Source organism: Prionailurus viverrinus, chromosome A1, assembly GCF_022837055.1.
Source record: "Prionailurus viverrinus isolate Anna chromosome A1, UM_Priviv_1.0, whole genome shotgun sequence".
NCBI lineage: Eukaryota > Metazoa > Chordata > Mammalia > Carnivora > Felidae > Prionailurus > Prionailurus viverrinus.
This window is the reverse complement of record NC_062561.1, coordinates 165,288,181-165,360,269: the sequence shown is the minus strand read 5'-3', so window position 1 is coordinate 165,360,269 and position 72,089 is coordinate 165,288,181. Positions and strand designations below refer to the sequence as shown.

Genomic DNA, 72,089 nt, shown 5'->3' with positions numbered 1-72,089 from the left:
CTATGAATGAAGGACCAAGCCTTTCCACGTACAGGAAATTCTCAAAATGTTTAAAATACTTAAAGTTTAAAGAACCAAGTATTTACTATCTCTTCCCAATGGTCTCTGACAAGGAGAATATGTTAATTGGTGACTTTAAATGACTTTGTTTCCAACAGGCCCTTCTTCCCTACCCCGAAACACTTCCAAAATTACGCCTGTGTTCAAGGAGAAAAACCCAGGCAATCCCTAGCATCACTCTCTATGTTATAGAGGGGAAAAAATTAAAAAGATATGATTCAATTTACCAAGGTAACTCAGACTATAATGAGATGGCCATTATTCCTAAATTATCAACATAATCATCTCCATCTATATGTTTGCCTAAGGAGAACTGTCCTTAGCGTGATGGGTCATATTTTCTAATTTGGTTAAGTCTACTTTGTATGTAATTTCTTTTATTGTGTTAAGTTTTACATAAGTTATTTTTATTTATGCCTGATTTGGGGGCTTAGAAGAGAATAGATAATTGCTAAAGTGCCATTAACTATAAAAGAAGGTTATGTATGTTGCTATTTCTTATCACAGGGGAGAAACTCAGGGGTCAGAAAGAAAGGATTGCCCTCAACCTTCAAAACTTTCTGAAATTTACCTTTATACTGAAAATATACTTGCATCTATAGGCATTTGAGCATTTGAGAAAAGTTTAAAACAGCAGCATTTTTGCTCCAAATTCATTTATATTTAATTTCAAAATAATAAATTAGGTTCATTGAGAAAACTAAATAATATATTATCAGCACTTTGCCCATACTGTGAATTAGGAAATGAATGCCTAACTGACCATGATCTCTTTGAAACTTTTGCTATTTTTTATATTCACTCACAATGGGAATTTAATCTCATAAGTGATCTACCCCTTCTACTTGTCTTTCCAGAGGTAACAACTGTTCTGCTTTGTCCACAGTATACCATGAAATAGAGGGATAAAACTTACACATTACTTGTGTGATTAAAGCTCAATATAAATAACTTTATCAAATTAACAAAGTATTTGGTTTTCAGCCAAGATGGAAATATACTAATAAAGTTTGTGATGAAGAGTATTTTAATTTTAGGTTTAGAATGACTTTACATTAACCTCTCTACTTAATGTATACTAACATCCATATCCACTCCCAGAACAAGTAGTCCAGAAGGCCACAGTTTCCTTGGAGGAACAAAAGCAAAAAAATTATTAAATCAAAGATATAATGTAGAGATGCATGGCGTAATGAAAGAAAGGGCACAAAGTAGACATGGCAGTGAAGAGAAAAATAACTGTCCAACATATGAGATGCCCTAGGAAGGTCACTATATTGAATACGTATCTTTTCTTATGATTACCATATAATGCTAATAGCAAGTATAAATTCATACAAGCAACCATATGACAGGCTATACTAAGTATTTTACACACAATATTTTAGTTCATCTTTGTAAATGCACAATATAGTAATACTCTCATATCACAGGCAGTAATACTCTCATATTGTGTAAATGCACAATATAGTAATATTCTCATATTGTAAAAGCTAACATTTACAGAAATTAAGTAAATACCAGAGCCTCCCAGCTAGTTAGTAATGCAATCAGAACTTAAACTAGATTTGTCTGATTGTAACACTTGGAACTCTTGGCCACTAAGCTCACATCACTTTGTGAGCAAGTCCTCCAGAAACTGTGAGCAGATTATAAAGCTGACTGTTCCAAACCTTATATCCCTTTGAAATTTTGAGCTTTATCACTTAAATTCCTGTGAATGCTGCCTGTACACAAAAACAACAATAGTAAATGTTTATTTTAATGCTAAAGCTTTGGAACCCGTCCCAAAAAATTAGAGTAATATTTTCATACTTTCCATAGAGATAATGACATTTATCCTCTGGCTTTATGTACCACTATGATACCGCTACAGTTTGAGACTGTCAGCTAAATGATGTATGAAAATTACAAAAATACATATTATTAAAGAAAATAAAAATTTAAAGACAAGAAACTTTAAAAAGAGGAAAACTTAGGTGAAACATATTTGAAATCATGAATGAAGTTAGTAAAGTGCCTTACCAATTATGGCATTACCAATCATGTTTTTGTTTTTCTATAGAATAGTAATACATGAATAAAATTTTTAAATGGTACACATGCATTTCCACACAGATTAGTCCCAATCCCCTTAAGCAAAAGAGGCTACTGGAATTATTACTCCCCCAGTTTTCTGAACCACTTCAATGAGTCTAGGGGATGCTGCAGGTATAAGGAATCTATTTAACCCCATCCTTTTAAGATGTGGATAGAAGAGGAGAAATACATGTCCTTCAGGATCTTGATAATTTTTGAACATGTGAAGCAGTTACACAAGCACCTGGCTGAGACTTGCTAAAAATGCAAAGGAGAATGTAAGCGTGAGATACATCAACTTTCAAGTCAGTAAGGGGTGGTTTGAAAACTTTACAATGTAATGCACATTGCATAATATAAAAATTCTAAGAGAATCTGCCCTAGCACATTACACCACTTTAGCAGTAATTCTTGAACAACCAACAGCGATCTCAGAGAAAAGTCACCTATGTGTGTATATGTGTGTTTACATGTGTATGTGTGTTTGCTTAACTAGTGTTCTGGTTTTGGTGAGATAGATTTTTTTTTGTTAATTTATTTTGAGAGAGAGAGGGAGAGAGAAAGTGTGAGCAGGGGAGGAGCAGAGAGAGCGGGAGAGGGAGAGAGAATCTCAAGCAAGCTCTGCACTGTCAGCATGGAGCCTGAGGCGGAGCTCAAACCCACAAACTGAGTCGAAACCAAGAGTCGGACACCTAAACAACTGAGCCACCCAGGCGCCCCAATAGATAAATTTAAAACGGATTTCTAACTCAATGATCTAGTTTATTTTGGAAGTTGAATTTTCCAGAATTTTTAAAACCACATTACATGAAATTTTTCTGTATTCTCTTGGTCTAGTCAACTATAGTTTGCCACACGCTATGCTTCTTAATAGTGTAATAACTATGGCTGGCAATGGATCACTGTACAAAAAATAAATGGCAGGATGACACAGCATGCTTAGTAGATGTGGAACACAGATTTGGACCCAAGATTTTTAGAATGTAATCAATTATATGATTCACAGCATCCAGGAGATAATAAACCACGGACAGTCAGGACACTCTTTCCCTTCCATACTTGATTTCTCATCCAGTCTCAAAGTGTCTGGAGTCATCACTGACGTCTCCCTACTTCAGGTCACATATTTAATAATCAAGTCCTGTAGTTCCACTGTCATGGATCTCTCAGATCAATTTCTTCCTTTCTACTCGCATTGCCACCACCATATTTCAGACCTGCATTACCACAATCTGTTCTGTCACAATACAGGCTTCACGCTAATCAATCCTGAAAATGCCATCAGGTTAATCTTCATAAAACGTAATTCTGGACATGTCACTCACCTGTTCAGATAGTCACAACAGCTCCCCGATGCCTAGAGAGTAAAATCCATACTTCTTAGCTCAGAATTCAAAGGGCCTCCTGTATTAAGATTATTGGTGGATGTTTAGTTCCTTCTTAGGTGATAGGACCATTTTTTACTTTTGCGCGTATAAAGTAACAGGCACAGAAATTTACACATAGAAGCCTGTATTCTTGCTTATAGGGTCTATCATGGCTCATATATCTACCTTTCTTAACTCTAACATTTCATTATCATAGGATTAAGTTTTCTTATTTTTTAATTTCCTCTGGACTATAATATTCATTACATCAGAAAGTTTCCAACCATAGCTTTTCAGAATTAAGTATCAGAGACAGTTTCTCAAAAGTAGCTATCACTATTTACTCTATATCGCTGATATGAGACATAGAAGAAAAGATATTCCTTTACTTACCTGTAGACCATAAAGCCTGTGGGATCAGAGATTGACTCTAGTCTTGAGTCTTCTTCAATCCATCTTTACTTCTTTCTCCAATTTCTCAGGAATCTTGTATAAATCTGACAAATGTGTTTGCTAATTTCTGAATGCCCTGTCACAGAACAATTAGGTAAAAGAAAAAAAAGGGTCAAATGATGTTTTTAAAGGCCATGTTTGTCTGAACTAATTGTGTTCTTTTGCTCTGAGTTAGACTATAGGGCTGCATTAACAGTCCACTTATTCGGGAGTTGTTTATCAATGCTGCCTCTCTCTGCACAGAGAATGATTACAGGTGAATCTCCACATGGGTAATTTAGATGGGAGCTCACTTATCAGACCACTTCTGTTCAATTCAGAGCTAAAAATACTTTTGGGGCCCCATAAATGTTAAATAGCACAAAGAATAGTAATAACTAACCTCTTCTTAGTACATATGTTCCTGAGTACACATACTTAATTTTTTTCCAATTATCATTCAAGAACATTTCAGTTCCCTTTATTCAAGACTGTTATTCAGGCTCTTCTGGAAATGTTTTATTCAGGTTGCACATCTCTCCTCCACAATTTTGATTTAGAATTCATCTCTCTGATAATGAGCTGAAATTGGGGTCTGAAGGAGAAAAACACCATTTTCTTAAATAATGCTACAGGCATACGTTGTCTTAATCTGGAAAAAAAATGAAACCCTAAAATATTTTTCTGAACTGTTAAAATGCTTGAGTTTTGAAAACAGAGAAGAAAGGCAAATTACAATACAATTCAACTATGTTTTTTAAATATCCATGATCACATCTGCAACATTACAGCATAATGATAGGAGTAACATCAAACACTGGCCTGAGAGCATTTTAGTGGTGTTCTCCAGGCAAACGTGCAATCTGACTAGACATGCATTGTGGGTATAAGTAAAAAACAGAAAATACCTTCTTTTGTGGTGGTGACAGTTGCTGTTATTGTTGTTGCTGTTGATAATAAAGAAAAAGGCCTGCTCTCAGCAGGACAGATGTGATCAACCCTTTCCCTGGGCTGTAGTATATTCTCTGGTTCATACCTGAGGACAGTTAGGGCAACCTCTTAAGCACTGTAAGGAGATCTGAGCAAAGATGCTTTCACAATGAATCAGCCCTGTTTATCCCCAGCTCAGAGAATTGGGGCAACTCATTGCGAGACCTCCCTGTTTTTCACTGTAGAACAGGCTGTTTTGCTTTGACTCTTTCATAAACCCAAGTCTAACACATATCTACTTGGCCATTCTTGAAATAAAAACAGCTAGTCCTGGAGCATCTGATTACTGTAAGTTCAGAGAGCTTTGAGGTTCCAGCTGAGGCAACAGGGAGCTCACAGCTGAATGACTGCTGGCTAATGGAGAAGTCAAAGGACACGGTGGGCACAGGAGCAAAGTCAAACGAGTGTCTCGGTGGGGAAATGTACCAACCCTACAATGACTTGCCCAGGAAATAAGGATACATCTGGAGCCACCTTCCTTTTAAATGACCACCATGACAAGAGCTGTTAAGTATTAAACAGGTGTGTGCTGTTCGTGATTGCATTTGGATCTCCCAACTTAGTGGTGTCAGTAGAACTAATGACTGAGACAGATAAAGTGGCATACTTCCTGCATGGATTAAGATTCTGTGTGAAAGCCAAAATAAAGTGCTGCACACCTGCCACATTTGAGGAAACATAGTCATAATTCCTAAGATGCTTATCTAAACTTTCTGGTCTTAAATTCTCAAATGGATCAGCTCAAAAAGATTTCAGATATTTGGAAGTTAGAGAAAATCACAAAAACTCTTCAGGCATATATCAGTTCCAAATCTCTCATGCAGGAGAGCTTCAAAATTACATTTGCTCTTACTCCTGCATTTGTGATCTGATAAGAGCACTGACATATATTAATTGCTGCAATATGAAGCAAAACAATGACCAAGAATGAATAAAACATTGGATTAAAAATATCCCTCATTCCAATGCTCAGTACTTGAATTCGTTACATTTGAGAATATATACATAAACTCTTATGTGGCTGGTGAAATAAAAACTTGCCAAATATTTTGAAATTTCCCTTTAGAATGTTAAGCTACCTTGTAAACATGATCTTTTCCACTTTTTCCTTCTATAAGCATATGACTGTATTTCAGCTTTTTCTGACATTTTCTCAGTAATTCAAAAAAATCATCTATTCAAGATGTTTTGCTAGGCATTATACAGTATAAAATTATAAAAAAGACATTAGTCCATATCATCTAAAAATGTATTTTATGAATGAAAATTACATATTTAGAAAACACAAATATAATATATAAAGTGCTAAATGCCATAAGAGAGATACAAAATGATTGGAGGAGTGAAAAAATATTTAAATTAAAATTTCTATTTTGTTGGATGCCTGGGTGGCTCAGTCGGTTAAGTGTCCAACTTTGGCTCAGGTCATAATTTCACCATTCGTGGGTGCGAGCCCCTCATGGGGCTCTGTGCTGACAGCTCAGAGCCTGGAGCCTGCTTCGAATTCTGTCTCCCTCTATCTCTTCCCCTCCCTCACTTACACTCTGTCTCTGTCTCTCTCTCTCTGTCTCTCAAAAATAAAAAAAAGTATATATATATATATATATATATGTATATATATATATTTTTTTTTAATCGAAGATTTTATTAAGATACATCTTGGAGAAATAAAAGAATTTCAACAGAAATAAAAGTTAATGGCTTTTCAGAAAAAAGAGAATATTTTAAGCCACATTAAAATGGACATAATAGAATGAAGCACCTTTGTGGATGGGTTAGGGGCTCAGATTGCCTGGAACAAAGGGTACATAAAGAGAAAGTAGTTGATTAAAATGCAAAGGACAATGGGAGTAAGATCACAGAAACCTTCAGCCATATTAATGAGTATGAAATGTGTTTCCATAAGCTGTGGAGAATTATTAACATGAACTTTTTACTAATTCATTTTATTATTTTATTTGGCAAGTAATACATAACAATGTGACATTAGAAAAAATAAATAATATTACATGATATCTCACCATGGTTAACCTTTTAGTGTACACTGTTTTCAAATATTTGTAAACATGAGACCATACTAAGCATCATGTTAAGTTACCTGCTTTTTGAATTATATATGTATATATATTTAATGCATAATGAAAGTCTTTGCAGAACACATTTCTTTTCATGTCTTTCTTTTAAATAACTGCATAAAAGTGTATTTATTGAATGTATCCTAATTTATATAACCATTTCTATATTTTTATACATTTACATTGCTTTTTATCATCATTACAAACAAGTATAACAAAAATAAATATTTATTGAGTACCTACCATGTGCCAGACACTATTCTAGATAATTTTCATAAAACGGAATAAAATAGGGGCGCCTGGGTGGCTCAGTCAGTTAAGCGTCCGACTTGGGCTCAGGTCATGATCTCACAGCTCGTGAGTTCAAGCCCCACGTTGGGCTCTGTGCTGACAGCTCGAAGCCTGGAGCCTGCTTCAGATTCTGTGTCTCCCTCTTTCTCTGCCCCTTCCCCACTTCTTCTCTGTCTCTCTCTCTTTCTCTCTCTCTCTCTCAAAAATAAACATCTAAAAGAACAAAAAACAGAATAAAATAGACTAATGTGCTCCCATGTAACATAACATTTTGTATTTACAATAACATCTCTGTACATGCATCTTTAGCATTAATTCACTTATATTTTTATAAATTTTTTAATGTTTATTTATTTTTGAGAGAGAGAGAGAGACAAAGTGCAAGTGGGGGAAAGGCAGAGAGAGAGAGGGAGACAGAATCTGAGGCAGGTTCCATGCTCTGAGCTACCAACACAGAGTCTGATGTGGGGCTTGAACTTGTCAACTGCGAGATCATGACCTGAGCTGAAGTCGGACACTCAATTGACTGAGCCGCCCAGGCACTCCAATTCACTTGTATTTTTACAATAATAAATGCTGGATGCAAACTTCCAATGCCAATAGAATTGAATATTTTTAAGAATATCTATGCATGCCACAAGCTTGTATTAGAGTATATTTCTGCCTATACCACTGATAAAGTACAGTATTACCAAGATTTTTGTTTTGTCCAAAAGGATGCAAATTATATATCATTTTTATAAGGTATCTTCTTATGTTGCTAGTGATTTTCAATATTTTCAGTTTTGCTGTTACTGGTTATTCTTCTGCATGTATGAAGCGTTTATTTAGCCCTTTAACATAAAAATTTTCATTTTTTAATTTTTATGTCCTCTTTGTGACATTTCATTATAAATTAAGAACTTTGCTAAGTATATATTTATAATATTTATTAATTATATATTTTTCAAATATTTCCTCAAATATATATATGTGACATATGAGAGAAAACTAAATTTTTTTTAACTTTTTGTGATAAATTTTACTAGAGAGATTTATGATGACTTTGGCTTTTGGTGTTATGTTTTTAAATGACTTACTAATGTCAATACAATTTATCTATATTTTGCTCTAGCACTGTAAAACACTTCTTACACATAAGTCATCAATGAATTTATGCTGTGTGATACAGGAGTCAAATTTGCTTTCTGAGAGGTGAGCCTCCTATCTCCATACCATTGATCAACCAATCCATCATCTACCTCAATGATTTGTCACAAATAGTAAGTTCTCTATAAAAGCATTCTTTGTCTAAGATATAGGGTGTAAAAACTTTAAAAATAGCTCATTAAGACCATTTTCCCCTTATACATTCCCAATACTTCAGTAAATCCTGTCTAGGATTAAACCAGTAGCTACCAATTCCTTACTGATATAAGAGAATTTTGAAGCTTCTGAAGCCACCTACTAATCTATCCATAAAAGCTGATGATTCTTGGGAGCCTGGATGGCTAAGGTCATGATGTCACAGTTTGTGGGTTCAAGCCCTGCATTGGGCTCTGTGCCAACAGCTGTGGATGTTTGGATGCTGTGTCTCCCTCTCTCTCTGCCCCTCCCCCACTCACACTCTGTCTCCATCTATCAAAAATGAATAAACGTTAAAAAAATTTTTTTTAAAGGCTGATGATTCCAAAAGCCATTATGTGGTCTTTTTTTATTTCTAAACATCTTCCTTTCTAATATCCATAAGTTATTTCATTTTCTAGTATGAATACATGGCCCAAATATTTTAACGAACTCTAACTAGAAAAAAGAGACTGTAGCTGCTTATCAGTAAGATTTCTGGCTATAGTTTACAATTCATGCTATCTGGGTAAACACTAGAACCTAACAAGCACCTCCATTTAGCCCTTAAGAAGAGGAGTCTAGTACAGCTAAGTCATGTTCTTGAAGGAGCCATTAACAATAGTACCCTCAGATCTCACGTTAATGGAAAGTAAAAGAATTCCCAAATGAGGAATGAAACTATTAAAACCAGACTCCGGGAAAATGGAGGCACATTAATTGGTTAGCCATTTTCTATTTTTGTAACATCCAAATGATAATGTCTTCTTTTTCCCCTCCCCTCCCCAAAGTTTATGTATAAAGACTTTCAAGTTGTATTTAAAATGTAGCTGATATAGATAGGGGTGTCTGGGTGACTCAGTTAGTTGAGCATCCAACTTCAGCTTAGATCATGATTTCACAGTTCATGAGTTCAAGCCCCACATCCATCTTGCTGCTGTCAGAGCCCCTGCTTGGTATCCTCTGTCCTGTATCTCTGTCTCTCTCTCTTTCTCTCTCTCTCAAAAATAAATAAAATAAAAATAAATAAAATGTAGCTGACTTAGTAAAAGCTCAAATGTCTATGCTTAAAAGACTGAATCTAGTTCAGAAGCTAAATTGCTGCAAAGGAACATATCAGAGTTACCTGGGAACTTTTCAAACTAAATACACCCCATACACATGCACCTTGTATAATGAAGAACTTCCTATGCCTCCCATTTGCCATTAAAACCACTACAAAGTAAGCCATTGCTTCTAATGGAAGTGGATCAAATTTCTGGGGTGCGCTGAGAATCATTTCCATATTAACTAAGAGACTAGGAAACACCTTTACATTAACGAAGAGTGTATCATGCAATCATTCAATAAATATTTCTTTGAGCAACTACTGCCTGCTTAATACCTAGCAGGAACACAATAGTGTGAAAAAAAAAATAGGCATAGGATTAAATAAAACAGCAAGGTCAACATGGAGAGACCTATGATTGGTGTAAAACAGACTATTATGGGACTATGCATAAAGAATACCAATCCATTCTTGGCCAATCAGGGAAAGATGTCCAGTGGAATTGGTATCTATGTTGAAACCTAAATGATGAAATAAGTCAGGCAAAAAGCAGAAGAAAGTCTCTGAAGATGCAACAGCCTACGTTAATGTCCAGAAGCGAGAGATTACATCATGTTTGAAGACATAAAAAGATATCCAGAATGACCAGAGTGTAGAATTCAAGTCGAAGAAAGGGAGAGGAGATTGAGAGAGGTACAGAGAGAAATGAGGCTAGAGAAGCAATAGGGCGATCATGAAGCACCCACTAAGCCATGTAAATGTGTTTGAATTCTACCAAAAGAGCTCAGAAGAACAATGTGAATATTTTAAGCAGAAGAGCAGCCTAATCTTTTCCTTTGGGAAGAAAACACTGACTGCAAAGTGCAAAACATCTAAGAGGAGGCAAGTCTAAGTCATGGAAACAAGTTAATATGCAAAGGTGTTTTCTGTTCACTTCTGAATAAAAGTTCAAATAAGTATTAAACCACCAGAACTCTCTGACTAACCATTGATTACTCTGTGAATTATCTAGTTAAAGCACAGTGTGTCTTAATTGTTATACTTAATAATGCACTGTTTATAATTTAAGTTGTTTACTATATGAGGTTTAACACTCAGAGGATTGATTAAATTGGGTAACTCCTCTCTTGGATGGAAGCAATAACCTTCAATGGAATGCTAACTACCTCTGAGAATTATGTTTAACTCAGACTTTCTTTGCCATAGGCAGAAGTAATTGATTTTAGGCTGGGTGAACTGGTTCTTAATACATATGCCCACAGGGAGAATGTCATTTTAATAAGATGCTTCTATAAGCCACATCCTACTTAAAACAGACGGTTTTCCCTTTGTCCTCATAAGCAGAAACTGAAGGAGTCCTGTTTGCCCTTAAGTTCATAGTGAACAACTGTGAAGTAATGTAACACTGAGTCGGCAGTCTGCAAAGTCTCTCTTTGCCAACTCAGCTATCTATGTCTGGTTTGGTTTTTAGCTGAAGCTTTCCTAGGAAAATACATCTATGTGTAACATTCTTGAAAATCACTAATTAGTATACCTAAATCTGCTTGTATTGGCTCTGCCTCAGTTCTCTTGATTTCCCAATCTACTGTTTGGTCCTGCTCCCACCATGCCACAACTAAATAAACAACTGTATCTCAAGAGATCAAGGCGAAAAATGGAGAGTCTTCAAAAAATATGAAATCATTGATTCATAAAAGCAGTCAAATTTTGATGTTGATGCACAGATTTTACCTCCTAGAGTATAAGCACTACGGGTTGTTCAGGGCTATTAACTGAGTTGTAGGGAAAACTGGTTGCATGTCTCCAATTCATGTTTACATATCATCTGTTACATTTTTTTAATTTCAATAAATGTTTGCCAGCTCATATAATACATTATGTCATATATTATATATGACATTAAATTTATCTATACATACATCAATGTTCATATATTTAGACCTAAATTATTTATATAGCAATGTTAATACTATCAATCAAATTTACTGCCCATTGTTCTTACTATGTAGCATCTAGTTTACAAAATCCCACATGTAGCCTACTTTTAGGCATTTACAAAATAAAACATTTATTTTTTTAAAAAAAACAATGTCTTTAATCGTTTCAAATTATGGTTGGTATTATAGTTCTTTAACAATAATTTTCACAAACTATTAATCACAAACTGCTGGTGGTAACCTGGCTTATTTTACATAATACATGGATGGACTTTTAAAAATATTATTAGTTATGCATTTATTCTAACATCAGTTGGAATAATAGAGCTAGAACACAAACACTATGGACAGTAAGGTGCTGCGCTATAAGGACTTGACTGCCAACCCCAAGGACAAAACCATCCTGGACCTGGAATAGCCTGTCCTCATCATAATCTACAAGCCCCACTGTCCCTATTACCTCCTGGAACACATGGAACTGCTCAGAAGCCAAGAGCTCACTGTCACCCATATCCACATCTCTCCACCATCCCCAGAGGTGTGGGTGGAGAGCCAGACCCCTAGAATCATCTCCCAGGCTTCAGCCACAAGAATCACTGTGATCTCCCTACCCCAGACAGGCTTGGTCCATTTCCATCATCATCCTACTCAGATTCCAACACGTACAAGCAGCCACCCACCCACAAGCAGAGAGAATCCACGAAGGCAGCCCTCAGAGCAAGCCTTTCATTGAGGACCTCATCATCGAGTCATCCAAGCTCCTTGTAGCCCTGCCCCCAACTCCAATGCCCACCAAGACTGAACTGATTATTAGTCATGCCCTCTGTTGCTGGTCACTGTGGAGAATTAAAGAAACAGAGGCATCACAGAAAGAGGCAGAGGAAGATGATAACTCCAGAGAAGAGATGAAGGCTCCCAGGGATGAACAGAGACAGGAACTCAATAAGGTGACTTAAAAAAAAAAATCAATGTTTATATTTAAGAAAGAGAGAGACAGATTGTGAGTGGGCGAAGGGCAGAGAGAAAGGGAGACACAGAATTCGAAGCAGGCTCCAGGCTCTGAGCTGTCAGCACAGACCCCAACACAGGGCTCAAACCCAAGAATCATGAGATCATGACCTGAGCTGAAGTCTCATGCTTAACAGACTGAGCCACCCAGTGCTCCAGTAAGGTGACTTTCTAACTTGAGAAGATAATCTTGAAGGAAGGGATGAAAAAGTCATCGCCTACATGAGGAAAACCCAGTCCCTACTCAACCAGACACCATATGAATCCTCACTGCACCCTGGGACTTCTAAGTGTTTTCTCCCTAACATGGCAAGGCCAATGTGAGCCAACTACAGCCCACAAACTTCAGCCCATGGAGAGTGAGACTGGAAGGCCACGCCCACAAATCTGTCACTATGAAATGCTGATAGCAATTAATAAGAGGTGAATCAAGTTTCACCCTGTAGGTGTGGATCAGATGAAGTTTGAGAGGTGTCTGTCAAGAGAGGACTTATCAAAAAGTCCTCTCTCTTTTGATTGCCCCATCATTACTCACCATGGCTGACACTCACCAGTGCTGCTTCAAGTCTCTGGAGTTGGGGTCACTGACCCCAAGGCATCCTCATCCCATGGTGAGCAGGGGAATGATCATCTCTTAGGGGATCAGGAAGGTTGGGGCAAAGGAGGATTTGGCTCCACTGCCCAAGTGAAGGGGCAGCCAAGACCTCTGCAGCCCCTAGAGTTGTGAGACATCGACTTTCATCCCCATAACAACAAGTAGGGGTATTCTTTCTCATCCCTGGTATTCACTGCACAAGGTAAACCCAGTCTGGACTCCAGCAGACACAAAGTTGATGTTTGTGCCCCCTCTCTGCCCGCACCCCATAAGAAGATTCCCAGAAGAGACTGAGAAAAAATAAACATGGTGCTTCGTGGTCAGACCTCTCAGGTGTGTTGAGTAATGGGTGGATAGAACCCTCGGCCCTGGTAGGAGGAGGGTGAGTGTGGGAAGCAGCCAGGCAGACAAGTGCCCGAGTACTTCTCACCTCACCTTTTACAGCTTGCCCTGTGCCTGGGCCTCTTGCTTCTCTGACTCTAGCTGAAGCAGGCTCCAGCTCAGGGAGAGCTCTAGCAGGGAGGCTGCCCTGCCCTCTAGTTCACCTTGTCTTTTACCTGCCACCCCCAAGCATCAAAGCCCCTTGCTCCAGTACTATAACTTTCTCAGAAGCCTTGACTTATCTTGGAGATGTCACTTATACAAAACCCCAGCCTCTAGGGCCTGTGCCTCTAGGCACAGTCAACTAGAACTCTACATTCTAACACCTGCCCAGGTCCTGGAAAGAACCCAGGATTTCAGACTCCTTTGGACAGGATCAAGAGAACAGCTACAAGCACATGTCTCAGTATCTTGGCTACCACGTCCCACTCATACCCATGCATCCTCCAGCATACTCTCTAAAGAATACAATTTGGGGGAGCACTGACCCCTGCTCTCCTCACCTAACTCTCTGCCCTACCTAAATCACACTATCATTTTTTCTTCTCCACAAATATATATGTGTATATAATTTTACATTATTCTACATATATATACATCCATATTCTACACACACACACACACACACACACACACAGTAAACCTTGGTTTGTGAGCATAATTCATTCTGGAAACATGCTTGTAATTCAAAGCACTCATATACCAAAGTGAATTTCAACAACCATTGGCTCAAATGTGATCATGTGACATTCGGCATTACATGCTCCTCACATTGCAAGACATCACCCATTTACCAAGTTAAAATTTATTAGAAATGTTTGCTTGTCTTGCGGAACACTGGCAGAGCAAATTACTGGCAGTCCAAGGTTTTACTGTTGTTGTTGTTGTTGTTGTTGTTGTTTTCCTTAGATATAGGTATATCTGGGTCTGGGTTTTGTTCCTGCCTAGACCCTGACATCCTGTTTCACCGTGTGTATGATAATGCTGAGAAGGGGGACTGTGCTTGGAATTAAAGGTTGCAGTGGGTCCCACACCACCCCAAAAATACATATATATACTACGTGAGCGTTTTATTACTGTCAAAAGTTAAGTAAAACAAAACTCAGTGTATAAAAAGTGGATTTGAAATGTGTGCATGCGTGTGTGTGTGTGTGTGTGTGTGTGTGTAGAGAGAGTGAGAGACAGAGAGAATCCAATTACAAATGATACCCAGATAAGGAAAAATTATTAAGGTAGTTTTTTTTCCTTCCTTCAGACTTGAACTAAAACATCAACTTTTCCTAGGTCTTGACTCTGCTGGCCTTTGGACTAGAACTACACCACCACCTATCCCAGGTTTCTAGCTTGCTGAATCACCCTAGGACTTGCCAGCCTCTTAGGACTTGCCGGCCTCCATAATCATGTGGGCCCATTCCTCGCTTCCTTATAATAAATCATTTGATAGCTAGATAGTGATAGAGACATATAGATATAGATACAGATGAAGATATACAAACTAAATGTTGGGAAAATTTTTTATTGTACTGATGTCATTACATGCATACCCACATACACATTCTGTTTCTCTACAGTACACTAAGTAATATACTGTTACATCAGAAGATTGAAGATAACATGTCCATCCTAACATGAGGACCAGGTGATCAGCTCATGTTTCATATGGTATCCCAGTAATGGAAACAACACAAAAAGAACAGTTATCTCCCAGAATGACATGATGACTTTGATAACACATGCACATATTTATAAAATGCATTCTTGAAAAAAAATTATTATTTTGGGGTGGCCAAAAGTGAAGTCCATCTCAGTAATTTGCAATTGTATTTTATATTTTCTCCTCACCAATGACTTACTTCCATGTGCTTCTAATCGTGGAAGTGCACTTTAATAGAGCTATAGAATATAGTGTTAAGGAGATGACACATTTACCATTGTGCAGTAACAGAAAATCAATGGCCACTAGTCATAGAGGCTTTTTCAATTTCTATCACACATGGTATGCAGCTCTTGCTTCGGTGGATAATCCAATTGTAAACAGTGACTCACTGTTAACAACTCTAGGAAATAGGATTAGCAATTTCTAATTTCAAAGTAAACCTATTTCATTTTTGTCCTGCAAATAAAAACAATGTTTTCAGAGATTAAGCTTTTCAGCTTTTAGAGCTCCCCAGAAACAAAAATGCTGGAAATGAAATTTTATTGTACTAATGCCATTAATGGAAACCAATGAGTACATGTTCCTAATAGTTTTTTAACAGTATGGTACTACTCCTCCTCCTCCTACTACTACTAGATTGAATTTCAATGAGGGGAAACTTAAAACTTGAATGGAAAGAAAACTTAATTGTACCTCTGGAAACTAAAAATTTTAGACGTATCCCCTATCATTGTAATCAGGAGAAGAACTGAAAGTCCATACATGATTACAAAAATTTGTTGCCACATCAAAAGTTTGGTTGGTTTTGAAACACAGTTAAATTGAATCAATGATCTTGTAATTTCTGTGAAATATTTATGGTACCATTCTAAAGCCTATTTTTCCTACTTTATCTGTGAATTCCTTTAGTAAAACATTGCCTTTATAGAAAACTATACCTCCAGAGTTACAGACTCTTCTCAATTCTTAGTCCAAAGAACAGAAGATGTCTTTTGTCCTGCTTTTAGAACACAAAAGTGTCACTGTGTTAGGCCATTGGGTCTCTGTCCATAATATTCCTGTCTGGCTTTTTAAAAAATGCCTATGTTTGAACCCTATATACAGAGATTTCTCTAATTGGTCCAGACTAGAAACTGCTAATCCATGTTTTTTAAGCTCTCCAGATATTTATAGTATACAGCCATAGTGGGAAACATTGGCCTAGATTAAACAAGGAAGGTTTACTCAAAAAGAAGCCCGAGGCTATGTAACTGGGATTTAGAACCACAATATTTATTGTTCAAGTTTGTAGCAAGAAAACTGTACTGAATCCAAAGGGCAAATAAGATCAATCAAAAGACAGAATAAAGTTAGTGGACAGGAAAGTCAATATTGCAAACTGAAGGAGTTTTGTGGAACAGTTTTTATGACTAGTGACCATTGGCAGAAAGCAGATTCAGGAGTTAACTTGAATAAGCCATTCCAGGCTGAAAAAACTAAAAATAAATATCTCCCTAGCTCCTTCTGTGGGAAACTTGACTACGTGTCCAGACAAGAAATTATATTATCTGGACATGGGAAGTTACCTTTTTTTTTTTCCCATTGAACTCATTAATAGTCAACAAACTTGCTCACATCATTCTGATATGAGTACATACTATCTAACGTGAAATTAGAGAAAGTTTGTGTCATTTATAAGTTTATGGCACAGAGAAGATAAGAATCAGAGTCCCAGGTCCATGACTGGCCAGTCCCACTCACCTTTAAAATCCCACTCACCTTACAAATTTGTAAAGTACTTTTACGAACTCATTGGATTTGGAAGCCACTAGAATTAATTCATGTATTAATCATTTATTTTGTATTAGCTATATCTTATAGGCACTATGCAAGATGTTAGGCAGTCAGGAAAAGATATAGCCCCTGTCCTCAAAGATCTTACATCCTCATAAACTAAATAGAAAGTTACTCAACTATCAAAACTACTGTATAATTAGTGATATGCTAGCAGGTAAGAACAAGGTGTGAGAAGGGCAGCACAAAAGAATTCAATAGGTATGGTTGGGAGTGGACTGCTAAGGCCTATCAAAATGCTTTTGAGAGGAGATTATGTTTCTAGTGATTCCTGAAGCAAAGAAAGGAAGCATTAAGTGACTATAGTGCAAAGCCACAGAAAATTCAAAGATCATGCATTAAGGAATGGTCCAAAAAGGGGCTGCATGTAAAGAGTGACATAGGAAAGATGGAATAAGACATGGTTTTTTTTTTAATACCCAAGACTGTTTAAATTATATCTTAAGAGTAATAAAGAACATTTGAAGATTTCACACAAGAGTGTGAACAATCAGATATTTGAGAATTAAAAGAAGCTAAATGAGAGACAGAAACATTAGTTATAAGACTATTGAAATAATACAGTTGATATTTAGCTAAACAAAGCTACGATGGCTAAGACAGAGTCTGAATATAGAGCGGACAAAGTTCACTGAAGAGGCAGTTAGAAATTGACGAGGTTTAGTGAAACAGTAGGAATGAGGAAAGCTGGAATAATATAAAATCACTCCCAACCAATTTTTAGCTTATGAAATCAAGTGAAACTGAAGTGCCATTTATTAAAGGGGATAAAATGAAACAATTGATTTAGGACAGAGTTTAAGTTCAGTCCTACACAGTTGAATTTGAGGTGCCACTGGGCAGTTAACGGGAGCAATCTTAGAACAGTTGGAGATATGCTATGATGCATAAGAGCAAGTTTGTGTCTGAGTCAGGTATTGTGAGTCATCAATTCATATCTCCTTGTTATAGCCCTGGGTCTTCTCAGGAACATGATTCCAAGCTTTGCCTTCCTGATGCTGAAGAGACCACAGAAGCAGTTGATGGTAATAGTGACGTGATGGAAAAGGTGGTAAAATCTGCACCTGTGTCACCCAGTATATTTTTTGAGAAGGCAGTGGGCTTCAGATGAAGCCATGGAAAACAAAGAAATAGTACAGTAGAGGATACAGGTCCAAAAAGGAAGCTAAGAAACAGAATTCAAAAACTAAAAAAAAAAAAAAAAAAAAAAAAAAAAAAAAAAAAAAAAAAAAAAAGAAGAGACCAAGAGAGAAATGTAATTTGATGTGAAGAAAATGAAATAGTCAACTATACTATCAAATACTACTCAGAAATTAATTATATACAAACCATAGGGGTACCTCAGTTGCCCAGTCAGTTAAGAATTTGACTCAATTTCAGCTCAGGTCATGATCTCAAGGTTCAACAGTTCGAGACTTGCATTGGGTTCTACACTGACAGTGTGGAGCCTGCTTGGGATTCCTCTCTTTCTCCTTCTCTTTCTGCCACTCCCCTGCACTCTAAATACATAAATACATAAACTTTAAAAACAGAACCATAAATTACTCAATCTTACAATTAGAGGTTTTGGGCAATATTGGCAAAAGCAGTTCCAGTAATTTCCAGGGATGGGATTCTAAACACAGTGAGTTACATGTACATGCCATGAACAGGAGGTGAGAGATAGTCTTTGAATGAACTTGACTGTTAATGGACAGAATTGTATGGTGTGATGCCTAGTAAAATATATAAGATTGAAGTGAGTTCTGGGTTTATTAACTGTTTTAGGTTGGAGAGATGGAAATTTGTTGAAAGGAGTGGCATAGGAGTCTTCCAGTTATGAAATTCAGCCATGATATTTGATGGACTGAAGTCCCTAAGGAAATGGGAATGATGGGATCCATAGCAAAGTATGAGGGATTTTTTTTTTTTTAACAGAAAGAATGACCGCTTCCTGTGAGAAGAGAAGGAAAAGGCAGAGTGGATATAGTTAGGTTGAGAAATGAGAAAAATCCTCCTAGTTTAGTCTGTTTTCTCTATGAATTCTAACGCACAGCCAACTTCTGTGAGTCAAAGGATAGGAGTAGGGAATCTGAGAAGAGTTATGGGAGTCTAGAATAATAATGCATACAAGAGAGACTGATGAAAAGCTTAAAGGATTTCGAGGAAGATTTAAGTACCTGCCTGAAGCTAGAAACTATAAATCTGTTCTCTCCCTTCCTTCCATAGTTATATGATTCTCTTTAGCAGTGGCCGTTTGCCTGAACGTAGTCAAAGAGATAATCCAGGTTGACAACTAGGCTTCAAAGTGCAGGTATTGAGAAAGACACGGAAACAAAGCTGTTGAGGTTATTGGAGAGAGGGAGATGAAAATGTGGTTCACAGTTTCAAGATTAAATGCAGAAGAAAACGAAGCTAAGATAGAGAACTAGAACATCGAAAAATCAAGGAATGAACAGTTTCTTTGAAGTTAATGTACAGGTAGAGTGAAAAAAAGGAGTTGAAATTTGGAAAAGAATAGTCAGTAAGTAGACAGTTGCAGCTTACTATCGCATAATACAGCAATTATTTTATTTTGTACCATTATCTTCCACAATCATCCCTGGCACACAATAAATGTTTGTGGAATTAAACTTATTCTGAGATTTATAGAAAAAATATTTCCTTAATTGAGAGATAAACCACATAGTACTCTACACTATAAAATACTTCTCTCACACAGGCAGAGCATAAAGGTCTTATATTCAGGTTAGTAAACCACTCAAAAGCAATACCGAGCACTAAGCTTCCAATTTCAACCTAAAATTCAGAGGATCTGATTCAAATACCATGTTTTGGCCAGTACGATTTAATTTTAAAACTAGATGAGTCATCCTGTCCATGAGGTATTTTAAGCATAGATTGCATTGCATGAAGAGACACCCTACCTAAAGCCTAAAACCAATACTGAGGAAACATAGCAAATTATACACAATCTTTGTGGTTGACTTTTTTTCCCCACAGAAAAGTAGATTAGTTACCAGAATTTGACTTCACTCAGCTGAAGAAATTGATCCTAGAGATGCATATGTTGACAATCAATTGTAATAATATCACTTTTCTCATTTTCGAGGAAAAAACGTCCTTAGAGATCACTCAATCCAAGTACTTCATTGTGCAGCATGAAGACCAAGTCCTAAAAAAGGTTAAACAATGTTTCCAAGGTCATACAGAAATTAGGCGGCTGCACTGTAACAGGACCAAACTCTTCCACAACAGTGAAAATCACTGGAATATTTAAGAAGCTCTCTAGCTTATTTATATAAGTTTGTATATCAGGGAAATTGAGTGAAACGGGCATGATTTCAATAGAAGCGATTGCTTTCCATCTACTTCTTAAGAGAGCACTGTGGGCTGAAATCTTGCTCATGCATTCTCTTTTTTTTTGTTGCAAATGAGCAATAGAAAGGTTCAAATAGGTGATAACCACCCCCCACCACACACACACACACACACACACACACACACACAGAGAGAGAGAGAGAGAGAGAGAGAGAGAGAGAGGAACAGACAAGAATAATAGGAAGAAGATCTATGAAAACATAATTCACAAACTGAAGTTTCTCTCCCCAGGTAATTAGAAATAGGCTATATTTGCCTATCTTTTTTTTTGTAATCCCTGATGTGTTTGACTAAAATGATAATTAGCTATATTTTCCACTTTGGTTGAGACATATTGTATATCATGTATAGTGTGGTTCTGGTCTCAAGAGGGAAATGGATCATCAGGAGAGTATTTTTCAAAGTCTCTTCTCTGTAAAGATTTACTGAGTTGTCTCTAATGTACACTGACAGCTTCTGCATTAAAATTAGAGGAAAGTAGACATCGATATTGTCAAGCTAAAAAAAAAAAACCCTCTCCCCTTTCATTCTCATTCTACTAAAATAAATCAGGTCCATATCTTTTAATATTTTATTAGAATTGTTCATTTCTGAAGGTCAAGAGCAAAATGACTTTTCAAAGTTTAAAAAAGATTTTAAAAAGGTGGCAGTTAATTGATAGTCTCCAGACACCAACAACAGTCTGGACCAGAAGCTGAAAAGCTGTATTAATTTCCTTGCTCAAAGTTACTAGTGTTACTTAACAACGTAACTGAACTTTGGTGCGCCCTATATGAATTTGTTTAAAGTAACAGAAACCCATCCTAGATAACTTAAATAAAGAGAAAGTGATTAGAAGAATATCAGGGCATTACCGAGTAGGTGGAATTGTGGACACCCAGGTTTCAAATCAGAGCAAGAACCCAGACGAGAACTACTTTTCTGGAAGGAAAAGAAAACCACAACAACAATAACAAAACTGATGGAATGAGTTCTAGCTATTTATTTTGCCCTGTTTGATTCTATTCAAGATTTATAACCCTAAAACAGAGACTCTATTTGCCTAAACTTGGGGTTCACAGGTACACCCTTGATTACACAGGAGTATTGAGATGGGGAGGACCTGCCAGCCTCAGTAAGCCAATATGGCTAACTCCCCATGCAACATACAATGGGAGAGAGAGTTTTTCAAAAGAAAATCAGGGTATTGCTAAGAAATGGAAATTCATGCTGGGCAGTCAGCATTTTAAAGAATATCCACTTCAAGCCAAAAATCTCAGTGTTGATTTTGAAGGAAATAATAATAATAATAACAACAGCAGCTACACTTAATGCAAATATTCCTGTTAACATATATTAAAATGTATATGCTATTCAAAGTCCCCAAAATCAAAGCAGCAGAGGGTACACTGGAAATCTGGGATGTGTGCCCTTCTCAAGTAATAGTGTTTATAAAAATCTTTTGCTTACCAGCAGCAGTCTGAATTCCTGAAGTGGCCAATAATTTATTTTTCCTTTCTAGAGCCACAGATCAGGCTTCACATTTATAGGTCTGGTAAGTCACCATAAGTCTAACATGGAGGTAGCAGTTAGTCCAGCCCAAAGGAAAAGAAGTAGAATCACTTCAGAAATGACTTAATCCATTCTTTAAACTAGCATATCCATCCTGAAAATCATTCCTGACTACATGAGCACCTGAGAGACATTTGCATTTGAGAGTTCTGATCTGACAACCGCAGACATTAACCCTTAATAACATGTAATGCTGCAGTAATTTCACCCATTTGCAATTCATAAGCACGATCTGTTTGGAGCAAAAATAAACTACCAAAAGCAGATTCAAATGGTTTCAGTTTAAGGTGATGACTAATAAAATAATGCTTAACACTGAGCAGAACTCTAAATCCCACCTCAGTGGTTCTGACAACTTTTCTATTTCCTGAATTAATAATTATCTTAATATAGGAACCTCTTCTATAATACGAACGTTTTGTTTTATGTGTATCGTGTGCTGCTCGAGAAATACATTCTTAGATGAGATAGTGAAAATCAATGAACAAGTTGGAATAATTCCAAAAATTTTGAAATAATTTCATGAACCAAAATGGTATTTTAGCACAATTTTAAAGGATGTTACATAGAGTTATAAGACATATGTCTTAGAAGGTAATCGAGAAACATTTTAGTCTAAATGCTTTATTTTGTGAAATTTCCAATGCCCTAATAGCACATGCTGCATAATTAAAATCAAAGACAGGTCAGTCAATACAGAACACAGGATTGAGTATGGAAAAATATCCAACATGCTTCTGAATATAAGCAATATATGGTTCAAAAAAATGATATGAAAGCTGATACATTGTCTACCTCTGATATTTACCTTTGTGGTCAGAAAAAAAAATTGTCATAACTCATGCCCTTTTTTCCAGAGTCACTAATTTTCAAATTTCTAATGGAAAACATACTACTGTGTATTGCGTCTCAAATAACTTATTGACAGTCTTCTTCTTCCTTCTTCAGTATTACCAAAGGCATTCATGGAGAGCAAACAAGCATCTCAGAACTGGAATATATCAAATAACTTCCCAAAGAAATATGGCAATACATTTTCACAAATGGGAGTGCAGAGAGGAAGAGAGGTTTTCATAAAATATTATCTTAAAAATAGAGCAAATCTATTTATATAGAGCAAATCATATGTTTAATGTATTTTGTTAGCAAAACATGCACACACAGAGGATCAGACTTTTAGAATTAGATAAAACTGTACAGATAAATTAGACTGCTGTTTCATAATTGCAGTAAGATTATTTTGATAGGGTGATATTAATTTTTAAGGGCATATTATTTATGCATCAACATAAGTATAATTAGAACTCCAAATGCCATATTTCCCTGATAGTTGCACTAATTAGAAGCTAAAGGTTTGTTGTTTGGTTAGGGTTTGGTTTTGGTTCTTTTATTTATTTTTTTTTTCAAAAGGCTATTTTAGAATGTTAACAATTTTGAGATATAGGTAAAGGTAAATGTGTATTCACTATACAACTCTCAGAATTTTTCTATGTACTAGAAGACTGTTATAATATTAGTTATTTCACGCCTCTGGGCACTTTGCATACAACTGAGCTTCTCTATCTTCTCTACCTATCTGATTCCAATCATCTTTAAGCTCAAATATCATTTTCTCAGTCAGGTGACCTGTCCACACAGAGTTAGAGACCCTCCCATCTGCAAGTGCGCTATATGCTGTCCCCAGAAAATGGTATTTGTTGTATTCTTTAACACCTAATTTGTTGTCAAGGCCATCTCTTACACTTCCAAGGGACATGCAGACATGCAATAAAATCACATGGAGAAAAATTTTAAGGTACTGATATAATTCTGCACTCAGACTTGGTGAGGAATAAGCAACCACATTTTTTTTAAAAGTTCTCAGTTGAATCTAATGTTCATCTATTGTCAAGAGTAACTGTACTCGCCTGTAAACTCTTCAATGTTAAAGAGCTTTTATTGGGGCGCCTGGGTGGCGCAGTCGGTTAAGCGTCCGACTTCAGCCAGGTCACGATCTCGCGGTCTGTGAGTTCGAGCCCCGCATCAGGCTCTGGGCTGATGGCTCGGAGCCTGGAGCCTGTTTCCGATTCTGTGTCTCCCTCTCTCTCTGCCCCTTCCCCGTTCATGCTCTGTCTCTCTCTCTGTCCCAAAAATAAAAATAAACGTTGAAAAAAAAATAAATAAAAAATAAATAAATAAAGAGCTTTTATTACTCATTTACTTACAGCTTATTGATTCAAGCACAGCACATGGTGGGCACAGAGCCCATATCTCAACATTTAGGGATTCATATAATATAGTAGTAAATAGCAAATCAGTAATGATGATGCAGATAGCAATACGTGGAGAAGTATAGATTGAGCTGGAAGCAAGCCTGCATAGACCTGATCTTTAAACGAAGCTTAGCTGAAAAGACAAGAAGAGTAGGAGGATCATCAGTTCTAGCAGCACAAACTGCTTCTTGTATTTAGGCATAAATCTGTAATATTAAAGAAAAAATATTTCCTGCCATGGGAATCAGAGCTCCTGGTTAAGTGGTCCCTGTGAGTGAAAGCTTCTATGCTCCGGTCTCTGGCCACCACTCAGCCCGCTGTGAATGCAGAGGACCTCCTGAAAGTGAAGAAATTCTCAGAGGACTTTGGACAGGAGAGTTAAAAATTTCTTCACTCGGTGATGGTGAAGGTGGGAGGAATTGATTGGGGTAAAAAAAAATCCATGGCACCCCCCCATGTCAGCAGCCAGACAGGGCCCCGGGGCTCATCTTCACGTCCCTCTGGCGTCCCCTCTGCTGTCTGGCCACCAGCCGGGGAGCGGGAAGGAAGGGCCTCCGGGGCCGCAGAGACACAGAAGCACATTCGGCACTGGGTGGAATACTGGTTCTTCCTACTTCTTCCTACTGGTTCTCCTCCTCTTCTGGATGCTCATCAACTCCTTGTCCTGCCCCTCCATGTTTTGTTTTGTTTTTTGAACCCTTCTTTGTTCCCCTAAATTAATGCTGCTTGGATTTTTGTCTTCTTTATAAATAAAGTTAAAATTGGGGCGCCTGGGTGGCGCAGTGGGTTAAGCGTCCGACTTCAGCCAGGTCACGATCTCGCGGTCCGTGAGTTCGAGCCCCGCGTCAGGCTCCGGGCTGATGGCTCGGAGCCTGTTTCCGATTCTGTGTCTCCCTCTCTCTCTGCCCCTCCCCCGTTCATGCTCTGTCTCTCTCTGTCCCAAAAATAAAATAAAAAAAAAGTTGAAAAAAAAAATTAAAAAAAAAAAATCTCCCAGAACCATCAAGGAGTAGGAGCAGCCCACACTGTGGGGTTGGTACAGACCGTCAGAATGGCTTGCCAGCTCCCTCCGCCCTTTTCTTCTCACTCAAGTTTTACTCCTTGTGCACACAATGGCGAATGCCCTGGGTCGCCAGCCCAAGCCCTGCCTGTAAAGGCTGAGAGTAAAGCCAAGCCATTCCCAGCCCCTACGTCAGCATCCTGGGCCCTGTGTCCTCCCTGCAGGAGGAGAGGATGGTTTTTGTGAGCACAAAGCTATGTAGATCAGAATGAGTGAGGGCAGTCAGGTAGGGTTTCACTGCTGCCTTCTCTTCTCTCTGGAATGTGAGAACACTGAACCCAGCCACTGCCCCTGGCACCCCGCCCTGTAAATGGGCTAATAAATCCTTTTCCCTCTTGAAAAAAAAAAAAAGAGTGAAAGCTTCTAACACTCCAAAAAACTGTAAACTTTCTATTAATAAAGAACTTAGTTGCATTCGGATATTTTCAGGAGGTTATGAGAATATGTTCATGCAATTTTATTACAGGTCATTTGTTTTTCTTTCCTAAATATAATCTATTGTCAGGTTAGCTAACATACAGTGTGCACAGTGCGCTCTTGGCTTCAGGAGTAGATTCCCGTGATTCATCGTGTACATACAATACCCAGTGCTCATCCCAACAAGTGCCCTCCTCAGTGTCCATCACCCCCTCCTCCCTCCCATCAACCCTCAGTTTGTTCTCATCATCAGGGAAATATAAATCAGGTCATTTTTTTTTAATGAAGTCCCATGTCTCTTTCTTCAGTAAAACCATATAATTCTGTCTTTAAAATAGTTTCCATTTTGAGTTGCCATGCTCAAAGTGAGCATTCTGAATACTATAAAGAGATGCCTTATTTCACATAATTTCACATAATTCAGATAAATATATCAGGCATGCAGGAAGCACTTGGTTTACTGAGGAATGAGTCACTATCTGCGCTAAAATATAAGTGTCCTTGTACCAAGGAAAGGCCATTCCTGATGAATGAAGCATGACTGAGGGCCTCACCATCACCGCCTCCTGCAGAACTTTTCCATCCCTTTCGACCCCCATTATGCATACATAAAACTATTGTTTCTCTCCTAATATTCCCTTCTTTTTCTGGGTAATTGTGAGATTTTTATTAGATAATAAAGTCCTAAGTGTTCTGAGTTAATTTCAATATATAATACTAATAACATTAATTCATTGGTGAAAAATTAGCACTGTAAAGGCATTGATATTGTTATAATATCTCTGTATCCTCAGTTTCTCGAACAATATCTGGTGGACAACAGGCACATGACAAACATTTGTTAAGTAAATCAATGAATTAGTGATACTACATCCACTCTTTCATACAGTACATAGAGTGAGATAAAGCAAATGTAAGTTAGTGTTCCTGTGTTATAAAATACATTTCTTTTTACACTCAAAAACCTAGACTTAAGAAAATCCGGAGTAGCATATCTTCAGGCTCAAAAATTTACAGTCAACCACAGTGCTAAGATTTGGGACTATTAGTCGACACTCTTCCTCTCCTTGTAAAGCCTGAATTCAAGAGCTCTTGAAAATCACCCAGAGTAGATTGAAAGAGGATGCAGAGCGTGTGAAGTTTCTATCCAGTCAGCCATAATAAAGAAAATCACAATACCATCCAGAAAGGGAAATAGTACATTTTAGCAGGTAGAAGAAAACGCATTCTCTTCTACTATTGATAGGTTTATAAAATTTGGGATCCAGTTTCCTATCATCAAAGACCCAGAAACCTGAAAATGTGTTTCCCAAATTATTCATAACATAAAAAAAAACCTAGTGATGGATATCATAGAACCTCAAATCTGGTGCTTTTTAAATTTTTTGCCAGGTACAAAATCATTAGCAGAGAAATATACCGTGACTAGCATGCCATACAGAGGTCTCCACGCCTTTAATGTTGCTATTAATAGCTAGGGAAATTCAGAGCTTCTTACTTATTCTCTCATTGTTTGCACCTGATGTCAACTTAGTCAGAATGATTTGTTTAAAATATGTAATTCAGAAGGCATCTCAAGAAGTAATGTGGAATGTATAAACCTGGCCTGCCTAATTTCAAGTGAAATACAAGAGAGAAATGCATATTAATGTAAAATGACTATAAATCAAAAGCTATTTCATTTTCTAGGGTAGTATAAAAGCCAAACCTGTTTGAAACCATAATTCAGCTGTCATAATCTCTTAGATATACCACTGACCTTCCTTGGAAGTTTCTGTCACATAGAAGTGAATGGATCAGAAGGAGCAACATTAAATCACATGGCATTACGGAGAGCCAGGCACTTGAAAGTAATTTAGCTCACTTGAGCAAGTCCTTTAACCACAAGTCACACTTTCCTAGATAGAGATTCCTTTTGCTGTACATGCACATACACTGACATAAAACACATTCACTGTGTAGACTATACAAAGAGATTCATTGTGTATTCCATGTCTGTGCTTACGGATTTTTTTTTTCCATCAATATTGAACTCGGGTGCTCCTGTGTTTTCAAGAAACAGCTAAAAGATTTTGTGTTGTAACTCCTGAAGCCACTTGTCTGATTAACTTAAGGATGTAGATTTTCTCTGGGTATTTTACATTTATTATTAATAAACAGCCAGTATCTAACATGATTACTTGGCTGCCTACCTCTCCAAAATGAATCATTCTATTAAAACTGTGACTTTCAACGTTAAGCCTGAGGTAGGAAACGGGTTTGAATTTAGAATCATGCTATTCACCAATGCCAAGGATTGTTGTTAGGGATTTTAAAAAACTCTTTTGGGGAGGAGGGTTTAAGAAAAATCTGCCTTTGGAACTTATGGGGGCTTTTAAACTGGAAGAAAATGGATGATGTTTATTTGACTCCATGTGCATTTGTTACTAGATTTTCATTGGAGTGCTGCTGTTTTTTCCATGGACAATGATTATCTTACCATTACCTCTTCCCCCAAAGATAGAAGATTAACAAGACTATTCTTGTTACTTTAAAAGCTTTTTAACAATTTCAGAATTTCTTTTTTTTTAATGATTATATAATTTTGAGAGAGAGAAAAAGAGAGCATGAACAAAGGAGGTTACAGAGAGAGATAGAGAGGGAGACACAGAATCCGAAGTAGGCTCCAGGCTCTGGGCTATCAGCACAGAGACTGACACAGGGCTCGAACTCACGAGCGATGAGATCATAACTTGAGCTGAAGTTGGATGCTGAACTGACTGAGCCACCCAGGTGCCCCCACAATTTCAGAAGTTCTTGTGATTGTGGATGAAAGAGGGTAAGGTGTGGAATACAGACAGACCTCTGCTCAGAGCTTCAAGCAACTATCTCAGAACTGTACTAGAAATGGGTTGATCCATGTTTCACCCTCAAACCTTTCACTTAATGAATATCTGATGATCTCCAAAAGTTTGTTGTTTTGTTTTGTTTCATTTTTTGTTTTTTGAGATAAGGAGAAAACTATTCATTTCACAGTTGAGGAATAATTGATTCCCAAAGGGCTTGCTCTATCCACAATGAAAAAAACACTTTAAGAATCATTTCTGTTATCTAATATAAAGACTAAGAATATAAAGTCCTTGGTTCCATTTAAAACTCTACTGATAAACTTTTGGGTAAATTACTCTGTACCTAAAATTTGTATTTAAAGACTTCCAAACTAGGGCATTAAAAGCTAAAAATGAATATCCTGCATATAGCAAACACTGAGCTTTAAAAAAATGTATTAAAGCATGATTTCAAATTACTTGTGTAATTAATAAATGATCAGTAAATACTCGTTTAGCTGCATTTTTGTGGATGCAGGGGGCTTTGAAATATAATGAATAGTATTTTTAAAAAATAATGCATAGTCCCTGACTTCACAAATTTTACAATTTATATGGCAAAGCCAAGTTTTCATTGGTTTCATTCTTATTTCCAGAATCATTTATAGATTGACTGCAAACAATTTTATAACAATCTATAGCCAGCCATCCCTTATACTTGGTGAACACAAACTTACCACAAGGGGCTGGATGACTTCTAAGGAATCTCAGCATAACTTGGCATATTTCTTGAGAAAGATGATATTAGGCAGATAGTTCCCTTTTTCATATCTCTATCCCTCAAACTCTTTTAAGCTCTTACATAGAAACTGTATTGGTTAACTAAAAGCTATAAGAAAACTATTACTCTAATTGTAATATAAAGCCTGGAAATATTTCTTATCACTAAAGTCAGTCAATGTATCCCCCAACTCATGAATCTATCTTGAGTCTCCTGAGACCACTGTGGTGTACTTTATTGCCAGGAATGAAAATAACACACTAGTGATGCTTGGCCCCCATCAGTTCCTCAGCCACATTACATTTCCAGCTATGTTTATAAGCATCAACACTTTTTCATCTGAGGACTCCTTTCATATTTACTGTAAAAAACAAAGCATATATATATATATATATATATATATATATATATATATATATATGTGTGTGTGTGTATGTGTATAAAATCATTCCCAAAGCAACTACTACAAAGAGACACCATTAAATTCTACCTTCTAGAACTCATTCATGAAATTTGGCTCTGTATCTGACTAGTGGGTAGAATTTTGAATTCCCTATTATTACAATCGGTGGCAAATTAGAAACTAACTCCACCTAAAAAGAGGGGGGCGGGGAGCAAATATCTGTCTGATGTCTTAAACTTTTTCTCCTGAGAAAAATCATTTAGGTGTGGGTCATTTAAAAAATGTAAAAAGGAATAATTAGAAAGAAAATTGGAGGTGTTAGGAAAATACTTAGGTGAATATAACATTTTCCAAGAGCATTTTTTTTCCCCAAGAGCATTTATATAAGACTGGAAGGAGTGCCAGATAAGTAGCCTTTGTTTTTGGCAACTTCTTCATTATCAATCACCAAATCTTATAAAGTCCCTATGTATCTAAGTAACCTAAGCCATGAGATAGAACATGATACATAAGATATAATAGGAAATGTAAGAATTTATACATCTCAATGAAGGGATTATATTCCCTGTGAAGAAGAGACTGATAGAGTGTGGGAAAGGTGCCTTCACAGAGGAGTCTTATGGTCTTGATGAAGAAAGGAAATTTCTATCAGGTTTAACAGTAGCTGCAAAGAAGAATGCTACTTGATTGGATATTCTCTTTAACCAAAAGCTGAACCACAGGACAGACATCTCATTCACTCTCATTATTTCAAAGGCCATCTATATTTTGAGGTTCAAAGTTCTATTTTTACACCAATTCATCATCTGAGCTTCATAAAATATCTAATAAGGTCTACTAGACATCCCCAAAAGAATATCAAAAGGCAACTCACACACAGAGGCTCTAAAGACTGAACGTTATGTATTTTACTATTGACCCATTCTTACTCATTTAGGCAGTCAATCAGTCACCCAACCATTTATCCAATATTTATTCAGTAGCCACGATGTGTTTGGCATTGTTCTAGAAGTCAGGGATACAACAGAGAACAAAACTCTCACAAATACTTTCTCGCAAGGAGTTTACATGGTAGTGGCAATGTAAAAAGTCAGAAAAAATAAAATATAACACGTATTTTTAAGTTCTAACAACAAATAGAGCAGGAAATGGGAGGGATTTGTAGATAAGGGAGCTGCCTCATAGAATGTGATCCTCCTTCTGTGTTTTTTTTTATCTCAGAGAATGTCACTAACACACACTCAACTGCCAATCCAAAGACAAAGGTTGATTCGTGAAGTTAGTAATTATGCTATGTCCATAATAACCCTCCAATTCATTCAATTATTTTCTTCCCAGTGCTATCACATGAGGTCAACCTGACATTGTCTCTTACCAAAATAATTACCACAGATCTCTATAAGGTCTCCCTAGCTGTTGTACAGCTTCAATCCATTTTTCAAATTGTAGCCAGAGAGCTATTACTAACGTATAATCTTTACAGCCACTTGGTTTCCACATTGATAAAATCCAAAAGAGCTTTTCCTGTCTTGCCCCTTATCCATCACCATCCCTCTCTATTTCACATTGTACTCTCAAGCCATGGATTGAATTACTGAATCCTTTGACTCCTTCATACTTTTCACTTGTTTCTACATGTGCCATTTCCTTTCTCTGGAAAGGAATATTTCTCATTCTCTCCCTTCCTCGGCCTCTCCCTCCCTCTTTTATTTTCAACCAGATAGATTCAACTAACTTCTTAGTTTAGACATCACCTTTTGCAGGAAGTTACCACTGAGACCCCCCTGGAACCAATTCCTAGGACCTCCCATAGCACACTGTGCATATACATATCAGAAACCTTACAACATTATATTGAAAACCAATCACTAATGTGGCAGTATGACACTGTGATGTTAACTTGTATTTTCTTCTCCCTCTCTTCTATTCAAATAGGGAATTGGTGCTGTAAATGTTGCCTTATGGAGAGGTGCATCAGAAAAAATAGTCCATAAATCTTTCTGCTTCCAAAGGATGGAGAGGATTTTTAGACATAGGCAAAATGACGAGGTTTACAACATGAAAGAAAGCCAATTTCCTTGCTTTTAGAAAGAATGTATGAGAACAGCAGTCTGTGGGTCCAGGAGCAATAGGAACCTGCCCTTGACTCCCAGAGCTGAGACCAGTGGGGAGAATGACTGTGTGGTGCATCAGTGCAGATGGACCCAACAGCAGTTTATAAGAAAAGATGTCCCAGCCTCCAAAGTCACATGTGAGAAGTAGATCGCCACTAGACATGAAGCAGCTGTGTGAACCAGGGTGGTGGGTAACACAGTGATATTCTGGAGCACTGGGGACTGATTCCATACCTTTGCAGCACGTGAGAGTTCATGTTCTTGGCATAATCGAGGGGGAGAGATCCTCAAAAAAAATGAAGGGTAAGTATAGGAGACATGCCTAGCTCCCAGTCAATATCTATCTGCTCTTCCACCTTATTAAGAACCACCAATTTTCTTCAGAGTATCAATATACCTAACAGTAACAACAACAACAACAAAAAAGCAAACAAACTGTGATTTCCAGCCTTCCTCATAACTAAGAGTGGTAAATAAGATGTAAGCCTAAGGCTTTACAGGAACATCCTGGAAAGCGCTGGAAAATGTGCCAACTTAGTTGACATACATACTTTGCCCTTGGCTGTTCCTCAAATTCATGCCTTTAAGTTAAATCATGACATTGAAGACTGTCTTTGTCACTGTATTTCCCAAAGCTCTGGATTTCCCAAAGCACCCAAAATAAAAAGGTAGCATTTAGGTCACATGTTCCTAAAGAGCGAGGACCTACCTATTATCTGTATTAGGTACATTGGGTACACAGAGCCTGATGTCATTTTTTAAATTACCTCTAAAACATTAAAAAACAATAAGTGAGAATTTTGAAAAAGTATTCTGAATCATCTTTTATTCTAATAGCATGGGGACTTTCCCTTAGCTCTCAGTGTAATGAGCCCCTAAAATTGTCTGCCCATGCCAGTATAAACCAGGACAGGTTAGTTTATGCAAGAGTAGTAACCAGCCTTTAAGTCTCCGGGATTTATCACTAAAAAAAAAAAAAAAAAAAAAAAAAAAAAAAAAAAAAAAAAAAAAAAAAAAAAAAACACAAAACCTTTTTCCTAGTTCATGCCAGGTCTACAGCCAGCCCAGGTGGTCTTCCAGAGCTGCTCTTCCTCCTAAGGTTGGCTCAGTATCCCAGGCTGCTTTAATCTTTGGCACATTCATGTCAACACATGCCTCCATGGTCACAATGGCAGGAAAACAGAGTTCTGAAAAATATCGTATCGACCATCAAATGTTTTGACAGACAGTGACACATAGATATCGCCGCTACCACAATGCATTCTAGAACTAGTCACATAGGTCTGCTTAGTCATAGGGATGTGAGGAAAGATACTCCTCCCATGTTTCCAAAAGAAGAGAAATGAACATTAGTGATCATGCCAAATCTCCACCATACATAAGCAGTTTTTAGAAGAAACATTCTCATATCCCTAAAGACAAAGGTCCTGAAACATTTTGTATTTAAAATCTCTCTGTACTTTAAAAACATATGGAGGGTGCTAAGGGGTTTGTGGATGTTTATTTTATCTACCAATATTTATCATATCTGAAATTAAAGCTAAGAAATTTAAAAAATATTTACTAATTTATTTTAGGAGAATAGTAACATATCCATCATACACTAACATAAATAATATTTTTAGTAAAAATAACTGGATTTCTAAATGAAATTAAAAAATAGAGGAGTGGCACTCTATTATATTTTTTGGAAATCTCTTTAGTATCTCTACTAAATAGAAGACATCTATATTCAAAAATCTGCATTCAATCTGTTGTGATATCACACTTTATGTAGCCTCTGGAAAAATTTTATTATGTATCCATGGGAGAATAAAACTGGTAAAGGCAAATAACACCTCAGTATTACTATGAAGATAGTTTTGACTTCACAGAACAGTGAAAGGGTCTCACAACACCACTAGACACTTTAAGAAATGCTGCCTTAAGATGGCTAATGTCATTGCTCAATGGCATTGCAAACTATACAAAGGTAAAATGCTTGCTGCCTCTAATGTCTTCTATTTTGCTTTACTTTTGCTCTGAAAACTTTTATTGGGTCAACTCATTGTGCTCTGATTGAAAAGTATTCAGTGCCTCAATCAGGGGATAAACTTGCCTGCTGGTTTTCCCAGAAACGATCGGTGAAGGATGTCTCCATTATCTTAAATAATAGTACTGTTTTCTTCTTCTGGTGTGCCTTTTCAACTTTCTCAGTGAATCCATCTGTCATTTTCTGATCAGCAGCTGAATAGGCACATTTGCTTTCACGTCCTCTTAAATCCACTTTCTCTATCCGTCAGGACCCTAAATCTTATAGTATGAGGGTCGTTATCCTTAGCACACTCTTTCCTTCTACCTGTGGGGCTTATTATCTTACTCTTTCTTGAAGAGCCCTTTGGTTGAAATCCTTTTATCAATAGGATTCATGGATTGTCTAAAATGGTACGAAGATACTCCTTTCCATTTGCCTTCTAATTAAAATATTCAAATAAACAGTCACTGAATAGCTACCACATATAAAAGACTCCTAGTACATATAGAAGATTTCTACATTTATTCAAATAAAAAAACTATAGATTCTTAATAGTGATTTAAAAGTTACCAAAACAAACAATATGTTGGAGTAGAAAATAAGACATAAAATATTAGAGGACAAAAATATAAATGTTTTGGGTCCCTTCCCCGCTTTTGAATCTCAGTTTGCATATCTGTAAAACAGGACAAAGAGAGAAGTTTCAGAGGTCTGAGAATTGTTTTTTCAGTCAGTCAGGCCAGACAGTATATACCCCCGCCTTATTCTCCCTCGGCTTCCAGAAAGCTGAAGGGTCGTGGGTGCCCTGGGGCCAATTACTTGGTGCTAGTGGGACAAAGTGGGACGCCCCCTCAGATACAGGTTTCTGACCCAGGACTTCAGGGTCACCTCTCCTTTCCATCAACCCCCATAGAACATTCTTGGAACCCCTGGGACAGCGCTGGGAGGGCACACACAGAAACCCACCAAGAGCGGGGATCCTGGCTCAGGTATAGGGAGGGTATTGGGAGATGGCATTCTTCTATCCGGAGTGAAACTCAAGAGGCTAGAGATGCAGGGCCACCCCCTTTCACACTCTCTGCAGGTGGTTGTTCTCTGCCATGTTGCCCCTGCTCAGAGATCCCCTGGCCTCTTTGTCTCTGCATCCATCTTTGTCATTGTCTTTGGGGCCCAACCCCCTGATGTCATGTCTGATGTCAGCAGGGAGTCAGTAGCAGGCCTGCATCTTGGGCCACTGAGCTGCCCCAAGGGAGATGTTCTTGGCGTGGAGTCTATGCTGTCTTAAAGTGACTAACACTGTAGGTCAGGATGCTACCCTGCAAATGCCCACACTGCCAGGAAGCCCTCCAAGTAGATGATGTCCTACAAGTTGAAGTGCCTCAGTGTTCAGCAACTTCCCCTCCCACAGTAGGAACTACATCTCTGGAGATCTGAACTCAAATCCCACTCTGCCATTCCTGGGCCTGTGGTCTTGCACAAGCCCCTTAACTCTCTAAGCCACAGAACATGCTATAATACTCAGCATATAGTAAGTGCTCAACACATGTTACTTCAGTTTTATTAGTATTATTATTACTATTTTTATATTTCCACTTATTAACTGTATGACCTTCATCAAATAACTGTTCTAAGCCCCATTTTCCTCAGAATGAAGATAATTGTACCTGTTCTCCCAGTAAAGATGTGAGAATTAAACAGCAAGGCAATCCATAATGGTTAGCTCCTTTTTCTTCCATTCCTACTTAGCAGCCATGTGGCTTCCACATGTTACCTTGCTTTTCTGGGCCTCAGCTTCCTCATCTGCAAAATTGGGAAATAGTATCTACTTTCTTGGGGAGCCTGGTTGGCTCAGTTGGTTAAGTGTCTGACTTTGGCCCAGGTCATGATCCGCGCTTTGTGGGTTTGAACCCTACATCAGGCTCTGTGCTGACATCTCAGAGCTCAGAGCCTAGAGCCTGCTTCAGATTCTATGTCTGCCTCTCTCTTTCTGCCCCTCCCCTGCTTGCATTCTGTCTGCCTCCCAAAAATAAATAAATATTTTTTTAAAAATAGTATCTACTTTCCTAGAACTGTGAGCATTCAGTGAGATTATTTTTGACATATAGAACCTATCGAACATGTTACCTTATTAGTATTATTATTTCTGTTGGTATTATAAGCCCTCCTTACCAGCTGTGTGACCCTGAACAAGTTCCTTAGGCTCTCTGAGTCTCAGTTTCCTCATGGGGTAAGATGGGAAAAATCAATCCTTCTACTAGTTTTGCTGTGAAGAAGAAGCATCTACATCAGTACTTTGTTCTCACCAGCTCTGTTTCCTGGCTCTGTGATGCAGGCAAGTCCCTTCCCCTCTATTTGCCTCAGTCTTCTCAACTGCCCTGTGAATCTAGCAATCTCCACCTTATCCAAAGTTGTGGGATAAGGAGGAAATACTCCCACAAGCCTGATTAGGAATGGCATGGATGATGTTGGGGCCTTGGTAACTCCTGGGGCTCACCAGGGAGGAGGAATTTGCATCTCTCTGTGTAGAGCTTCAGAAGGCTTGCACAATAATCCTGGACTGGCTGCCCCACCCAGAAATCCTGCAGCAGCAACACAAACTGCTTCATAGGGCGGGGGCAGGGGCAGAGTGGCGGCAGCTTACTCTGCAACTGTGGGGACATCAATCCCAGAGAGCAACCCACACTCAACCTCGCCTAAAAGACTCAGAACTCACTGGAAGGAAATATATGACCCAGTTCTCCTCTAAAAACCCTTCTATTGCCTACTCAGGGAATATCCAGAGCTCTTGGACCACATGGAAGGATAGGATGGGAACTCAAGCAGCTGGACTTTAAATCATTCTCCTTCATTGATCAGCTCTATGAAGGAACAGGTTTTTGTCTTGGCTTTACTATCAATTAATTATTCCTTTAGACTTCATTCACCTCAACTAAAAGAAGAATATGTTACCTTTTACACTCATTGACCACTATCATTCTATAATACAAGTGAGGGTTTGATTAAGACACCTATGTATTAGCAAATCTCTTGATGTATGTTCTTTTTCATCATTTGTATTACATACCCTGTGGAAATACTACAAATATTAATGTTTATTTCACTGTCAATTATCACCTGAAATTCAGAACAAATTCTAGACAACATGATTACATGGGTTCCTTGAGAGAAAGAGCAAAGTGACCAAGGCATCCAACAAAACAAAAACAAAAACAACAACAACAAAAGCTAATTACTTTTACTCCTTACAAGTGGTAGAATTTGTTGGTTAGAAACTTCCTCTGGAACTTTCTGATGTAATCTGAAACCAGCCCCCATACATGGAGGATAGAGAGAGACTGATGAGGCAGATGACTCCAGATTGGTAGATGGCAGGTTTAATAATCAAGGGAACAGACATAAGAGGCTTGTCTTGGGCAGCCTCAAAACAGGTAGATTACACTCACCAGCCAACTCTTAGAAGTTTATATAGAGGCCCTAATTGGGTTTAGTCTCATACTCAGTCAAGATAGCCTCAACACATTCCTATCTCAAATCCAAATATCCTTAGAGTAGCTTCTGGGAACACAGAAAGCAAACAGAACACACATTCCAAGGACAGGGGAGGGGGTGGGGAGCCTCCAATTGCTCAGATCCAGCTCATGGGTCAACTGCCAGTTATATCTTCTTGATGACCTCCTCCAACAGAAGTAAATTGAATAGTTAAATTGTTAGTAAAATGTTTAAAATATTAATAACCACATAAGATGTGATTGATACCTGAGAATCTAAGGTTCTTTCATTACTCTCTCCAAATACCATGAGAGAGAGTTGCACATGACGGAGGAAAAGCTTGAATTTTGAAATGCATGAATGTTGAGTCTCTTATCTCAAATTTTGAGTTTCATCCAAACTAGTTCTATTACTGAATTATTAAAAAATTCAGTTGGAGAGGAGGAAAAATTTTGACAATGGAAACCTTAAAATCTAAGATTCAGCTTGTATCCCTAGTTTTACTACCAAAGAGTCTAAGAGAACCCCTTTAGCATTACAGGTAAGGAAAACAAACATGAAAGAAACTAATCAAATAATTCAGTAGATCATGGTCTTTGGAATCAGAGACACAAATTTGACTCACACTTCTGTCACTCACAAGTCAAGTTATTATATAGACAATAACTAGTCATGTTATTCAACCTTGCTAAGCATCAGTATCCTCAACTGCTCGGAATTGTCCTCATCTGTATGAGTGAAATGACAAAGTGCTTGTACCTAGCATACTGTAGGAATCCAAAGTAATTGCTGGACATCTTTCTCTTGACCAAATTATAAGATTGATAGGGATTTGCGGTCTAAATTACATGAATAGGCAATTTAAAAATACCCAAACTTTCTGGAACATATACTTTGGCATATTCATTTTCAGGTGATTCACTGTAATCACTATAGAGAAACCTGTATCATTCAAATAAGGAGACTTTTTTTTAAGTTGATTTATTTTGAGGGTGGGGGGCGGTGGCAGAGAGAGGAGAAGAGAGAGAATCCCAAGATGTGCTGACAGCGCAAAGCCTGATGCTGGGCTTAATCTCCCTGTGAGATCATGACCTGAGCCAAAATCAAGAGTTAAACACTCGAGGCACCTGGGTGGCTCAGTCGGTTAAGCATCTGACTTCGGCTAAGGTCATGATCTCGCTGTCCAGGAGTTCAAGCCCTGTATCGGGCTCTGTGCTGACAACTCAGAGCCTGGAGCCTGTTTCAGATTCTGTCTCCCTCTCTCTCTCTGCCCCTACCCTGCTCATGCTCTGTCTCTGAGAAATGAATAAACCTTTAAAAAAATTAAAAAGAGTTAGATGCTTAACTAAACCCACCAGCTGCCCCAAATAAAGGGGCATCTAAGAAGAGGATCAAAGCCCTGACTTTCACTTTGCTTACTGAGCCGGTTTGACATAAAGGAAAGGGGACCTTGAAACACTTTTTTTGTGTGTGTGAGAGAGAGAGAGTGTGCACGCAGAAGGCAGAGGGAGAGAGACTCCTCACCCACCACCAAGCCTGATGCAGAGCTTGATCTCGTGACTCTAAGATCATGACCTGAGCCAAAATCAGGAGTAGGATACTTAACCAGTCGAGCTTCCCAGGTGCCCTGAAACACTCTTTTATTATAGTATTAATCACAAGATTTAGAAATATGATTCTTAAAGGATACAGTTAATATAAACTGAATATAATTTTTAATCAGCTTTACAAATTAAGTTCTTGAGAAAAAAAGTCATAGCTAAATGCCTGAAATATTAATACCAATAGTGGTAGTAGTAGTAGTAGTAATAAGAAGAAGAATTTGCCTATCATGTCATTTACTATTTCAACAAAATAGTACTTTTCTATCTTAATTTCATGTTGGAGAAGCAAAGTGTACTGCTAATAACAACACAAGACTGGGATAGGCATGCAAATTAGAATCCAGTGCCTTTTGAGTCCTTTTGAAAGGTAAAATGAATAAAGACTGACAGCTTTTATCAAAATGATTGAAAATGATTTGTGAAGGATTGAAGAAAAAAAGTACAATGATCTACTGCTTAATACAATGGCTCATATGGTCAAAGAGGGTAAGCGTGGATAAGGTAGATGTGACCAGAACGCATGTCTTTAACTGGGTTGCCAAAATGCATAAGGTGTATTTTTACATTAGAAACAACCTCATATATGAATGGAAAATAAATCCAGAGGAATGAACTCAGTATGTAGTTCAAGAAATAAATCTAACCTTTCAAATATGTGAAAACTTGAAGAAATCTGCACATGAAGAATGATAGGAAGTTCTCAAATAAAAAATAAAATAGATTTGAATATTCCCCCATTCCTAAGTAAATGGAATAATCAATAAATCTTTACCAACCACCAGATAACAAACACACAGTTACAATAAAAATCCCCACTGTGATAATTCCCCTGAGTAAATATTTGTGTAATCAAAACTCTAACATATTTCTAAGTCTACATTTATAGATATAGAAATTATTCTGGTAATATCTCTATCCAGTATGCTATATAATTTATACGCTATTTTCAAGCTGTCACATACTTGTCTCTAGGCACTTCCATATTTACATTTATGGGAGTAGAAATTGTTTTGTTAATATCTGTATCTGGTAAATATTACTATGTCATTTTCCAGTCTTAAATATATCCTACAAATGAGGCAATGCCCAGGAAAGCTTTACTGAACATATTACATTTTGCCCATGAAGGTGGCCCATCCCCCCCCCAAAAAAAAAGTCATTTGGGGCGTGGTGACAAGGTGTGATTGTGTTCATTGTTTGACTTAAATCAAATCATTTCTGACACAGTTCAAATCCTTTAGGAACCTATCTATGGCCAATTCAAACAAATAAACACTCGAATAAGAAAAGTAGAATGAAGTCCTGCTGTCATACATTTCACTTAATAGTTGTTTTCCTGATGTATCCGAGAGGAGTATTTGAAAGGACAGTATGTATTTTCCTGTGATGTCAAAATGTCAATTCAAAATCCATCTGTTTTAGCAGAAAAATAATACTTTGTCATAAATGCGAGCTAAGAGCCAGTCCTCTACCTGGAACCCAGAGGAGATTGAGAAAATCTTCTATTGTCCTAGCACAATGTTAGTTATTATTTATAAGGCCTTATAGAAAAAAACAGTTGCCTGACATTCACATAGTTTTCTTAGGAGAAATGTTCCCTTTCCTCAGCAGTGCTTAAAACACACCCAGGCAGCCAGGGATATGGTTATTTACCTTGATACTGAATTATTTTTCTAAAGCTTGTCATTTTAAAGAAGAGATGCTAAATATTGATAAGGTTTGGTTAGTTCCACAGCTTCGACACCAAGAAGCCTAGCGAAAACCAGGGATAAAATAAAATGTTTCTCCCACTGTGCTGTAAATACATTTCATTCAAACCTGGTGTGAATGCCCTTCAAGTCTCAAGTCCTTAGAATTTTAAGACTGAGAGCATATCAAAGCTAAGATTGCCAAATTAGTACCAATTTAGTGCAATTTAAAATTGTGTGATTTTGTATAAGAGAATACAAGCTGAGACTCTTATTTGTCTAGTGACATGTATGGTTGTCTCGGTGGTCTTTACTGCTTCACTATTGATGGTATAGCAAACATCTTTCCAAAATATCATGTAGCTTTCTGTCTAACATGGGGAAAAAACACCTATAGAGGCCAATTGTTGGTTTGATGGGTGTTCATATTTCAAAAAATCAACCCACAAAATTTAAGAAGGTAGCCAAGGAGACCAACTTGCTGTTGATAAATAAAAGTGTGATATTCTAGCCATAACACCTTATATGAGATGCAAAACAGGTATAACCAATGATTCTTTTAAGAGTGTGTTTTGCCAATAAGCATAAACATAATATACACAAAAAAAGGATGGGACAGTAGAAGGTGGGGTAATGATTTCTTAAACTAGATGATATTCTTAAATTTATTTTGAGTATCTTGAAGGATTGGAGAAAATTTTGCTCCCATTCTCTTCCCGAGTTACAATAAAACACCTTTGGTTATAGTTCAGCATATCTGGAAAACTCAGACTCATCACTCTCTACATCTTCATGTAAAATGAGAGTATTGGATCATACCATTCACTCATTCACTTGCTCACTCCTTGAATATTAATGAGTTCCATGCCAGGCCTGTGCTATATACTGGGATGTCAGCAAAAAGATAGGCATGGTCTCTGAACCACTCGAGTCCACATCCTGTAAGGGAAGTCCTACGTTATCCATGACAAAACAAAAACCTATTTCAGTTACGATAACTTCTATAAAGGAGCAACACAAAGTGATATGGAAGCCATTAACAAAGAAACGACCTATGGTTGGAGGGGGGGAATCTTCTAAGCAGAGAGAATTATATCTGAAAAGGCCTGAAGTGGGAAAGTTCAGGTCAAGTTTAAAAAGCCAAAAAGAATGTGTGGTTGGAACAAGGAGAGTGATGGGGCCAACAGAACAAGATGGGGTTATGGAGCTGGCAAGGAGCAAGATCTCATGGGTCTCTCAGGCTTCATAAAGGATGTGGGGCTTTATGCAGAAAACAACGAAAAGTGTTCAAAGACTATAAGAAGAGAGATGACATGACTTGATTATCCCTGAAGCTGATTTCTACTCTGAATTTCAATAGGAATATATTTGTTTCTACTAATTAAAATTGAAATAAGTAGGGCTGGCATTATTATTATCATTGTATTACTATAGATGTTATGAATTGACATAGGCACAGAACTCAGGTTAATAAATTGTAACTTTATTATTATATTGTTAAACTTAATTTAACTCATTTAGCCTTGATTCCTCAATTCCCAGTGATTAGATGATAACCAGTCTTTGCAATTCAAGTTAAGCAGAATCACTTCTACTCTAAACTTTGATCTCTGTTACTACCACTCAGCCAAGTGCAGTCATTCCTTAGGATTCTTTCTCCACTCCCATCCATTCTGACTTTCCTTTCTTCATTTTCTTGAGGTAATCTAAGTTCTCAAAGGACATTTGTATTGTTGGGCATCTGGCCCGGTACTCTTCACTGTGTTGTGTATAAGTCATTCCATCTAGTCTCCTTCATAAGATGATTATTTTCTTTTTTTTTTAATTTTTTTCAATGTTTACTTATTTTTGAGATACAGAGAGAGACACAGCATGAGCAGGGGAGGGGCAGAGAGAGAGGGAGACACAGAATCCGAAGCAGGCTCCAGGCTCTGAGCCATCAGCCCAGAGCCCGACGCGTGGCTCGAACTCATGGACTGTGAGATCATGACCTGACCCGAAGTCGGACACTTAACCAACTGAGCCACCCAGGTGCCCCAGATGCTGATTATTTTCTACTGATGGTCTCCATCCTACCTTTTCAATTCCCTCCCCAAACCTAATGAAGTACAATCTGCATTTTAACAAAATGGGTCCCCGTGCCGTGTCTATACAAAGTTTGAGAAACCCCAGGTCTAAAGTATTTTTCTGTTGATTTCTTTTCAAAAAAAAAAAAAAAAGAAAAAGAATGGAACATTTTATTAAAGATGAAGATGTAACCAATGTAGCAATTAAGAGCTCCTTTCTGAAAATAAAAGGTAACTTTACGGTTATTTGCATAGCATTCAAGGCTGATGTATGTAGTTACCTAACAAGGTACACTAATGTTGCTAAGGAGCCAAGCACAATATATGAGTGATCCAAACTGTCCATTCTTAATCTATTCTTTCCATGCTGATATGAATTATATCAAGTCCACTGGCAAAACAGACTTTAGAGTTTCACTTGGTAGATTATTCATTAGTACTCACTCTATCTGTTCTAAGCTATCTTGCCGTAGCCCGAAATAAATTTGGGATCTTTACATATTTTTCTGAGGGAACTCCCCCAAGGTTTCGTGTGTGTGTGTGTGTGTGTGTGTGTGTGTGAGCGGTGTAGTTGCAAAGCTAACTAAAAACTGAATAGTGTCAACTGATACGAAAACAATATCAAATAAATGTTGTTTTCAAGTCTTTTTATTTTTTAAAGCTTATTTACTTATTTTGAGGGGGTGCAGTGAGAGGGGAAGAGAAAGAGAATCCCAAGCAGGCTCCGCACCTACAGGGCAGAGCCTGATGCAAGGCTTGAACTCACAAACTGCAAGATCATGACCCGAGCTGAAATAAAGAGCTGGACACTTAACCAACTAAGACACTCAGGTGTCCCTTGTTTTCAAGTCTTTTAAAAATTTCATTAGGACAGCTCGCACATTAAATAAAGTCATATTGATGAATATGTCATATTTGAACATAATCATAGTTTCAGTTGCTCCAATAAAATTCTGAAACCATGTGTGGCATGTTTTTCAGTAGTCATTATAAAATCTTACTGTGATCATTTCTCATCATGAATACTCCCTTATGCACCAATGTAAGACCATGTCTCCATTACTAAAGTGAAAGTTGGAGTTAAGCAATTATTCAGTAATTTCTAGTACCAGGTAAGGCCTTGGCCCTCCTGGATGCTTACAAATGTTTATTGATGAAAACTGTATTATAAAGCCACCCCTATTTACTATGAATTACCTACATTGCCGTTTTAGAATTGTGAATGTTCTCTAAATAACTCCATGCTCCACTTGTATTCTTCAACCTTGGCATGTATGTCTATCTTGAATAAGTTCTTCCAAAATGCCCTGGAATACCAAATTTTGAAGACTTAGCCATTCCTCTTTCAGCCTTCTAATTTTGCCTATTGAAATGATAGAATATTGATGAATTGTGAAGACTGAACCCCAAAATTCATTCTAAATTATTCTCAGGCAGAAGGAATGACTCATTCCAGACCATCTGTAATCTCTTTGCTCTTCTGGCCCACAGCACATAATGGTGAGGCAGCTGGTTGGGCTGGAAATAAAATAGATGGCACTTCTACCACCATCACCACCCCTTTCATGAAGTTTACTGATCTAGAAAGAATTACAGCAATAATAATCTACTGGCTATTTATGGTTTAGTGTGTTTCAAGTCGTGTGCTAGGTACTTTTCATTTGTTATCTCACTTAATCTTAAAAACATCCTATGAGGCAGGTGCTATTATCATCACTATTCACCTTTTACAAGTGAAGAAACTAGGTGTTAAAGTCAAATAGCTAGTAAGCATTACAAATAGGATTCAAGTCCAAGTTGTCCTGTTCCAAAGACCTCCTCTCCTGTAAGATTTTCATTACCATGATGTTCACCTAATATAGTTGCCTGACTTAAGCCATTCCATCCAAAGGAGAATACCACTGTTCAGGTAAATATAATTAACTTTTATATTCTTAAAATAGAAAACCTACAAACACATATATACTCACAAATACAGGCTTGATATGGAGCTGTTTCTGGGTCATAAGTGAACACATGAAGTGACACACACCTGGTACAAACCTATAAAATGTAAATGAAATGACTATCACTATGCTATTTCTACTAAGTAATACCCAATCTCACAGACATCAACACAAATAGCCAAATGTACATAAGAATGAGAATTTGTATTTTCTAAATACGGCATACATGTGCATTCCAATTTGCACATATAAATGAACCTACATATATGGACCTCCACTGGCAAGAAGCACAAAGGACCACTTTTACTTAAGAAAATCCTGAGAACCTGCTGAATTCGGAAGTCCACTTCAGGAATTTGTTCATTTCATGTGCATGGACATCATTACAGGCTGAAAGCTTATTAAGTATAATCAAGAAGGTCCTTTTGGAATTATCTTCCTTAGCCTACTTCCAAGGGAAATCATTTGTAGGTTTCTTCAGGGCAATGGTTATCAACCAAGTGCTCAGGCTCATTTTCAAATGTTCCAAACCAAATTTACTGTAATAATGATAACTGCTCTTTCAGTATCCTGATCTTTTTAACTGCTATACATCTTTTCATCTATTTCCATTTCCCTTAGGTAGAGTGCAGACTAAGAAATCATCAGACCCATTTTTCAATACTATACATCATCAGAAACAATTTTGATAATCATATTATTAGTGTGCATAACCCCATCCTTCAGAACTCTACTAAAAGAGTCACCTAAATGTCCTGCTCTTGTTCAGATACTCTATTTATATCTACAAATGTCAAAAATTCTAAATGAAGTGTATGAGCCTTGATTGATAAAGAGATATGGTTCTCTTTCCTAGCCAAGTAAAAAATAGTTAATAAAATCCTAGCACCTGCCTAAAATTGATTTTTAAATTCTTCAAAATTGTTCTTTAGTTAATTCAGGTGACACACATTTCTATCCCAGTTCAGGAATAGTATTTTAATGCATGATTATTTGGGAGAGAATATTAGATTTATTACCTTTGCTAATGAACACTTAGATAAAAGAGGTATTCTCAAGATAAGTATTCTCATGACATGAACTCTGATTACCATATATTAATTTTCATTTCAAGTCTGAATTATATAAAGAGTGAACCCAGTGGCTTTTACATATAGAAAATGGGACCTCTCCAAAGTACACTCTGCTATAATTCTCAAGTGTCCCCTGTCACATTTGTAATGTTGCATATCAGTAGTACCAGAATTCATCATCATGAAAGCACTTCCAAAAGTTTAAAGAAGCAGTGGATAAACCTTAAAGACACAGAGTTTAACCTCACACTTTAAAATAATGTGTTAGCCCTGTTTCAGAGGGACTGAGGGGACTGACTTCAAGAATGGCCAGTGAATTGGTTGAGATGCCCCTTCCCCTATGCTCTACACCCAAGAGAGTCCCTTACTTATGTGCTCCTTTTTCACAGCAGCATTTATCACGGAGTCACTAAGAAAATGAAACTCCTTAGTAACAGCAAGGTGCATCTGCATCTCCAATATTTGAGACAATGCCGCAACTTTTCAGTACCAAACAGTGCCACCAGGGCCACGGAACTCACATTCCCTGCAGGATATGCCCTTGTCCTGGGGAATCTTAGGGTGATGAATATATCATGAAACCAATGTAACTAGAATTTTAAGAAAACAATGATTTTATCTTCTCCCTGGAATTGAGCAAGGGAAAAAATTAATGGCCTCATGAAATCTAAGAACTAGAAGTGACTTATGAGGCCAGTATCCCCCGGATACCAAAACCAGATAAAAACACCACAAAAAAGGAGAAGTACAGGTCAATATCTCTCATGAATATAAAAAATCCTCAACAAAAAATCAGCAAACTGAATGCAACAATATATTTTTTAAAAAATCATACACCACAATCAAGTGAAATTTACAGGATGCAAGAGCAGTTTAACATTCACAAAACAATCAACATGATACGTCACATCAATAAAAGAAAGGATAAAAACCACATAGTCATTTCAATAGATGTAGAAAAAAAGCATTTGACAAAGTATAGCATCCATTCATGATAAAAACCCTCTGTAAAGTAGGTGTAGAGGGAACATACCTCAACATAATAAAAGCCTTATATCAATATATAAGCCATAGCCAACATTATACTGAATGGTGAAAAACTGAGAACTTTTTCCCTAAGGTCAGGAACAAGACAAGGATGTCCACTCTCACCACTTTTATTCAACATAGTACAAGAATTCCTAGCCACAGCATTTAGACAACGTAAGTAAATAAAAGGCATTCAAATTAGTAAGGAAGAAGTAAAACTTTCACTACTTGCAGATGATATGATACTATAAATAGAAAACCCTGAGGACTCCACCAAAAAACTAGTACACTGATAAATGAATTCAGTAAAGTCATAGGATAAAAAAATCAATGTATAAAAATCTGTGGCATTCCTATATACTAATAATGAAGCAGCAGAAAGTGAAAGTAAGAAAATGATCCCATTTACAATTGCACCAAAAAGAATAAAATATCTAGGAATAAACTTAACCAAAGAAGTGAAAGACCTGCATTCCAAAAACTACAAAACACTGATGAATAAAATTCAAGATGGCACAAAGAAATGGAAAGATATTCCATGCTTGTGGATTGGAAGAATATTGTTAAAATGTCTATACTATCCAAAGCAATCTACACATTTAATGCAATTCCTGTCAAAATACTGCCAGCATTTTTCACAGAAGTAGAACAAACAATCCTAAAATTTGTATGAAACTACAAAAGACCCAAAATAGTCAAAGCAATCTTGAAAAAGAAAAACAAAACTGGAGGTATCACAATTCCACAATTCAAGTTATATTACAAGGTGATATTACAAGGTGGTAGTAATTAAAACACTATGGTAATGGCATAAAAATAAACAGATAGATCAATGGAATAGAAGAGAAAACCCAGAAATAAAACCACAATTATATGGTCAATTAATCTTTAATAAAGGAGAAATGAATACACAATACAAAAAAGTCTCTTCGACAAATAGTGCTGAAAAACTGGACAGCCAAATGCAAATGAATGAAACTGGACCACTTTCTTTTACCACACACAAAAAATAAACTCAAAATGGATTAAAGACCTGAATGTGAGACCTGAAACCATAAAAATCCTAGAAGAGAGTACAGGTAGTCATCTCTGATGTCAGCTCTAGCAACAGTTTGCTAGATATGTCTCCTGAGGCAAGAGAAATAAAAGCAAAAATAGAATATTTTGACAACATCAAAATAAAAAGCTTTTGCACAGTGAAGGGAACCATCAACAGAACTAAAAGGCAACCATGTAATGGGAGAAGACATTTGAAAATGACATATCTGATAAAGGGTTAGTATCCAAAATATACAAAGAACTGATACAACTTAACACCCAAAAAACAAATAATCCATTTAAAAATGGCAGAACACATGAACAGACATTTCTCCAAAGAAGACATACAGATGGCCAACAGATACATGCAAAGATGCTCAACATCACTCATCATGAGGGAAATGCAAATCAAAACTACAATACCAGGTATTTACCCAAAAAATGCAAAAATTCGAATTCAAAGAGACACATGCATCCCTATGTTTATTGCAGCATTATTCACAATAGCCAAACTATGGAAGCAGTTCAAGTATCCATCCACAGAGAAGGGGATAAAGAAGAGCAGTATATATATACAATGGAATATTATTCAGCCATAAAAAAGAATAAATCTTGCCATTTGCAACAACATGGAAAGAGCTAGAGAGTATAATGCTGTTAAGTCAGAAAAAGACAAATATTATTTCACTCACATGTGAAATTTAAGAAACAAAACAAATGAGCAAAGGAAAAAGACAGAGAGAGAGAGAGAGAGAGAGACAATCCAAGAAACAGATGCTTAACTATAGAGAACAAACTGATGGTTACCAGAGGGGAGTTGGGTGGGAGGATGGGGGAAATAGGAGATGAGAATTAAAGAGTACACTTACCATGATGAAAAATGAAATGCTAAAAAAAAAGCATTTTGAACCGTCCCTTGAACCATCATATATTGTGATGTGTCAGGATATTTTAGTGTCCTAGTAGACATAGGAAATATCAATTTATGGTACAACATTTGCTAAAACAGAAAAAGGGATCATCTACATGATTAATTACCCTGTTTATACTTCCAATATTTTTTTATTCTGTGTATTTATTAAAAGCATTTCTTCAAATAGCTACTTGTTTTAGTGAAAAATAAACTTAGCATTAAACATTTTAACTCTTCAATTGTAACAAAGCATGCAATCAGAAAAATTCACGAAGTCTAGAGCACAGTGAATTACCACAAAGGAAACATACCAATGTAAGCAATACTTAATTTAGAAAGAGTATCCTACAAGTTCCTCACTTCATGTCCCCTCCCAGTAACTACCTCCTCCCTTCTCTCCAAAGGCAATTAGTTTTAAAATATGTCTATAAATGCTTTATAATCCTACCTTCAAAAGATAGATCCCAATTCTCTTCCCCTTGATGTGAACTAAAGTAAATGACTTGCTTCTAACAAATGGAATAGAGTTGAATTGGCAGTGTGTGCTTTGGGAAATAGATTATAGAAGGCATCATGCTTCCTCCTTACAAGGACTCTTAAATCACTCACTCAGGAGGAAGCCAATTGTCATGTCATTTGAACACTTAAACAGTGCAACGGAGAGTCCCATATGGGGAAGAATGAAGGGACTGTTAGTAAAGTCAATAAGGAACAAAGGTATCTTAACAAATGCATGTGACTGAGCCATTTTTTAAGTTTATTTATTTTGATATAGAGACAGATATATAGAGAGATAGTGCGAGCAGGGGTGGGGCAGAAAGAAAGGAAGAGAGAGAATCCCAAGCAGGCTCCACACACTCAGCACAGAGCATGAAGTGGGGATCGATCTCATGAACCATGAGATCATGACCTGAGCCGAGATCAAGATCAAGCTTAACCTACTGAGACACCCAGATGCCCCATGAGTGAGCCATTTTGGGGTGTGTAGACCAGTGCCAGTCAAGTATTCAGATTACCAAAACTCTGGCATTTAGACTGACACTTCATTAGAGTTCTTAAGCCAAAACCACCCAAACTGCTCCAGAATTCTTGACTCACATACAGTATGAGATAATAAATGTTTATTATTGTTTTAAGGCTCTAAGTTTTAAGGTATTTTGTTTGCAGCAATACAAAAAATTAACCACTCTCTTTACTACTAATACCATAGTTTGGCTTAGCATGTTTTTAATCTTCTAGTAGTAGAATCATTATTATTTATTATTCTGTATTCAGTTTATTTCACTCAACATTATGTTTGTTAAATTCATTCATATTGTCATGTGTAGCTATGATTCATTTATTTTCATTGTTGTATAATGTTCCAATGTATGAATGTACCACAATTTCTTTATCCTTTCTAGTAATGATGTTTGGTCTGTATTTAATTTTTTACTTCTATAAGTAATATTTCTATAAACATTCATGTACATGTCTTTTGCTGCATAAGCAAGCATGTTTTTATTAAATGTATACCTAAAAATAAAATGCCAGGTCATACAATTTGCAAATAGTCAAATTTATTCCTCTGTAACAATATATTTCCAAAGTGGTTGGAGAAATTTACACTTCCATTAACTGTAAATGAGAATTTCTATTGCTATATATCCTTGACAACAATTGGTATAATCAGGGATAACATTTCATTACTTTTTCTAACTTAAAACTGATCTAATAAAGACATATGCAGACTGTAAGGAGATATATGCAACTCAGATATCTGACAAAGGAATTGTATCATGAGCATATAAAGAATTCCTTTAGATCAGTGTAGGAATATAAATGAAAACAACTCAATTTTTTAAATGGGCAAAAGACTTGAAAAGGCATTTTAAAAAAGAGCGTATCAAATAACCAGAGACAATATGGAAAAATGCTTAACATCAATAGTATCAGGAGGGGAATGCAAATTCAAATCACAATGATGCACCTACCTATAAATACACAGCCACCAGATATGTTAAAATTCAAAAGACTGATAAGACCACTGATAAGACACTTTGGCAAGATATGGAAAAACTAGAATTCTTACACATTGTCAGTGAGTGTGAGGTGGTACAACTTTGAAAAATTGCTTATCAATCTATTTGAAGGTAAAACACCTACTTACCTTAGGTATTCTATACCTATATGTTTACAATATAGAAATAAAAACATGTCCATAAGAAATATATATTCATATTCTTTTTCATTGCAGATTTGTTTATAATTGTCCAAAACTTAAAAAAAAATAATTCCAAATTTACATTGCAAGAGAGATGATAAATAAATTGTGGCTTATTTATTTAGTGAAATATTACTCAACCATCAAAATGGTCATATGACAAATATTAAGAATCTACTATGTGTTACATATTGGGATATAAATATAAAAAGCAGTTTCAACAAGTTTTGCATATTTTATCTTGAAGGATTTAGAACTTTGGAAATATTTTATTTCCATTCTTCCAAAGCCACACTACCCTAACCTCTTAAAAGAGAAACAAAAATAATACAAATTCATCAAACAGAAAACAATAGTTTATGTCTTTTAATAAATTTTGAGGGTTGCCTGGGTGGCTCAATCGGTTAAACGTCTAGCTTCAGCTTAGGTCATGATCTCGTGGTCCATGGATTCAAGCCCTGCATCCAGCTCCATGCTGACAGCTCGGAGCCTGGAGCCTGCTTCAGATTCTGTGTCTCCCTCTCTCTCTGCACCACCCCCACTCATGCTCTGTCTCTCCCTCCCTTTTTCTCCCTCTCTCAAAAATAAATAAATATTGAAAAAACATCTGTCATCATTCCAAAGAGTGTTCCCAAAACAAGAAGAGAAATATTACATAAACCTTTTTTTTAAATAATGTACTTATTTGTTTACATAATAATTTAATCTTTCTGGATTTAAAGAAATAATGTCATGTTTTAAACACACTTTGGAATCTATGTAATTAATGGTGTCCATGCAAGTTTTTATTCTAATGACAGGTTGAAAGGATCCCCAAATCTGGACTTTGCCTACAGTTATCATTTCTGATATTTTAATAAATAGAACCCAATAAGGTACTAGTAAATTATAACATAAAAAATACATGGTATATAATAAAGCCTTCTTATGATGCTTTCCCACACATATATTCCTGTTTCAAAGGCACAAGACAAGTCCAACAGACTCCAGTCATGTTTAACATCTTAGCAAACAGGAAAGGCAAAATAGCTTAAGTCCAAAATGCATTAGCCCACTACTTCTTACATAAAAACACAGATATCCAGAAAAAAATAATAAATTAGCGTGACTGTGAACTCTAGGACTTCAAGACACATGATTTGGGCAGACTTTATCTCTGCTCTGTAAATATTACTTCACCAAAACAAGAACAAGGATCCATATTTAACAGAAGAACAGATAAGTAATTAATCATTACAAGTAATCTCCTTAATACATAATTTCTTGTTTTCATCTACTCATTAATGGTTCCTATGCACCAGTAAAACTGCTAAAGGCAAGCCCTTCACACACACACACACACACACACACACACACACACACGAAAAGAAAAGACAAGACAAGACAAGACAAGACAAGACAAGACAAGCAAGAAGGAATGAATAGCAGAACCCAGAATGGGTAACAATCCTTTTAGTTAAACACTCACAGTAAATGAGCTTATTACTTTTGAGGAACTGCCAGAAAGATAGAAGACTGGAACAGAAATTACAAGTGAGGAAAAATGAAGGCAGTAAGATATCAAAGGGGCAGATTATGAAGGATCTTTTTTGGAATTTACTCTCAGTGTGATGGGAGGCCATTAGTGTTTCTGACAAAATTTGACTAATGCTTTTAAAATATAACTCTGTTTAAAGTGAGTAGAGTAGAAGAAAGAAGGGGGAGTTGGAGCCTCAAGTTAAGTAGGATGTTATTATAGAAATGAGGTGCTGGTAGCTTTATGAGAGGAAGAGTAGTGGAGGGAGGAGAAGACAGGAGACATAATGAATATTGAGCCAAACAAATTTGAAGTGGGAGGAAAAGCAAGCACTCAAGGATGACTTCAAAATGTTTATGCCCAGAAACTGGGTGAAATTTTACTGGTAGGAAAGAGTAGAAGTGAAAACAGTGGACAGGGAATGGAAATCGAGAGTGTGATTTAAGACATGCTACGTTGTAAGGGCCTATTAGACATCCAAGTAGAGGTGTTGCGTACACAAACTCAACAAACTGCACAAAAAAAATGGAGCTAAGAGGAATGTCCCAAACTGTTAATTACATACATATATATATATATATATGTATATATATACACACACACATATACATACATATGTATATATACATCCAGAGAGAGAAAGAAGGGGAGGGAACTGGTCTAATTGGTGATTATACATTATGTAAAATAATATATATAATAGAGTCACTGCTGTCTGATTAAATTCAAAGACCCAGGACAATGGAGGATCGACTAGAAATTGAGTATAGCGTGCAGATTCCTTTTAGTGAATCATATCTCCTCCATTTGGGGCCAGGCATTTGGGGGTAGTATTGAACCCTAACTGAAATTCCTTGGCTTAAGCAAATCAGAAAGAAATTCCATCTGCTTGGCTAAACACTGATTTCAGTTTGGGTCAAGTCTAATTTGGGCTGTGAGAAAATATGAGCTTCCAGGAAAACGTTTTTCCTGATCTCCCATGAAAGCTATCAGAAAAGAGGTGGTCTTTAGAGGAAATCCTGAGTTAAGATGAAGCTGTCCTTGTAGAAGGTAAAGTACAGAAATGGAAAGAAACTACTTGGGGCACTCTCTGATCAACTATCAGTTGAAGCCAGCCTATCTGTGAACTTCTAATTTAAGAAAACCAATAAGCATCTTAACTCAGGCAAATGTTTTGGCTGTTTCTATTGATTTTAATAAGCATCTGAGACCAAAAATGGAAGTAAAGGTAAAAAGGAAGCACTGAAGGGAGGGAGAAAAGGACAGAAAAAACTCTTTAGTCTGAGAAGTACAAAAGAAAAATGAACCAGAGAAATTTATTCGTTCACTCCCTAAAAGGAGCTTTTACAGCGATTTTCTTGCAAAATCTACAAATATTACCAGATTTAGAGTAATATTGAACCGTCAGAGATTTGGTCCTCTCAGGTGGTTAAGATACCTGCCAAAAAGGACCTTACTCCTCTCCGTTTTACAAACTGAAATTGACCCCAGAGAAAGCTGGATGCTGGATCAATGTTACATTACCCTACTGCTATCAGGTACCACACTGTTAGAAAGAGAATACTCTTGCTCCTGAAAATTTGCGTCCTCAAGGCACTCTGAAAAGAGTCATCAAGGAACCCTGATGCTTCTGAGAACACCATAGCCCACTTGAGGGAAGATTTGTCACCACAGTGTTCTTAAATCTCAATGGATAAGATCGGGATTTTATGGTGTATGTGTGAGGTGGGGGTGGTGCTTAGGGCATTGTACTCAGCTGTTACTTTGAAGAGATCAATAACAATACCATTTAAAGTATTTTTAAAATCCAGTTTCACCCAAAACTTAACAACTGACATTTTCTATTGCCTGAATTTTCAAGAAATACTCTGAACAAAATGAAACCACTTCAATTAGCATGGCATTAATTCTGCTTTGCAGGAACAGGGAAGGGGATGCAGGGCTCTTTTCCCCTTGGTTCTCTATGCTATTCACCTGGACTTGGCCTGAGTGCTTGGCAGATGCAGGGGGAGTAATTGAGGATTATGTTTATCCTTTCTGTTGACATCTGGAAAAAACCCCAGGCAAAAGTCAGCAGCCGTTAATTCAAATAAGTATAGTTCCTTTGACAATGCAATTGAACATCTTTCTTTTTTAAAGATGTAAAGCCTCTTTCTAATCCATCATGTTTTTACCACATCTAAGCTTTGCCACATAACTTACATGTTGGGAAGCTGTTCAAATAACAATGTAAGTACTTCCTGCATTTCTAATAAAGATGTAGTCATAAAAGAATAATATGTTTCAACAGCCCAATTTTGGTAGCTTCATACATACCAGAAACACCTGCCAACTACCTCTACAGACACCTTGCTTCCTAACATTGTATAGTTTAAATATTCATATGAATTATTCATGAAGTATTCCTAATTGATATTTGTTATTCAGATGAACTGCAAAGCTATGGATCTTCCCATCCTTAAATAGCATGTAGTCTGGCTTATATGAGATTAGAAACAAATTTAAATATTTTATTTATTTATTCATTCATTCATTCATTTATTGTTATTTAGTTTGTTAGTTTTGGCAAGCAATGTTCACTTGTGTTTGTGACTGGCAACTTACAATTTCTGTCTCCTAAAAAGGTGAAAAAGATGCTAGCCACCAAGACTGTCATAACATATTCGAAGTGCTTTTGACAAAGTTCTTGTATCTCAGCTGCCGGCTGTGTCAAAGAGCAGAGTATTCCGAAGAGAGAGAGAATATAAAATATAGATGAAATAATTACCACAGTAGCTACTTAATTGCATTTGAGTAGTTACACTCTGCTAGGACTATTCAAAACACTATTTTAAGTCATTATTCCTTTGTCTTAAGTGTTTATACTCCAGTCATTTTTAATGAAAATATCCTGTTTTTAATCTTCTAATGGGAGGGGTAGTCAAACACAAACCGCTTCTATGGTACCGACAGCATTTGCAAAACTTGCTCATATGACTTCATTGCAATGATTTAATGTAGGGCAAATGGCTGCAAGCTCTCAGCATGCTCGAGAAATCTCTGGTGACATAATTAAACATGCCATGACCAAGATTTCTTGAGAAACTCCAGACTGGTAAACCCAGTCCCACCAAAAAATATTAACTAGAGCACCATCACTAAATCCCAAATAACAACTGAGAAAAGCTATCCACGGCTCCCAGGAGCTTCACAGCTCAGTGTAAATGTTCACTCATCGTATATTACAAACATGTATACATATTTTAAGTCATCTTGAAATGTTCCTAACTAGATATGCTGGCAAGTAACTTAATCAACCAGTTTTCTCTTCATTGTCATTTTGGCACAGGTGGTGTCTTTCTGTTTTAAAGTAGATTTTTTAAAAGGTGTCAACACCCAGTAGTCTATCAGTAGTACTCTATCATACCACATCAAAGACATTTTTTCCATAAACAGAGAGGAAAATGCCTTGGAGGTAAAAAAAAAAAAAAAGAGCACCATCCTAGAATCATGGTTTGACACTGATTCTGTTAAATGTATAAAATTGCTGAAGTTTAGAGTTAGGAGTCCTCGGATACCTAAAGGGGTCCTCATTAACCTGAATGATGAGACAGACACAGTAACAACCGATGTCATTTACCTATTTGCCATGTTCTCATCATTACTGAAGGCACTGCATCCTAAGGTGGAATAAAGGAAAACAAAATAAATCTGAGTTTCAAGTGAAGAAAAATAATAAAACCTTATGATAGTAAGGCTTCAGTCATAAAGTTCACCTGAACAAAACTAAATGCCTGATATTAATTTAAAAGCAAATTCGTATTAGAAAAAGAACAGTAAATTTTAGGTACACATTGTAGTACGCATTGTAGTAATGTACACATTGTGTACAAATTTAGGTACAAATGTACAAATGTAGTAATGAAAGTTATTTCTTCAGAAGAGTTATTATGAAAAAATGTATCTGAAAGACTTTGATCCTGAAGCACTATGGAGAATTTGGCAAATTAGCTTCACTTATTGTGTCTTATTCCTTCAAAAATGTTGATGTTATGTTTTATGTTATATTTAAAATATCATGATATCTATTTTTAAAACAAAATTATATATCTTTGTTTTCTCTATTCCATGAAGGTTATTATTTTCCTATAGGATTTGAACAACATAGCTACACGTTTTGATTTAGATTTGACACATTTAGAGGATGTTATATTTAATTCCTAGAGGGAAGTGCTATGTGATGAACAGGACTAGAAAGCTGAAACCTTAAACTCTGGTGCTGGCAAGGCCTAGACTGATAATGCATTTTCCTTTAGAAGTTTCCTCTGTCTCAAGTAAAATCCGAATAACGATTTTGATTTTAATGCACTGTTTTATTAATGGGAAAATACTCTTAAGGGCTAAGTATATTACACATACACATGCGCACAAATGTGGCAAATAATGAGTCTATATTTAGAAATACTTTCCAAATCACCCATTCCCAATCACAAAAAAATATTTTGAAATGGCTTAAATTCAACATATAAAAAATACAACATATAAAAAACCAGATGCAGTAATTTTTAACAATTTAACTCTGAAATCAGACTGCTTAAATGCAAATCCCATCTCTGGGATTTTTTATTATTATATGGTGACCTTGGACAAATTACTTAACTTTTCTGCACTTTCATTTCCATATATGAAAATAATCTATCTCCTCCATAATTTGTTTTGACAACAATTGTTATAATGTATGTGAAAATACTAGAACAATTCCCAGCTTGTATGAAAACCTAGGTAGAAATTTTAGCTATGATTATCATTGCACTAATGTAAACAGAACAACGTAGTTTATACCACTAGAATAAAAACTTAAGCAATCAGACAATCAAAATGAAAAATGAAAATTTAAAGAGCAAAAGAAGTAAGATTTTATGCTTGTCTTTACCTAAAAAAAACAGAATGCAAACTTCTGTTTATTATTTTCATTATTCTAATATCTTCTATAAATGCTCTTAAGTCCATCAAATTATACCATTTCATGCTTTCCCTACTGTTTTACTTCAATCAAGCTCCCTCCTTCTGAAAAATATAAAACAAAATCAAGTGCTAAGAAGCTTAGTCATTATTATCTAAATGGTTTTTTTTTGTTAATGTTGATGTATTTATTCTGAGAGAGAGACAGAGAGTATGAGCGAAGGAGGGGCTCTGTGCTGACAGGTGAGAGCCCGGAACCTGCTTCAGATTCTCTGCCTCCCTCTTTCTGCCCCTCCCCTCTTTGTGCCTCTGTCTCTCTCTTTCTCTCTCTCAAAAATAAACATTAAAAAAAAAATCTAACCCCATAAAAAGCACATTTGGACATTTGAAACTTTACTTCAACAGAGTGTCTTTCAGAGTTTTGCCTTATATTCTAATGACAGTGTTACACATGTGCTTACTGGTTTATTAGGACTTCTCTGGGAAGCCCTTCTCAGTGTGCTTATGAATTCTGTTTGATTATTATTTTGGACCAGAGCCTACATCTGCAAGGATGGAAAGATAAGACCAACTTTTTTTTCCTAAACAAGGTTAAAAAAACTTTTTTAAAGAGATTTCTCCGGCATCTTAGCATTTAGTTTAAATTCAAATTAGATTTTTATGTTAACATATATATTGGAATTAGAATGTTTAGTTATTTGTTTGGATAACTTTAAAAATAAGAAATTTATTGACCCATTTCTTAAATATTTCCTTAGTTATAAATATTGTGTCTATTTTTCCTTTTGGAATAAATATGTTTACCACATCTAAATAGAGAACAGCTGTTTATTTTTCCTAATTTTTTAAAGTTATATTCATCACCATGTCTATTTTCACTAATTACTTAGTACCAAGAAAATATACACCCATATCTTTCTACTCCCAGTTAATTTGCTCCAAAGGAATGTATCATGTGTTGAAGGTCCACCTGGTGATGAGGGGACCAAATTTCCCCAAAAAACACAATGCCTGATGTACAACGATATGACCTCTACAATATAAACTATCAAGGGATACCAAGCTCAAATACACTGAAATCATAAGCAGAAGACTGACTTTATTGGCAAAACAGTCTTTTTAATTATACTAGCTATCTCCTACTTTATGATAAAATTCAGTGTCAACATCATCTTCCAATCCAAATTCATAATAATAAATACCCCAAAACTTGGATTAATATCCTGCCTTTCATTTGAGTAGCTCAAAAACTTTTACATTTACAACTCTTTCCTCTCTTTATAAATTTTAATCTGGAGAAATTATGTTCTTCAATGACAATGCAGGAAATAGGTTACTCTTAACAAACTTAAGAGGTGTTAAGGTAGAGGTGCCTGGGTGGCTCAGTCAGTTAAGCATCTGGCTCTTGATTTCAGCTCAGGTCATGACCTCACAGTTCATGGAATCGAGCCCCACACTGACGGCACCCACACTGCTGTCAGCACAGAGACTGCTTGGAATTGTGTCTCTCTCTGTCTCTCTCTTTCTCCCTCTGCCCCTACTCTGCTCATGAACTCTCTCTCTCTCTCTTAAAATTTATACATAAACATTAAACAAACCTAAATGTATATTATATCCTTTATTGTGTTTGTCATAGCTTTTAATCTATTTACCTTAAACTAGTCAGATATAAAAAAAACTTGTTACAAAAATATATATTTCCATGATACCATGGAAATAAAAGCATCTTCCCACATAAAAAGTTGGACAAGAATGAACATAGCAGCATTATTCATAATAGTAAAAAAAAAACTAGAAACTACCCAAACATCTGACAACTGAAGAATGAGTAAACAAAATGCATCATATCGATATAAAAAGGAATGATGCACTGATACATGCTTAAAAAATGGGTGAACATTGAAAATATTTTGCTAGGTGAAAGAAGCTGGTAACAAAAGGCCATTTATCATAAGATTCTATTTATATGAAATGTCCAAAATAAGAAATCAATAGATAATAGTGGTGGCCCAGGGATGGCCTTGAAATGAAGGTTACTGGTAAATGGGGATCATTGTTAATAGGTATGGTGTTTCTTTTTGTAAAATGTTCTAAAACTGAATGTGGGGATGGTCGCCTAAATCTGTGAGTATACTAAAATTATCGAATTATATCATTTAAATTGGTGAATTGTACGATGTATGGATTATTTGTTAACAACACTGTTTTTAAGATGTAACAGCGAACTTTAGCAGTACTTCTGCTATATTTTCCTCCGTCCTCCCTCCTTTTGGAGGCCATTCTTTCAATATGAAGCTTTCTAAACAAATATTTGCAGTTAGTGATCCTATTGCCCTCTCCCCCTTAGGGATGACTCAAAGGGATGAAGGGACTTGCTCATGATTACACAGCTAGGTGGCAATAACCAGAACAAAAATATTCCGTCCCCTCATCAGGCTTTAGCCAATACCAGGAAGGTTTCTTGTTTGCTTCTTATGAAATGGATTTGTACCTACTGCAAGTACCTCTGACAATACTTTTGTTATGATGATCTTCTCTTTAAAATATGTATTACTTATGTTTTAAATACTTTGTCTCAAGATAGAAAGTAACTATCTTCCTCCTTGGTCCTTTTCTTTTAGAATGGAATAGTCTCACTCTCTATGTGGTAGTTAAGTCCTACATGTTCAAAACCTGACCATTTAAAAAAAATTAGACAACTTTTAAAATTTTAATATCTTTATAACAACTGAAGGATGACTAGAAATTATTTAATGAACATATGTAACATTTTTTATTTCCTTCTTGGCTTACGTAGGAGTAGTCCTTCTGATCACTGGTGCTTAAAAACATGTTTCCAGGTATCGATTTGAAAGTAATAATTCATGTCATTTTGAGTAAAGCAATGGTTGGTATGGTATGGTGTTTGGTATTTAGATCATTGAAAACAATTCCTCCAAGATCATCCTCTTGACTTCATAATCAAAATTCCAAAACATAATACCTATATGGGAATTCATAGATCCCTCATTGGTGATATCCTGATGAATTGCCCATTGAAAGATGGGACCTGTTCTCTGCCTCTAAGAAACTCTAAGTTTTCACTTTCCTCTTTAATTCTTCTGGGAAGACCTCTCTCTGTGTCTATTCCATCCCTTTGTTTTAATCATCTTATTTCCCTTCCACCCATTTCCTGAACAATCTCCCTTGGCAGACTTGCTCTCCATGTGAATAATCATGTTAGCTTTTACTTAGAGAGTGTCACAATTTTGTCTCTGAAGTATTGAGGACTAACTGTACCCTACATTTAGAAATAAAATAACTGATCCATAAGATCATTATCAAAGTTATCATGATTAGTTAACATCAAGTATAAACATAGAACCCAGTTCTTATTTGTGGACCTCCAAGTTTCATTGATTAATATACACTTAAAAAAACAGGCTCAGATTTCATGAAATCAGACAGAAACACTGAAAAGCACCTGAAGAGACAACTACAGTCTTTGAAATCTATTATAATATCATATACTATGTACAATATTTTTTCTGTTAAGCCCACCCATAATTAGGGTGCACATATTTTAAATATTTATTGAAGGCTGTCCACTAACCGAGGTACATTTTGCAAAATCATCTCAGGTAGAAGACATGTCTTCTTCCTCTGACACAGTAGTATGTTATCTATAATGGCGCCTAGAATTTTTCTGCCTCATATTCAGATCCACATCTGAATCTTCTTTTTCCAACAAATGATAATAAGAATTCATTTTCACCCAGTAAAGCTCAGTATTTGTTGCAGGAGGATATGTTCCTAGCCTCTTTATAGCCTATGGAGTTGTTGCAGAGCTGTGAAGTAGGTTTCAAAGTTGTCATTAGTTTTGGAGCTATGAGCACTTGAGTTATTTTCCCTCTTAACTAAACTATATAAGAATAATTGTTACTGTCAGAATTAGGGGAGAAACACTCCCTGCAGTCTTTAGATGAAACCCAATTACTACAGAGGGTATATTTTAAAAATGCATAAATTACCACATGCTACCGTTTTTCAATGCTTTCCATATCAAACTTGTCCTTTGGAGACCACATTGAACAAAATGGATCCATGCATGTCTCTTGAATGACAGACAGCAAGCATCACAAGTGAAAGGTGAACAAACTGTCTGATAGGAGCTCCACTAATTTAAATGAAATCTAGATCCCTGAAAAACTCAGAAATCCATGAGAAAAAATAACTTTGTCAACATAATACTAGCCTTTCCTTAAAGACATATTTTTGCTTTAAGAACTCCATAGACATTTCATACCAAATAGTTCCACTGAAAATGTGTGAGAGATGAGACTATGTAAGGGCCTGACTACCAGCATAGAAAGAGCAAATACATATTTCAAGCAAATAAATTAACAAAGCTCATTTTTCGTAATTTTTAATTTTCTTAATTTTTTCACAGAAATACATTTAAAGATATTTAAGTGAAGGATTATTAGCTATTATTAGCTGTTCTAATTCTTGCAAACATTTGGCTAAAGTAGAGCAAGGATATATTACATTGATTAATAGAATGACCTCTGATATCAAACCTACATTTTAATTCATGCCCTACTACCTATCAGTTGTGAGACAGCAGGCAAGGTGGGCAACCTCTGTTATAGTTTTCTCATGTGAAAAACAGAATAATTAATTGTACCCACCTAATATGGTTATGTGACTTAAAGGATATAGAGCTTCTAAAGGGTTTAGTAAAATACTGGTACACACTTAAAAGTGCTAGACATCTTTATTATAGAAATATTATACAAGAACATAGATAACTAAAGTTTTTAAGTTTTCCTTATTTCAATTTCCTTTTGAAGTTTCAAAACAAAAATATATTATTTACAAAAGTAATCTCAAGAACCCTTAGTAATTTAGAAAATAAGCTCATTGTAAAAACACATTTAAGTTTTCATTTTTAGGAAACATGACTCAAATAAGATCAAAAGTTTTAATGTTATCATAGGAAAGGGGGCTACTTCCATAACCTTGGGCAAAGAACAATTTCCTATATCAAAGGACATTATCTTCATCTATTTTACTCTATTAAATAGGTTGGTGGAGGGAGGCAGAAGTAAGGGGTCCTTAAGAAAGGAAAGGGACACTCTCCCAGCTAGCCAGATTAACATATGAAACCCTTGTAGTTGGTTTGGTCACCAAAGTGAAGCTATATTGTCCATCCATCTGAACTAACTTTGGATGTACTCATAGAACTTGTATTTCAACCAGCAGAAGATTCAGAAGGTTATCAGCCACTGGAAGGCAGGCAATTGCTTTGCCAAGTTGTCAAAATAAAGTTGAAAAATAAAACTCTAGTCTTCTGGAGTTGAAGGTAGAAGGGAAAATGGAGACTGCCAAGAATCTAACCCTTCAGGGAAACTTCATGAGGTCCAAAGTAGAAATGCAGGCATGGAGGAAACAGAATTTGGGTAAAAACTGGGTCTTGGAAGGCGCACCTGGGTGGCTCAGTTGGTTAAACGTCTGACTCTTGGTTTCAGCTCATGTCTTGAGGTCATGATTTCATGAGTTTGAGCCCCGCATCAGCTCTGTGCTGTCGGCATGGAGCCTGCTTGGGATTCTCTCTCTCTCTCTCTCTCTCTCTCTCTCTCTCTCTCTGCCCCTTCCCCACTCACACTGTCTCTGTCTCTCTCAAAATAAATAAATAAACTTTAAAAGAATTTTAAAAAAACCCTGCATCTTGGGATAATATCCTATAAGGTCATTCGACAATAAGTCTCAAAAATTGGACCTTCTTAAATTCCTCCTGCCTAAACTAAGGAATAGTTTGAAGATAGCAACCAAGCTACTCCTAGAGGCAGGAAGCTAAATGGCTCCAATTTGAGAAGACAGACTTCAATGTCTGATGACTCTCATCATAGAAGGGAGAGTCTTTCACAGAATACTGAGCAATGGAAAGGATACTAGCAGCATCTAGTGGCCTACCTATGTAAGTGCCCCCGTACCTAGGTCCTAGGGTTGAAGAAGTGAGTGAAATAAACATGGTGAACTCCTGATGGACTTTAATGGACTTCTCATTTCTGGGAGAATAACAGTGGAAATAAGGGAAACTGTCTGGACTACCATGTTCAAAGCATTGTGGGGGGAACGTAAAGAAGCGTAAGATATCCAAATAGCTTAGTTTAAATGTATTCTTCCTGCACCATTCCCAGTTAAACCAAAATCAGTAAAATACCACTGAATATATAGACCTTTTCATATTTTGGATCAATCAATATATAGAGCATTAAAGTAATTAAGAATTAGTTTCAAGAGAACACATGACATATTTCCTGCCCACAAGGTAGATAAGGTTATAGAGACTGCTTAGACTCTACTTTGACATCTATATCTGGAATTTTTAACCATCTTCTTGCAGGAGACTTCTATATTGTAACATTAAATGGAAAGACAATTTTCTACTACTTGCTATTTATCGACCTGTCTAAATCATTTACCCTATGTCTGTGGTGATCAAAATATAGTTTATTCTAAATATATCTGAGGAGCTGTTGAAATAAATCATTTGGAAGAATTATCTATTGAGGAGACAACTCTATTTACAATTTTGCCAAATATCTGTGCATTATAGGCCATCAGTGTATTTTTTTAAAGGAATGCACATTTAACAAAATTGTCAAAATCATCTTAAAGAGATGGAAGCAGCTTTCTAGAAAAATAAGTGTCTGATAACCAAAAAAAAAAAAAAATCAATTAACTAAGCTCCTCTTTAAAGGTAGAAAAGAAATGGACATTACCTGAATTCTCATTCACGTGACTGCTTTTCAAATATTAAGGAGTTAGCTAAATCTTGCCTGTAACTGCTATATTAGAATTTAGCTTTGATAACTAAAGATCATCCCTTTTTTGAATGCAGCACAGTTTCAAGTTTCTCTTTAAAGCCTTTTAAAAGGCAGTTCTTTTTATTCACAGCTCACTTCTCTTCTTTTTCTAATTAGTAGCTTGAATGCAATTTTCCTTTTTTTTTTTTTTTTTTAAATTGAGCAGGCTGTGTAGCTAAATGGTGTTTTTAACATCCCTGCACTGGGGACAGATTCAAAACGAAGGCAGAAGACAATAGAGATTGACTACATACTTCATGGACACAAATCAAGGGAAATGCTGGTAATTACAGGAATTCGGCAACACTTTGTCTCTTGGCATCTGTACTTGGAAAAACAATGAAATAATCATGGACAAATATGATGTGAAATGTGTTTATGGAGCAGCATGTTTTATTAACACTGAGCACTGCAGAGAGATAAGCACCACTTGCTAATTTTAAAATTTCTATGAACTGTGGCAATTAAGCCTAATAATTATTTAAAGACTATAATAAAGATGAGTCCATTTTGTACTGCATTTTAAAGAAAAAAATAAGTACAGTGCTAAAGTTCAGTTTAAATGATGTACCACCTGTACAATGTTGTACTTTTCCTACCTCATATGATTTGAAACTGGAAACATCTCTTGACACATTAGTCACAAACTTAAGGATTTCCTCAGTTCACATTTTGCCTCTTTGCTAATTTGGGGGGTTTTGTTGTTGTCGTGAAAACTATTTGTTGGCTGTCTTTTGTGCCTTAGATGTTAAATTTATAGAGTGTTGCTGAAAACCATGGTGGCCATCAAGAAAGAGTAGGTCTACTTGAACAAAGCACTGAATATATTAACTGTTTCTTCCAGAATAGTCATTTTTCCCACTACTGATTCTTTCTAAATAACAACAAAAAAAGCTGCTGATTGTTTTTAGTCCTTTGATGGAAACCTAGGGAGGCTTGTTAGATCCTTAGGCAGAATGCAACTTCTCCCACTGAATTAGCTCAGTGATAACAGATTCAGACTGGGTATCAAACCATTGGAACTTGCATTGACTACTGAAAACAGAAACACTGAATTATTGGTCATTAATACAGATTTATGTTATGGAAAAATCTATTATATTTTAGCTTGATTTCCTACCAGGGAGACAAGACATTTCTATTAATTAGTATATCCTCTATTTTCTCTCCTCCATACTCTAGTGCTATCTTTTGCAATTCATTGTCATTTCCTGAGTAATTTTATTTTTTCCCTGAGTAATTTTAAGAGATAAACTTGCATATTTTACTTTGTAGCATGAGAATAAAACACAATGAATAGATAGTCTCTGAGTATAAACCAGGGAACACCAAGCTTCATTCATCTCTGTTCTTTCCTAACAGAGCAAGTTTATTATGGCATTTATACTGGAAAAAAAATTCATTGTATTTGGTATAGAAAAGAGATCTTGCCAATATTTATTTCTGAGCCAGAGTTCTGTCAGCAGGAATGGAGTATGATTGCCTCCCCCGCCATAACAAAAAATTCGGATGGGTTGATTTGCAACACTCAGTATATTGCTTGTGTTCTTCCTGCATCCTCAGCAAGATTATTCCAAAACATTGGTACACATTCCACACTTGCAAAGAGGCAATTTCTCATTAGAACTGTAACTTGATAGAGAACCATATTACAAAGGATTATGAAAAAGTAGATTGTGCCAGTAGCATATTTTCAGTGCCTCTTTTTTTATTTGCATCCACATAGTTGAAGAGGAACAGAGCTGGCCTTGAGCAAAAAGAAGTTGGAAATCTAAGCCAGCTTCTTTCTGAGGTCTCTAATCCTCCTGAGTTGTGAATTCCCACCCCCCCAGCTTCCAAGACCTTACCCCACTTCACCCCCCACACACAGACACATGTACCTCAAACTTCCTCTCCTGTTTGTTTCAGGTCAAAGACTTAAAGCAACTTTTGACTTTCAGAACAAATGATTTTAAGTCAAAGAGCTGACTTTCCATGAGATATCTGCATTTTCTGAATTTTTGTTTGTGAGATAGAAAAACTATCCCCACTTAGAAAGAAAGATAAAAGGTATTGTTCAAGGGCAAAAGGTAAGGCTGAGGGTAGAACAAGATAGATTTTATGGAAGAAAGTCAGTCAAATGTTTTTGTTTTGCCAAAATTGTACCAGCCACCTCTCATAATCAGTTCCGAAGGCAAGCTTGATTCAGTGCATCACAGGAATGGAAGGAAAATGTATATAGAAATAATCAACCTGAGAAGGTCCCACACTTATTCTCAGGGTCCACAACCCTGATGCAGCCCTTTCCATCTAAAAAAGAAAAGAAAAAGAAGTAAGGAATGAGGTCAGGGAGGGAAGAAGGGAGACAGGGAGGGAAAGAGGCAGGAAGGGGAAAAGACATTTCCTACTAGGGATAATTGGGCGTAAGGAAGCAATATGCAAGCATTATCTGTTACTTCTGATCCCAGGGGACCAGAACTCCCCATATCTTACTCAGAACGTGGGTTCTAAAGTCTGTTTATATGGCAAAAATCACGTAGAATCAACCATCAACAATTTTCCTTGATAATATCTTTTCAGTAAGTTCAGCACTGCCCCAGGGTCGTTTTCCCCCTTCAGACTTAGAAGCAGACCACTGTCTCTTAGTTAAGTACTAGAGGAAGTATGGGAGGTATGTTGTGTGAACAATAAATATTTTCTTGGCTCCTTCTCAGTGTTGTGACATGCCTGCGCTGCGAGAGGCATGCAGCCACAGGACCTGATAGAAGTGGAATCTCATCTCACGTCATGCTGTGCTCAACACCACTGGCAGATGGAGTGGCCGGCACAATCATTTGGATTTAGAGCCATGCAGTCCGGAAGCTGCCCCGCTAAGAACTGGTTTATCAGCCCCAAACTAGCACGATTGAACTATTACCCCAACAGGAGTACCCATAGGTTCTTGACCCAGAGACTTGACTTTAAGTTGGTTCTAAACCTCAGTCCTCTAAAACTGTTACTTCTGGGAAAGGAGCCCCTGGTTATAACCCTTAAAGAATCTCTGAGATGAAAAGCAGGGAATAAACGAGACTGGCAGGAAGAGATGAGCATGAAGAAAGCATTGGCGTTGGGTTTTAGCTAACGCGTTGAAGACAAATGCATGGGGGCCTGGGGTATGGCGATGGTCAAATGTAGGACTTTTTCTTTTAAAATGTGTTCGTTCACATCTCCGTGTGGAATATATGTAATTAAACAGCAGGTGGTATTAGGAGGAACTGTGAATATTACCACAGTTTTGAGACACTGGTGAAATGATAAAAAAAGAAACTACAAATTTGATTCCAGCGTGAAGAGAAATATTAGTTATAGAAATTCACATAAATTTCATAGTGTTGTGATTTTTTGCTGTGCAGAATAAAAAGTATTATACTTATTACAAATTACACTACATTACTGTTACTTCGCTTAACTTCATGCGTTCTTGCATACTTAATATGTGCTATTCTGCGTGCTCTGCTCACTATTGTTTTTAGTCCAAATAATTTGAAATGTAATTTGTTTTGCTTTCCATGAAAAAATATTATTTGAGAAGAATGTAGATTTATATTTCAGTATTTCTCAAAGTATTATACGAATGCCTTACCAAATAACTACAAGAAGCCTCTTTAAATAGTAAGTACTGGGGCGCCTGGGTGGCTCAGTCGGTTGAGCGTCTGACCTCGGCTCAGGTCATGATCTCACCGCCCTGACTTCGGCTCAGGTCATGATCTCACCGCTCGTGAGTTTGAGCCCCGGGTGGAGCTCTGTGCTGACAGCTCAGACAGAGCCTGGAGCCTGCTTCCGATTCTGTGTCTCCCTCTCTCTCTGCCCCTAACCACTCGCATTCTATCTCTGTCTCTCTTTAAATGTTTAAATAAAAACATTTTAAAAAATTTAAAATAAATAAATAGTAAGTACTTATGCCAAACTGAATTTTCTTTCTATAAGAAAATAGAAGACATATGTACATAGGAATTATGGTTCAGAGGTTGCCATTTTATAGCATGTAATATAACAAATTAGTGTAGATATCATTTGGAGTACTACTACCATACCCTCCAATTGCCATTAGCTTATAATGGAGGTTTTGCATTTACACTGTTGTTCAATGCAGATATTCCAGAAAGCTGTTTTCCTCCATGTAGTGATTCAGGGACCCAGGACCTATCTATCTGGTAGGACTTCTATCCCCTCAGCCTGCCTAGTCCTCTGCACCCCGCTGATAAAACATGAAAGAAGATGGAAAGGGCATATCTGTTTTCTAAAGGGCTTGCCTCAGAAGTGACACACATGGGGCGCCTGGGTGGCGCAGTTGGTTAAGCGTCCGACTTCAGCCAGGTCACGATCTCGCGGTCCGTGAGTTCGAGCCCCGCGTCGGGCTCTGGGCTGATGGCTCGGAGCCTGGAGCCTGTTTCCGATTCTGTGTCTCCCTCTCTCTCTGCCCCTCCCCCGTTCATGCTCTGTCTCTCTCTGTCCCAAAAATAAATAAACGTTGAAAAAAAAAAATTAAAAAAAAAAAAAAAAAAGAAGTGACACACATTACTTCCACCACTATTCCACTGCATTTTGCTGTACTACTAACAACTAAGGATTTGCTGCCATCATCATTTCTCCCAGGTCTCTTAGTTTTACAAGTTATCCTTTTGTCCCATTTCCAATCAGGAAATTAAGAAGACAAGCAATGAGGTTGGAGCAGAAGAGAGAGTAAAAGGCAAATGGAGGTCACTTCTTAAATCCAGGAATTAAATTACTGGAGATCTAACATCAGTACAATTGTGAAACAGAGGGTAAGTTAGGAGCCACTCGTCTTAATTCCACTGGCATCTCTGCCCTTGTTGGGTGAACTGAGAAAAATAATTCTACTCTCTGGGCCTGTGTTTTTGCAGTTATAAAATAAGGGAGTTGCACTAAGGAAAACCTCATAAAACCATAATCTGAGATTAAATTACCACATAATTAATTAATATAATTAATAACCTACACAGCTTTTCCACAGGTACATGTATGGCTTTATTTATTATTCTTAAACTATTAAAAGAATCAAAGACTTCATTAGCAGCAGTACTAAGGCCACCACACCTGTTATTACTACAATTAGAATTAAGCTGACCCTTTATTGAGTGCTTACTACATTCCATACATTCTGCTAAGTGAAATGAATTTATATATCAAGCTCAACCAGCCAGACATTGCACAAATGAAGCCAAAACCTATGCCAACTCTCCTCAAAACTCCTTATGGCTGTATTACACTAGATTCACTGACCACTGTAGGGAACCCCTGGAGGAGATGAACTATCAGTAGGCAGTTCTATCACATCTGTGTATCTGTGAACTCAGACCAAAGAGTGAAAAATTGCTCTAACCCATGATCCCACCAAGCGCCCTTTTCCAGTTTGAATATTCTGTGTCTCTGATTCCGTATTTGAAAAGTGAAGTTTATGTAGCTTACCCATAGCTCCCTCAAATGCCTTAAGTATCCATTAAGTCACTGCTCCAAAGCAATAAAAAACCCAACTTCTGAGAATTAACTATATGAACATAAGGTAATGAAGCCAACTCAATTATCCATGGTAAAAGATGACAAGGCAAAGCAAGACTAAATTGAATATGCAGGTGTCCCAAAACCATATTTTTGCCATTCACCTAAGCTCTTAACTAGCGCTAATAAGCTGCAGAAGAGATAGATTTGAATTTTATCACTTTCTCTCTCCACCCCCTACTTTGGTCTGGTTCAAGTCCTAACGGGCAGTCAACCACCCTTTAAAAGGCAGGAAAAGCAAAGGCTGGACTTTGCAATCAATAGACTGGATAATTAGCCCCTGAGTAATTGAGAGTTAACGGTCTTATATTAACTTCACCCCATTACTCCCAGAATATGAACAAGCCAGAGCAAGTTGGACATGAATACGAGAGAGCAGAAGAAAAAAAGAAGGGTGGCAAAAGAACTGGGTTATTTGCCTTGGGGTTATCATATGATGTGAACTGTAATGACACAAAGCCAGATAACAACGGCAGCCTAGCAGAGTGACTCCAAACATGACAAGATGGTCCACAAGAGCTGTAAGAGAGTTGTTTCCCCTTAGCACCAAATTATTTTTCTCTTTTCTTCCTACAACAAAAGACTCACTCTAGGCTTTGGCTGTGTTCCCAAAAGATTGGGTAATTAAGCAGGTAAGATTTCCAAGGAGAAATAAATATTTTTCAGTTACTAGACACTGTCATTGGGCTTTGATTCAAATGTGCATAATTTTTGAACAGGAAACATAATGAAAGGAATGTTTCACAAATTAATATAAAGCCCAAAGGCATACCTGGCACTCTCTTACATGAAATCATTGTCTTTCATAAGCCAGGAATGTCGACCAAGTATCTTTCTTGGAAAACGCTTTCTCCTTGTAATATTAGCACTGGTTTTACAGAAGGAAAGCTCAACTTCAAGAAAACTGCTCATAAAATACGACCTGAGCCTGTTTTTTCCAGGTTTGATGGCATTTTAAATTAGAAGGACATTGGTTTCAGCATTATCAGGAAAAACAGTGCCTCTTCCTCAGAAGTTGAAAAGCTAAAGAGAAGGGTTAAATGACCTGCATAATTTTACACAGTGACTAATTCAAATTAGAGGTTTGGATATAGAGCACTGGGCTCTAGGCCCAGAACCCCAAACTACTATTTTCTAAAAATAATGTGAAACTCTGAAAGGTAAAATGGCTTAAGAAGCTGAAGAAATTTCCCCAAAGTATAATTTCAACCGTGTAAGTGGGAAATAGTCAAGCACAGGTTGAATGACAATTTTAGAGTGTTGAAAAATGCCCGAGTCATCACTGGGGAGATGGAACAACTTGTTTCCCTTATAGTGATGAGAGGTTTAGAATAATCGTTCCACACTCTGTCTGTTCTTCCAACAGCAACAAGTAAGATAATGGTTTAACAATGTGATGGAGAATATCCTTAACTAAATCACATTTTCTATGAACGTGACTTTGGAAATTTAAAGTATTATGCTAAAATATATTTATGAATCTCATTTTATGCAAAACATAAAATAACACAAGTATCGAAAAATTAAACATAGAATTGCCTAATTTCTAAAACGATGGTGACTAAAATTTAAATTACAAATTCCTTTGAATTGGTAAATATTCCTATTATCTGAGCAACACATTTTGTGTGCTTAAACATTTCTATGAATGATTTGACTGCATATCATACCATTATTTTAATGTTCACCCTCAATGTAATATAAAGTTTTTTATAGTCTTTTTATTTTTCAAGCGATTATGTCATATTATTCGCTTTCAAGCGAAAGTCACCATTTTTCAAGCTATAATGGTCCTTGGTGGTAGGGGAAAAAATCTGGAAATCAATAATTTGGTGGTAAAATTTAGAGGCAATCAAATGTTAAGATAAAGACTGTGCCTGTTATCAACTCATTGTCTGTTGGCTCCAAATACATTTTTCATTGCCTGCGCAATAAAAAAAAAAAAAAACAATAGAAGAACCCTTAAAGTGTTTTTTTTTTTTTCCTTTCCTTGCTGGAATGATGTTAAGCTTTGTAAAGAGGGTGCTAGAAGGACATTGCATGAGAAAAGCGTTTTCCTGGCTGGTTGAGGTGTGCTTCTGGACAGGCTCCCACACTGCAGGCAGCTTCTTTTAGTACCAAGCACCAGCACCCAGAGCACAGCAGTTTCCAAAGCACCTGGCTCAGGCAGTCTCATAGTTGAGGACCTTCTGGAGAGCCACCTCATGGTGAAGAGATTTCCCTAGCACTCTCACAGGTGGGTTTCTGGCAAGCTCTAGAGGGCAGATTGCTAGCAAGTTCTAGCAGTGCAACAGTGCAATGATTTTTCTGCCATCTAGTCAGCCTCAGCTCTGCCATCTCCTTCAAAGGCTGCCTCTCA

At 36.7% G+C, this 72,089-nt stretch overlaps 1 pseudogene; it reads left to right on the top strand.

Moving 5' to 3' along the window:
- Positions 1–11,945: 11,945 nt before the first annotated feature.
- LOC125164531 (dematin-like) lies at positions 11,946–70,219 on the top strand (annotated as a pseudogene).
- The last annotated feature ends 1,870 nt before the right edge of the window (positions 70,220–72,089 follow it).